The 67,919-nt window shown below is 56.2% G+C and overlaps 4 protein-coding genes across 12 annotated transcripts; 3 read left to right on the top strand and 1 right to left on the bottom strand.

Moving 5' to 3' along the window:
* The first annotated feature begins 24,240 nt into the window (after positions 1 to 24,240).
* On the top strand, positions 24,241 to 27,556 carry LOC128918936 (cAMP-dependent protein kinase inhibitor beta-like). Of its 2 annotated transcripts, XM_054223826.1 has the most exons (4): positions 24,241 to 24,328; positions 25,057 to 25,212; positions 26,285 to 26,436; positions 27,249 to 27,556. In XM_054223826.1, exons 3-4 carry the CDS (start codon positions 26,292 to 26,294, stop codon positions 27,329 to 27,331), a joined length of 228 nt encoding a protein of 75 aa, XP_054079801.1. In that variant the 5' UTR covers positions 24,241 to 24,328; positions 25,057 to 25,212; positions 26,285 to 26,291; the 3' UTR covers positions 27,332 to 27,556. The 2 variants fall into 2 exon arrangements, with proteins under 2 accessions (XP_054079801.1, XP_054079800.1); XM_054223825.1 differs by lacking the exon at positions 25,057 to 25,212 and having other exon boundaries at positions 24,256 to 24,328.
* A 3,013-nt stretch (positions 27,557 to 30,569) lies between these two features.
* Positions 30,570 to 34,231, top strand: FABP3 (fatty acid binding protein 3). Its single transcript, XM_054223785.1, has 4 exons — positions 30,570 to 30,772; positions 31,480 to 31,652; positions 33,692 to 33,793; positions 33,919 to 34,231. The coding sequence occupies exons 1-4, from the start codon at positions 30,700 to 30,702 to the stop codon at positions 33,970 to 33,972; spliced, it is 402 nt and encodes a 133-aa protein (XP_054079760.1). The 5' UTR covers positions 30,570 to 30,699; the 3' UTR covers positions 33,973 to 34,231.
* Positions 34,232 to 35,246: 1,015 nt separating this feature from the next.
* On the bottom strand, positions 35,247 to 53,779 carry ZCCHC17 (zinc finger CCHC-type containing 17). 8 transcript variants are annotated; one of them, XM_054223779.1, is made up of 8 exons: positions 53,697 to 53,779; positions 53,202 to 53,345; positions 52,586 to 52,643; positions 51,050 to 51,150; positions 49,277 to 49,368; positions 48,262 to 48,362; positions 46,530 to 46,678; positions 35,247 to 36,094 (listed from the first exon to the last, which is right to left on the bottom strand). In XM_054223779.1, exons 2-8 carry the CDS (start codon positions 53,241 to 53,243, stop codon positions 35,915 to 35,917), a joined length of 723 nt encoding a protein of 240 aa, XP_054079754.1. In that variant the 5' UTR covers positions 53,244 to 53,345; positions 53,697 to 53,779; the 3' UTR covers positions 35,247 to 35,914. The 8 variants fall into 8 exon arrangements, 7 of the variants coding, with proteins under 7 accessions (XP_054079754.1, XP_054079753.1, XP_054079755.1 ...); XM_054223778.1 differs by lacking the exon at positions 53,697 to 53,779 and adding an exon at positions 53,490 to 53,690; XM_054223780.1 differs by lacking the exons at positions 53,202 to 53,345; positions 53,697 to 53,779 and adding exons at positions 51,502 to 51,544; positions 52,001 to 52,116 and having other exon boundaries at positions 52,586 to 52,646.
* Positions 53,780 to 53,971: 192 nt separating this feature from the next.
* Positions 53,972 to 64,849, top strand: SNRNP40 (small nuclear ribonucleoprotein U5 subunit 40). The gene is made up of 10 exons (XM_054223905.1): positions 53,972 to 54,214; positions 54,783 to 54,912; positions 55,445 to 55,538; positions 56,155 to 56,320; positions 56,817 to 56,939; positions 57,935 to 58,055; positions 58,809 to 58,891; positions 59,321 to 59,382; positions 62,596 to 62,699; positions 64,472 to 64,849. The coding sequence occupies exons 1-10, from the start codon at positions 53,990 to 53,992 to the stop codon at positions 64,519 to 64,521; spliced, it is 1,158 nt and encodes a 385-aa protein (XP_054079880.1). The 5' UTR covers positions 53,972 to 53,989; the 3' UTR covers positions 64,522 to 64,849.
* Positions 64,850 to 67,919: the final 3,070 nt, after the last annotated feature.

Here is a 67,919-nt window from a genome sequence, read left to right as displayed (position 1 = left end):
AGTCGCCAAGGACCATGTCTGGATGGTTTTTTAATATAGAATCATAGAATCACAGAATGTGTTGGGTTGGAAGGGACCTCTAAAGGCCATCTAGTCCAACCCCCTGCAGTCAGCAGGGACATCTGTAACTAGAGCAGGTTGCTCAGAGCCTCATCCAGCCTGGCCTTGAATGTCTCCAGGGATGGGGCCTCCACCCCCTCTCTGGGCAACCTGGGCCAGTGTCTCACCACCCTCCTTTCTATGATTCTATGATTCCAGGAGGGCCCATGGGCTTATTATGTGCAGTATGCCGAAGTGTCCCCTGACCTGATCCTCTTCCACCAAGGGTATGTCTTCCTTGCTCCAGCCTTTCCCCATGGTCTCTGGGACCTTTGGGATTCCTGAAGATTGGTCTTTCAAGTGAAGAAGCAAAGGTGGCATTCGGTTCCTCAGCCTTTCCCATGTCCTGTGGCACCAGATCCCCCATCTCATGGAGCAATGGACCCGTATTTTCCACAGTCTTCCTATTTTCGCCCATAGCAGCCCTTCTTGCTGGTTTTGACAACGCACCTTCCAAATCCAGCAGACCCACCAGCTCCAGCACACCTACCTACCCCTGAACCCCTTGTGGGGCCAGACCCCGTGCGAGGGGCCCGAGGGGCATCTGCCCATGCTGAGCAGAGGGTGGAAGCCGGGGGTGCGCAGGCAGCAGATTTCCCTGCCCGACCGGAGTCTGGCACGTCCGCCCACAGTGGCGAGTGCTGCTCTGCTGCTGGCATGCATAATTCAGGGGCTGAGATAAGCTGGGACGCGCTAGCCCACTTCCAGACCCTAAATTTAGACAGCAGGGAATGTACGTGAGCATGCGGCAGCAGGCAGGCTTTGGGGGGCACAGGGCTGGGGCAGATGGGGAGCCAACACGCCCCCTGTGTCCTTGAGGAAGAGGAGGGTGTCACGCTTCTTGCTCCAGAGGTAAAGCTCCAGGGTTTGGCCTCTGATCAGCGGTTGGCACAAATTAAAAAGAGCTTTTTCTAAGCCTCCGTGGGCTCCTGAACGCTTTCGGCCGGTTGCAGCCCCGCCACAGGAGAGGTCAGCGCCCATAAATCGCTCGCTGATCTCAGCTGTCTCGGGTTGCTTCTCCTTGCAGGAGGTGGCTGGGGTGGGCTCTGGGGATGTGCCCAGCCTGGCTCTGTGCGGGCACGGGTCTGCCAGCGCCCACGGGGCAGGCAGCGGCCTTGGGGACATGATGGGCTGGCTCCGAGCACAGCCCCCCAGGTGGGAGGTGGAGGATCTGGCAGCTCCCATCGTTTCCCGGCTGGATATCACAAGCCTGTGACACCCACAGCAGGAGTGTCCTTCAGTGTCCTCCCAGGAAGGGCAAATCAGAGGGGTTTTTATCCCCTTGGTCCTGCTGTCCCCCTCTGCCTTGCAGGGATGTGAGCACGCTGGCATGCCCGGAGCAGAAATCCCACCAGCTCCATGGTCCCTGGAGGGACCAGTCCTCCCCGCACTGTCCCCTCGTCCCCTTTGATGATGCCGCCAGATGGCAGTGCCGGTATGAGACCGGTGCACACAGCTGCTGGACATGGGGACGGTGGCTGGGCTGGATCCCTGCCGGCTCCTGGGTGGCCAAGCAGGGCCCTGGCTGCCAGCGGGGAGAGGGCTCCCCCACAGCGTGTCACAGGGATGTCCCCATGCCTGGCGAGCAGAGGCCACGCCATTGCCACCACCCAGAACATCAGCTCCTCACCGTCCCCGTCTCCGGAGGTGGCTTGGTGGCAGCAAAGGCTGCCCTGGCCCGGAGCGGGACGCAGCGAGGCAGACAGCAACGTGACAGCGCTGTGACAGTCCCCGGTGCACCAAGGACACACTGGTTTTACACCGCCCTGCAGGTGGAGAAGAGGAGGAATGGGAGGCGAGGGATGCTGCCACAGCCCAGGGATGTGTGGCTGCCTCCAGCCCCCCCACAACAGACCCCCCCACCCCTGTCCCCCTGCTCAGCAGGGCTGGGAGCATCCTGGGTACCCCTCATAAAACACCTTTTTTCTGCTCTGCCTCCCCGCTCCGCTCCTTCTCCTGCATCCCTGGGGCACGAGGGAACATCTTCTTTCTCCTCCCCCCAGTGCCTGGTTCGTGGTCAGGGTATCATTTTCTGCCGGCCGTGGGGGGATTATAGGGCTGGGGGTGACACCAGACTGGTGGCAAGCGGGGCCAAGCGCAGCTTGCCAGGGATGCCCGGGGACCTGGGGGGGAAAACAAATGATCTCATGTGACTGTATCTGGGACAATACCGGCTTAGCCGTGGGCGCAGCCAGAAGGGTTCCTGCTGAGCCCGAGCGATGCTATTCATGGATAAACCTACATTACAGTAATTAATAATAATTAATAATCGAGTCTGTATTTGGAAAACCATCTAAGCCCATCAAGCGCCTTTCCTCCAGAGCATCGTTCTAGCGCAGGCGAGTGCAGGCGTGGCGTGAGGTGCGTTTTTGGGGTGATGATTTGGGGTTTGACAAAGCCCTGGTCCGTGGGCTTGTCCTACCTCCGGTGCCCTGGGGCTGTCCCTGCTCCTGGATGGGGCTTCTGGGGCACCCAGGACCCTTCCCCCGGGCCACCAGCTGCCAGCAAGCACGTCACAGCCGTGTGTTTTGGGTGCTTGGGGAAACTACCCCAAGATCTCGGGGTGCTGCTCATCCACGCTGGGAGGTGGAGGGGGGGCTGTCCACAAGGGGGGCCAGGAGTGAAGCTGCCCCCCTTTACTGCCAGCAGTATATTTTCTCAGCTGCGCTGCCTCCCTTGGCGTTCCCAGCCCCCCGACGAGAAGGGGGACAAGCACAAAGCCAGGCTGGGATGGGAAGGACAAATGCAAAAGTCCTGAGATCGAAGCATCTCCCCTCCTCCCTTGTCTAGGGATGCCTTCGAGTCAGGGAATTAGTTTTCCGCTAAGCTCTTCTGCAATAAGCAGAGACACGGGAGGACTGGCAATGGGTGATTGCACGGCCTTTAATTACGGGCAGAGGCAGGGTGTTCAGGGTCATGGGAGCCAGGATTCAAACCCAGCGCAGAGGAAGGGGATGATTTTCAGGGGGATCATTGCAGTGACTTTCTGCCTTTGAGCTCCTAATTTGTCTCTTTTGTTTGCCGGGACGTTCCCATCCTGCAACACCACGGGCTTGGCAGCCCAATGCACCTCAAAAGCATCAGCCCTTGAGACCAGCCCAACACGGGAGCCTGATGGAGACCAAGCAAACCCTCTGAATCTAGTGATGGGCATCCCACCTGCTGGCAGTGCTTCTGGGAAACCCACTGAGCACCGGGATTTGCATTTGTGACCCTCTTCGAGGACCTTTGGCCAGTTTGAGATGTCTTAAAGGCCGGTGGGGTGATGTGGAGCGGACACAGCTGGTGGTTTCCGTAATGGGCCATCACCAAACCTATCGCTTGTCATCCAGGAGATGGGGGTCTTCTCCCCAGAGCCGCTCCCAGCCAGAAGAACGAAGGGCTGTGAGACCAAGAAACATCGGCCACCCTCCGTCCTTGAAGCTCGATTTAGCCTGGGCTCGCCGGCACAGCGACTGGCTGGAAAAGCACCGGCATTTCCCTGCTGAGTTTGAACAGACGCTGTTTGTCTTGCTGGTGGCGGTGGCCAGATGCCTGGCCGGTGATGGATGGGAGTGTCACGCGGGAGTTTCTGCGCTGTCACAACTGCTGGGTCTCTCGTGGGGTGGAAAATTTGGGGAGGAGGTGACTCCACTGCGAGCTGAATGTCCTCCCCAAGGTACCGGGACCTGAGCCAACAGTGGCGGTGGGGTGGGGAGGTTGGGGGAGGAAGAAGCAGGGTGAGACCTTGATCTGAAGGTGTCCTTGGTCCACCTGGCAGGAGGATCTGCTTCTTCTTTCACCCCCAGCCTGCAGCCTCCACGTTGCTGGATGCTTCTGCTTTGCCGCTCACCCCAGCTCTGGGTTTGAGCCCCCCCCCAATTTGCTTTCCCGGCACCTGAAGGCTCCAGCCTTCCTCCAAACGCCAGCAGGAGCCTCCCCCAGCCCCTCACCTGCATTTCCCGACATCCCCTGGGTGACAGGGTGTCCCCAGTGCCACCGGGGCGTCCCTGCCAGGGCAATGCCGGGGGATTGAAAGTTCGGGATGCCCGTGGAAAGCTGCGTATGGCGCAGGCGGTTTTTGAGCCTGTTCATTTTCAGCCTTAACGATTCTTCCTTTCGGAGGAATGGCTAATGAGCCGTGGGGACTCAATTAGATTTCTCCAGTCAGCCTTTCGCCTCGTTCCTTGCCATTCAAAAGCAAAAAAAAAAAGAAAAAAAGAAAAATAAAAAAAACCCCACAAGCGCCGGAGTGGAGACAATTAGATCAGTGTCTCCTTAATGAGTTCATGGCTCCGGCGGAAATATCTGTCTTTGTCAGAAGAGGCAGAAACCAAGCTGCACCCATGGGCGAATATGCCATGGGGTGGGGGTGGGAGCCGTGTCCCCCCCCTTTGCAGACCCTTTGTGGGGTGCAGGAGAGCCCGCAGGGTGCCTCGCCGGGTGTCAGGTTTGTTCCTTGTACCGGGTGCTTCGCACAACACCCACATGGATCCCCGGAGCCGCCCGGTTTGTTTTATTAAGCACGGCGGCAGCAGCTGGGGTTTTACACCATGGTTCTGTGGGATGAAGGACGCTAATGAAGTCCAGATGCTCTCCAGCATAAAGTATCTGTAGCGATAAAACAAGGGGCACTGGTTTTAAACTAGAGCAGGGTGGGTTTAGAGCAGCCATGAGGCAGAAGTTCTTTCCACTGAGAGTGGTGAGACACTGGCCCGGGTTGCCCAGAGAGGGGGTGGAGGCCCCATCCCTGGAGACATTCAAGGCCAGGCTGGATGAGGCTCTGAGCAACCTGCTCTAGTTGAAGATGTCCCTGCTGACTGCAGGGGGTTGGACTGGGTGGCCTTTAGAGGCCCCTTCCAACCCAACACATCCTATGATTCTGTGATTCTATGATCTCGACTTGGGCGGAAGGACCCGAGGAGACCCCGCGGTGGGAGAGGCCCCGGGGCCACCACGGCGGGGAGAAGCCATGAGATGCTCTTGGGAGCATCAAAGCAGCGATGATGCTCACCTGGATGGGGATGAGACACCGCGGGGTGGAAGATGCCACCCGGGCGAGGACCTCATTGTCCCCCACGCCCTGCCGGTGGCTGCGGCAGCGGTGCCGAGCCCCACGTGGCCCCGTCGAGCAGATTTTGCTTAGCTGCCTGGGCTATATTTAGCTGCCTGTAAAAGGGGTTAGCAAGCAGCGCCGGAGCCAGTGGCACAGCTAAGAATGTCAACGTAAGAGCAGCCAGGGATAAAAAAAGCCCAACCCGGGCGCCGGGAGCTTTGCACAAATCCCTCTGGCTGCTGGAGGCAGAGGCAGGCAGGCAGGGCTGCAGGCAGGGCTGCAGGCAGCACCCGCATCCCCCCGCCCCCCCCCACCCCCCCAGGTAGCACCGGGTGATGGCCACTCACTGTCCACCCGGTTGGTGATTTTTGGCTGCTTTGGCTGGTTTGCAGCATCCTGGAGTTGAGCGGGACAGTGAAGGTCTGCCGGGGGAGAACGGGGCCTGAAATCCGGTGGTTTTGGTTAAATCCCGGGGCTTTTGGGGCAGGCAGCCCCCTCGGAGGGCAGGGGACAGTGGCAGGCAGGAGGGACAGCCTGCTGCCCAGGGCCAGGAGGTGGTTGCGAGACTCCCCGCATCCCCAGCCAAGCATCTGGAAGTTACCGGAGCATGAACAACAGCTTTGAGCTTTTTTTTTTTATTATTTTTTTGCCCACAAAGACATCTTTTGGGGATGCTTTATTTATGCTCGGTTAACTCCAACACGCCTTTCTTTCAAAGGCTCGCCTCGCCGCCCCGATCTCGTCTCTTAAAGCAAAAAAACGGGCAAATCCCACCACGTCCCAGCTCCTCCCAAACCCTCCTGTGCTGCTCCTGGCTCTTCTCCACCAGCCTGACCTTGCCTGGGCTCACCTCCTGCCCCTGTAAAACCGGCTGCTGCCCACGAACAGCCGGAATTAAGCCAATATAGGAGTCGATCCATAAGAAAGGTGGTTTCCCAAGTGGCAGGTATTTTGTCCCAGAAATAATGTGCACGTTCTGCTTGTCCATTGGGGCATATTTCCATGGCTGGGACCTTGTTTCCCCGCTGGGACCACAGCTCCCGTGACGAGCTGGCAGCAGGATGAGCCCCAAGCTGTGGCCGCATCTGCCTGCGTGATCCACCGTGTCTTTGGGGCAGGAAAGAGCTTCTGCTGGTGAAAAAAAAAAAAAAAAAAAAAAAAAAAGACACCACCCTTTTGGTGGAAATTTCCCATTCTGCTGGGAACGGCAAAGTTGCAGCTGAGTTGCAAAGACCTGTGCAACTCATTGCAGGTATTCAAGCCGCCTTGACCCACAGAAATACGAAAAGCAGCTCGCTGTCCCCCATTGTGGAAGGGATGCGCGGGGGCTGCTTGACCTCACGGCATGGGCTGAGGGGGGGAAGATCTCCACCACCTCCGTCACGTCGTGATTGGGGGGTGGAAGATCTCCACCATGTCCATCATGTTGTGCTCAGGGGGGAAGATCTCCGCCACCTCCCTCACGTCATGCTCAGGGGGGGAAGATCTCTACCGTGTCCATCATGTCGTGCTTGGGTGGGGGGAAGATCTCCACCACTTCCATCACATCGTGCTTGGGTGGGGGGGAAGATCTCCACCACCTCCATCACGTCATGCTCGGGGGGGGAAGATCTCCACCACCTCCATCACGTCGTGCTCAGGAGTGGGGTACGGTGCTCCATAATGGATGTGCCCCGCGCAGGACAGTGCAGCAAGCTCCGATCCAGATGGCTGAGTACCTGGAGCAAAGCGGACGCCCGGGAAGGGCATTTCTATCTGCCGTGACCTTAACGCCTCCTATCGAGGCAGAGACGGCCAGACTTGCATCTCGGCGTGACTCTCCACCCTGCCCGGTGACAAATTGCCTCCCTGGGAGGTGTTTTGCTGGCATTTTCCTTCTTATTTTAAATCCTCCAGGCAATGAGATGCTCTCGCTGCCTTTGGCCTCCGAGACCTCACAGGCAGGATGGATCCTGAGCATGTTTTCCGCTGATCCCTCCTGCAGGAGCCACCTCCATCCCTCCAGGGCTGGTACCCGCCATGCAGGGACGGCCCCCAGGCCATGTCCTGCCCAGGCTCATGGAAAGTCCCCTGTCCCCAGCCAGGGAACAACCTGCAGGTCCCCAAACCCTGTGACCCGTGTCCCGAAATAGCACCTTAACGGAGGGACTGACGCAGCCCAGGGGCGAGCTCAGCTCAGGAATAACCTTTCCTCCACGTCACCTACGTACCCGGCGAGATCTCAGGGTCTAAACTGGACTGGAAATTAGGAAGATGCATCTAAAAGAGGAACAGCAAAGCGCTGCTCTCCCTCGGAGGTGACTTTTAGCCCAGATCCGAGCCCGTAGCGCTGGGCAGGCGGGTGGAAAACAGCCCTGCTGCTGCCCTGGATGCTGCCTCCATCCCCGGGGGGCTGCCCCAGCCCCACGGCAGCTGAGGGTCGGTGGCTTGTAATGACCTTCCTGCGCAAGTGGAATAAAGCAGCTCGGCAGCAGGAGGAGAATAGACTCTCCTGAGCCCTTTTCCTCCCAGCTCTGTACCCATTTTTTTAGGAGAAAATAGGATTTAAAGCAGCGCAGGGAGCGGTCTCACCCCGTCCTCGCTGGCTTCACCTCCCTGATGGATCAAGCAGGGGCTCTCCCGGCGCTGGGGAGGGCACGGACAGTATATTTCAGGTCCCCCATCATGAGGGACGCTCACCCTGCCGGGAGCATCCTGGGAAGAGGATCCCAATGTCTGCCGAGCCCGAGAGCAGGCGCGGGAAGAGCAGAGGAAGAGCCGAGCAACCTTTGCTCCCGTCTCGGTGCAGCACCGAGCACCGTGGCACTGCCCTGTGCCAGCGCCAGGCGGGTGCTGCCTGAGAAGGGAATAGTTTTCCCCTTCCCCATGGCCGTGCTGCCGTGCTTTTATGTCGCTGGGGCTTGTACCCAGGAGTTTTACCAGCTTCAGCTGGGAGTTTTGGCTCCTGATGCTCACCGTGTCCTGGATGCAGGCAGGTTCGGAGAGGCGATTCGGTGCCAGCAGTGCTCTGGCTGAACGTGGAGGGACTCAGGCACCTCTCGCGTGCCTCAGTTTACCCAGCTCCCATAGCCCAGCCATCCCCGAAGGATCACACTGGCAGAGGGAAGCGCTCAGCCCTGGTGGAAATGGGGACCACGCTGTAGCTCTCCCCCAGCTCTCCCAGGGCAGAGCATCCCTCGGGAGAAGCAAGACTCACCGAAGGGTGCTCCAACAGGACCCTTCCCCACCACCCTGGGCTTCCCTCCTCTCCCTCCCCGTCCCCCCAGCATCTCCTCCCTTGCTCCCACATATCTTCCGGAGCAGAGGGATGGCAGCCGTCCCCCTTGCCAGCCAGTGTCACATCCCATCAGGTGCCAGGCAGGATAAACATCGCCGATGCTCGGCCCGAGACTGCTCCGGAGAGGGGAGACAGTCAAGGAGAAAACGGAGCGTGAGGAGCTAAAAATAGCGGCTGGCGAAGTCTCCCCTCCCCGCCGGCCACGCGGGAGCTGCCAGTCGCCCGTCACCACGCGTGAGCGAGCAGGCAGGATGGATGTCCCCCCCACTGGCTGGCGGGAATGGCTGGCTCCAGCCCCCTCCTGAGCTTTGGGGTACCGGAGACAAGCGTCACATTGAGACCAGCCCAAGGCCTGGCCCTTCAGTGGCTCTTCTTCCTCTACAGCCCCGGCTCGGGGAGGCACGGCTGAATTCGCCTTGCTGGTGGATGAAGGATTGGGAAAGGATCGTCCTTCCCGGAGCAGCAACCTTGGTTGGGCCCGGGGGAGCCACTGGCTTCTCCCCATGGCCCACGAGCCCCCGGCGGTGCTGAGCGCCCCCGGGAAGGGACGTGACGGGCACCTTGCTCCCAGCGCCGAGCATTACCCCTCACCAGCAGCGGGGAGAGGAGGTTTGGCCGGCGTCAGGAATTTGGGAATGTGCCCCCAGCCCCGCTCCTGTGGGAACAGCATCCCGGAGCAGGGACAGAGGAGCGGGGATGCCATCACCCGGGCGCACCCCTCGTCCCCAGCCCTGGGGACATCATCTGTGCACCGTGAGAGACAGGAGGGGACATTTCGGAGCCTCTCATCACAATTCTGCTGTTTCCCTGTCGCACACGCAGGCGAGAGGGCCAGCCCGGGGGGGTGGGATAGCATTCCTGCGTCCAAATTTGAGTTGCTTTTCATGCACGCTCGGGGCGGCTCTGTTCATCGCGGCCTCCCCCCTCCCTCCCTCTCTGCTCCAGCTCAGGGGTGAGGGTGGGGAGCCCCCATGGCACACACAGTCGCTGTTGGCCGTGTCCCCCCCTTCCCCGTCCCCGAGGGGATGCTGGTGTCCGGCCAAGCGCAGCCTGGGCTGCCGGGATGGCAGCATCTGCTCTGCCCAGCGTCCTTCTGCCACGGGGACAGTCCTTGTGTTGGGCAAAACATGGGGCTGTGACACCGTCAGGCGGATTTACCAGCCGGATCCAGGGTCTCACAGCCCCCCCACCCCTCCACCCCCCCGGTCACCATACGCCACAGGGCTGTAGCCACATATTTTTAATTTTTTTTTTTTTCCCAAAGATTTTGAGCCTGGCAATTGGGTTTGGCCGAAATCAATGCGCAGGGAGGTGTGTGGGCTGGAGCCGAGCTGTCCCTGCGGGTGAGCGGAGCCCTCCTCACCCCCCCTGCGGGGGCCATGGAGTTCCTTCCCCAGGGCTGCAGCCAGGGACCCTAATTCAGAAGCAATTTGGGGGTTTTGGCACCTTTTTCCCAGCAGGCTGGCCGGGCTCCCGGCCTCAGCGGAGCTGCTAGCCACGCCGGGCTCCGAGCCCCCTGCCCGGGCTGGTGGGTCCTCCCGGCGCCATATGGAGCCTTATGGGGGGAGACGTGCCCCCGGGGCGGGGATGTCACACCCCTCCCCCAAAATGTCTCAGCGCGGGGTGGGGGGGGGTGGGGGTGGGGGACACGACGACACAGGGGGACACAGCCCCCGGGCACACTGGCACCCCCGATGTGAGCAGCCCCCAAGCCCGGGGGGAGGGTTTCGTTGTGGGGGGGACCGGTCCCCGGCGGGCGGGCGGCGGGGATGGGGGGGGCCCGGTCGCGGCAGCCCCCGGCAGGGCCCGGCGGCGGCGGGGGGAGGCGGCGGGGGGAGGCGGCGGGCGGGGCGGCGCGGCGGCGGCGGCGGGGCGGGGGGGCCGGGCAGGGCCGGGCGGGGGGATCGGCGGCGGTGGGCGGGCGGCGGCGGGCGGCTCGGCCCCGGGTGCCCCAAGGGCTGCCTGCGAGGAGGAGGCGTCCCCGGGGCTCCTGCCCAGCGCGGAGCATCCTTCCTCCGGCCCCCCACCGACACCGGCACGGGCACCGGCACCGAAACCGGCAGCAACACCGACACCGGCAGCAACATCAGCATCAGCACCGACGCTGACACCGGCATCAGCACTGACACTGGCATCAGCACCGACACCGACATCAGCACCGACACCGACATCAGCATCCACACCGGCATCGACAGCAGCGTCGGTATCAACATCGACACCGGCACCGCCACCACCGCCAGCTCCGGTGTCGGCATCGGTATCAGCGTCGGCACCGGCTCCAGCAGAGCCCAGGTGAGCAGCTGATGGGTGGCGGGTGCAGGTGACGTGGTGGCACCGAGGCCCTCGGCCACGGTGGTGGCTGCCCGGTGCTCGCGGGTGCTGGGGACGGGGTGCCGGAGGTGCCACCCTGGGCACCTCCATGGCAGCACATCAGAGCAAAGGGAGGGTGGAGAGGCAGGAGGCTCGGGAGATGGCGGTGGCATCGGGGGGCAGGCAGGTTTTGGGGGGTGCAACTTTGCTGTGGTGCTGAGCAGGGTAGTGGGGTGTCTCCCGAGGACTTGGAGGGGTCCTTGCCCATCCCAGCAGGGGCAGGTGGCCCCGGGAAGGATTGTCGTGAGCAGCGGTCGCCATCTCGGGGTGGGCATTTGAGGTCAACCCCCATGGTGGCACCTCCATCCTACCCTGGCACCCACCCCTGGCCCCCACACCCCCTGCCCCCTCCTCCCTGGCAGGTCCTGGGGCCACCACTGCCCTCTCCACCCTCCACCCTGCCCCATTCTCACCTCAGCTACCCTGACCCCCTCCCTCCCCCCGACCCCCCCAGCTCAACCCTCAGCTTCCCGGATGAGAGCTTCCCAGAGGGCCCAGAGAGCTGGGGGGGTCCCAGGCAGCGAGAGCCGGCGCGGGGTTGATCCCTGCTCGCTCCGAGCAGGAACCACGCTCATCTTGTGCCTCCTCCCTGGGCGGTATCCTCTCCAGAGGAAAGGGCTTCCCCAGGGACAACCCCTCCTCGCTGCCTTCAGGGCTTTATTTTGGCAGGTTGCCCCTGCAGATGCTTGGATCGGGTCCCTTTGGTCCCCGGAGCTGGCTCCTGTCCCCTGGCTGGGTGGCAGTGCCACCGAAAAGGTGGCAGAGGCAGGATGTCCTGTGCTCACCCCGAATATGTGCAGCCCATGACCTTGGGGCTGTCCACCAAGGGACACCCCAACCCTTGCTGTCACGGGGGGCTGCCTGGACTCCTCTTGGGATGTCCCCCCTCGTCATGGCCAGGCAGGAGAGGTGGGAGATGTAATCAGCACGGGGGGACGAGGAATAGCCTTACCACTGTCTCCACCCTTTAGCTGCTCGGCAGCATCATCCCCAAAAAAAGCACGTTTCAAGGAGGAAAGGTGGTGGCACGGCCAGGGTCTCCTCACATTTTTAAACTGGGGAGCCACGGCGTTTCTTCCCAGGCTGGGCTGCTGAGAGGCTGTGCCCAAGCTGTCCCCCCGCCACCGCCCCGGGGGACTGGGCTGGAGCAAGAGACCTCAGAAGGCTCTAAACTGGATGTTGGGATTTTTTGCAGCTCTAAAAGCGCTGCCGCTCCCAGCCCTGCCCCTGCCAGCCACACCGGGGGCTTTGGTGGCTCATGGAGGGCTGTGCCAACCCCTGCCTGGGGACTGTGCCGGGTGTCCCCAGAGGGAGATGGCGAGCTGGAGGACAGGGGCAGAGGAGGTGGCTGGGAGCTGGGGAATGCTCGGGGGGATGCTGTCGGTGGCTGGGAGCCGGGGGATGCTCGGTGGGATGCTGTCGGTGGCTGGGAGCAGGGGGATGCTCAGTGGGACGCTGTTGGTGGCTGGGAGCCGAGGGATGCTCGGTGGGATGCTGTCAGTGGTTGGGAGCCGGGGAATGCGTGGTGGGATGCTGTTGGTGGCTGGGAGCTGGGGGATGCTCGGTGGGACGCTGTTGGTGGCTGGGAGCTGGGGGATGCTCCGTGGGATACTGTCGGGGGCTGTTGCAGCCACCCTTGGGGGAAGCCTTGAGGCTCCCCTCCCAGTTCAGCCAGTGAAGTTCTGGCACCCATTCATGCCCTGGCCCTGCACTCCCTCGCAGGACGGGGTGCTCCCATCCCCTGCAGGGACACAGCACCGTGAAGGATGGCGACAGGGGCCTCAGCCCTGCTCTGACCTTGGCTCCTTGGGCTCCTTGGGTGGGCGGTTCCAGCACCTGGCTCAGCCAAAGGGCGATGGATCCGGCTCTGCTCCATCAGGACTGGGGATTTCAAGCCATGCCTCTGATTCCAGGGTGCCTGCACAGATTTCTTCCCTCCTTGGCTTTTAGTCCCTTCCCCATCAGCTCCCCAGGGGCCAGGCAGGTGTCGCTGGGTGGCGGGGAAGGTGCTGTGACAGCCACTGTGTCGGGGAATCCCGATGGTGCTCCCAGCATCCGTTCAGGGATGGGGGAAAACATCTGGACCTCCTCCGTGCAAGTCCTCGCCACGAGGGTAGCCCATCTGTCCCTCCCGAGGGGACACTGCCTGGGGAGCAGGACACCCTGGAAGATTCCCACCTCCCTTCTCGGATGAGTTGCAGCGGGAAGGAGCAAATCTGCCGGCTGCCAGGAGCTGGGGGAAGGCACATGCCGGAGCTCCCCAGGGAGCCGGAGGTACCAGCTGCAGCACGTGGCCTGGGAAGCCATCAGCTGGCTCTGCTCCCCAAAAATTAATTATCCGGGTGCCTGCACACGTCCTGCTGCTTCGGCAGAGCCGGGGGGCCTCCTCCGAACTGAGCGCCGCTTCCCCAGGGCATCCCGCTGCCCTCTCCTCCGTACCCAGCTGGGCGCAGGGGCACCCGTGGGCTGAGCCGGGCTCTCCTCGGTGTGACCACTCCAACCTTTGTGGTGGGACCAATGTCCCCCAGCATCGGTCTGTGGTTTCACTGGGCAGGTGGGGACCTGGAGGAAGGGGATCTGGAGGAAAAGGAGTCTGGGGGTGGCAGATGGGGGGGTCCTGCGTGGGCCCTGGATGTGGTGTTAAGGCAGTGCCCTGGGATGGGCACCATGGAGCATCGCTCACCCCAACCTGATGTAGCAGGACAGGGCTGCGGGGGGCAGACAGACACCCCCCAACTCCGGGAGCTGGACCACGGTCACCTCCTGGTCCCAACCTGTGGCAGATGGAGAAAGGGGACCTTGAGCTGGGAGCAAAGGCATCCCACAGTGCACAGCCGAGCCTGGGGCATTTCAGAAATGCCTGGTGGCGCATGTCATCCAGCCCACGGTGCTCCTGGCATGGCACAGCCTGGCACAAGCTCGGTGGCACCCAGCTGGCACCCTGTGCCCCCCCAGATCTCCCAGCCCCTGCCTCTAGCAGCCCACGGCCTGTGTCGCAGCATCCTCACAGCTCCTTGGGTTTCCCCTGGTGCAAATCTCCGCGCCACCCACGTGCTCTGTCCCCGCAGCCGGGAGAACGGAGGATGTCCCTGTTCTCAGCATCTCAGATTGGGTCCATCGGCCCCCACCCAGGATGCTCAGGCTAGAGCAGCTGACGAAAAGCCCTTTGGGGAGGAGGGAGCCTGCAACCGCTAAAGAATGAAACCGATTTAGATGTGGGTGACACGTTTATTATGCAAAATTATAGTTTGTGCCGCCGTTGGAGCAGCTAACTAAAGGTTACGGTGGGAGCTGTATTACCCAGGGCTCAATCATCGTAATTACCTCCCATTAGATCACCCACTTTGCAACTGAGACGTGCGGCAGGGGAAGCTCCTGTTTACCTCCCTTGGCTACGGGAGCAAGCGCTGATTTACCCGCAGTGCCAGGTCCCGTTCCGTGGGGGCTGCGGGCGGGTTTCCATCATCCCCACGCGAAAGGGGCTGTCGCGTTTGGACTTGGACACAAAAAGGACCTGAATGCAGACGATGGGACTGAGCAGAGCCACAGGGCAAGAAGCATGGGGGAGACGGGGTCAGCCCTCCCATGCAGCACCCAGCACCCTTGCGGGATCCCCCATGGGCACCTCAACCCCCCAGGGGAAATTCCTCTTCTCCTCCCACCACACCAGCAATTAAAAGTAATTAACTGAGGGGGGGTGTAGGCAGGGGTGTTCACAAGCCCTGGAAGAGGTCACAGCCCACAGGCTGGCAAACAGTGGGCTGGCCTGGGAGTGGCTGGAGAAGCCTCCATCCCTCCTGGGATGCCGCCATCCCTCCCTGCATCCCTCCCTGGAATGCCTCCATCCCTCCCTGCATCCTTCCCTGGGATGCCTCCATCCCTCCCTGAGATGCCTCCATCCCTCCCTGGAATGCCTCCATCCCTCCCTGCATCCTTCTCTGGGATGCCTCCATCCTCCCCTGGGAGGCAGTGGGATCCTTCCTGGCATCTCTCCCTGTGATGCCTCCACCCTTCCCTCCATCCCTCCCTGGAATGCCTCCATCCCTCCCTGCATCCTTCCCTGGGATGCAGTGGGATCCCTCCTGGCATCGCTCCTTAGGATGCCTCCATCCCTCTCTGCATAGTTCCCTGGGATGCCTCCATTCCTCCCTGAGAGGCACTGGGATCCATCCCAGCATCTCTCCCTGGGATGCCTTCATCCTTTCCTGCATTCCTCCCTGGAATGCCTCCATCCCTTCCTGCATCTTTCCTTGGGATGCCTCCATCCCTCCCTGAGGTGCCTCCATCCCTCCCTGCATCCTTCCCTGGGATGCGTCCATCCCTCCCTGGGATGCGGGACAGCATTTTCCATCTGGGAGGTCTGGGCAGGGGAACACAGGCCCGTGGTCCAGGCTGCTGGTGCGTGGGCAGGGGGACGGGTGCGAGCCGGGGGAGCTGCTGTTTGATGGGTGATCCCAATCCGCACCCAAGCTGACACGCGGGTGAGGGTCCCGCTCACTGCTCTGCTCATGCTGGATGCATCCTCCTGCGTGGCGGAGCCGAGCTGGGTCACACAGCTGTCACCTCCCCGCTGTCACCAGGAAGCCAGGAGCTGCCAGCACCACTGGCCCTAAGGATTTGCCATGTTCCCACAGCAAGTAGCCACGACTGGAATATTGCCGGTGATTTTTTGAGTGATTTTTTCTTTCCTAATGCCGATGAGCAGACGGGCTGGCAGGAAGGCGGTGGCTGCGGCACAGGGATGGGATCGTTTTGGCATCCCAGAGCTGCTCCTGCCCCCGGTGCTTTGCCCAGCCCGTGTGTCAGCCCCCGGCGAGGGACCTGCCGGCTCCGTCCTCGGAGATGCTGTATTGCAAAGCAGCTCCATCCCTGGGAAGGGCGGCTTTCCCGGAGTCCTGCCTGCATCTCTGCACAGGGACATCCCAGGTGCCGGGGACAGGAGCCCTGCTCTGTGTGACGCTGAAAGCTGGAGGTGCTTGTTATTAGCACAAAGAGAAGGAAAAATTGTCCTCTCTAAATTTCCCAGGGGAGAAGGGGGAACCCAGGGGAGATTGGGCAGGATGGGGAGGAGTGATGTGTCCTGGGGCTTCAGGAGGACGGAGAAGAGGACCCAGGATATGGCTGTTCCCTCTCTGGGTGAGCAGGACCCGATGCACACCCCATGGCCAGCGCAGCCGAGGGTGTCCATCCCCCTCCCTCCTGCGCCGGGTTTTGGGAGCTCTCAGGTGCAGGGTAAGTCCCCGGCAGAGCCCGCAGCGATGCTGCGCTGTCAGCCCACGTCCTGGTGCCTCTGCCCACTGAGCTTTTAGCACTTTACTCTTTAATAAGAGCAACTCGGGCTTGTCCAAGAATGAAATGAAGACAATCCAGAAGTCAACACGCGTTCAGGTTTCCCCGATGCTTTCGTCATCTGCCCAGGGTGCCCCATGCATTACTCCCATGGGAAAAAAATGCCTCGGTTTTCTCCACGTATGGACTTATCAGAGACGCTCAGCAGGGCTGTGTTGGGATTAAACTGCCGAGTCCTCCGGAGCACCTTTTTTCCCAGCCCAATCCAGGTCTGTGGAATCAAAAAGGGGATTTTCTCTGCGGTCACTGCCCTCTGGGGAAGGCAAGCCATGACGTGGTGAGCACCCGGAGGTCTGGAGGCGCCCAGGTTGGGGCCGGCAGCGTTTGGGTTTGCCCTGCAGATGCTGAAGGAAACTTTGGGTTTGGATGTCAGCGAGCGCATGAGCTGGTTTCACTCTGCCCCTCCAGCAGGACTCGCTCTGATTTGTGTTTGCAGCGTTATAAGCCGAAGTGACAGTTTATACAAACAGCCTGAAATCCTGTCTGGAGAGACTCAGGTTGGATTTTATGTTTCTTTCCCCTGGTTTTCGTGAGGGTATTAAACAGAGCTGAACTCTGCCGTCATCCCCGAGCGTGATGAGACCGGGATTGATGGAGCAATAACGCAACCCTTCGTTTCTCCCACCCCATGGATGTCAGCAGCAAAACCCACCTCTGGTGCTCATCTCCCCAGCGGCGCCCAGGAGTTGGGGGGAATGAAGATTATCGGTGTCCCATTTTGGGGTCCTTCATTCTCACTCTTTGCCTTGAATGGGAATTTAGGTACCGATATCCAACAAGCCCGGAGGAGCCCCACCGGAGAGTGAAGGGAGGAGTTTTTGTTCCCTCTAGGCTGGCGTTAGCCAGGGCACGCCTCAGGGTTTAGCAGGAAAAAGAAATTTCTAAGTCCTACTGCTGGAGGAAAAAACCCTAAAAAAATAAATCTGCCTGAAAGCACGCAAAAAGGAAAGAGAGGGTGAATAAAGGATGATCTTTAAAAGCATCCTTGTAACCCGGGGAGAGATTTGGGTGGAATAATTCAGGATTGGGGTATGAGCAGGGGCAGGACTGAGCCCAGCCCTGGTCCTGCCCACCCCCAGGGCAGTGATGGGGACCAGGGAGGGAGCAGGGGAAAGGGAGAAGAGGGAGGTCAGGATGATGAGAGGGACGTAAGGATGAGGGAGGGGAGGAAGAGACACTTCGAAGTGCCCCAAACCGATGGATGAGGCGATCCAAGCACGAGCAGGAGCCCTGGAGAAGAGGGAAAGCAGGTCAGGCTGGGAGGATGGGTGAGCAAGAGCAGGGAGGAAGGTCAAAGCGCAAAGCAGGACACACCGGGAAGGGGCTTAGAGGGTAACGAGAACGACAGCTGTAAGTACGTTAATCTAACGAGGAAGATCCACTGCTCAGCGGCGAGGGGAAGCGGTGTGAGCCCACGTGTCGGACGCCTTTTGGGCAACGGTGTTTGCTGGAAAATGCCTCGCATGGAGGGGCCAACCCCACGACTACCGGGATGTGCTGGACGGGCCAAGGATTTGGGGAGCTGCCAGTGTACCCCCCCTGTCTGGAAACCTGCTGGGACGATTCCTCAAAGCTTTGGGAAGCAGCTGAGGCCAAGCAGTGAGGAGGAGCCAAGGAAAAGTGTGGGAAAAAACAGTGTGAGGCCTCAAGGACGATCCAAGTGTCTGGGTGCAGGTTCGCTTGGGTCCCCCTGCTGCTTCGCTCCGTGTGGTGTCACCCTCACTCGAACGGTGCCAGGCAGGATCCGAGCTGGCCCAGGCACCTTCCCAGCCTGCCTGGAAACCTGACAATTTAGGTACAAAAGTGCCGGTCCATGGTCAGAGAGGTTTTGCTGCCGAGGGCGGGCAGCGGGGTGCCCGCATCCCACCGCGGGCAGGCACTGGCAGCTGCTTCCCTCCCGGCACCGCTTCCCACGGGGATCATCATCTCCAGGCACTTGGGTTGGGACTTCTCCATGTGCTGGGGTTGAAGCAAAACCCGTTCTCCATCTCACTCTGCATCTCCACGTTCAATATTCCTGCACCGGCCAACATCCCTGGGGCCTTTTCCCTTCTCATTTTCTCCCCCTGCCCTGGAGACGATGAGTTTGGGACAATATTTATTCCCATCCTTCCCTCTCACTTGGATCCTGGGAGCTGTTTATGGGCTGCTGACAGCTGACAAAGCCCATCTCTACGTGGCAGCGGGCACTTGCTCAGCATCTCCTGGGCTCCCGCACCATCAGCGCTACACCAGGTCGGGCAGGAGCCCTGCTGCCCGCGGCCAGAGGAACCTGGACAGGCTGGAGAGGTGGCCGCGTGTGAACCTCATGAGGTTCAACCAGACCAAGTGCAAGGTCCTGCACCTGGGTCACGGCAACCCCAGGCACAAATACAGGTTGGGCGGAGAATGGCTTGAGAGCAGCCCTGAGGAGAAGGACTTGGGGGAGTTGGCGGATGAGAAGCTCAACATGAACCAGCAATGTGCACTTGCAGCCCAGAAACCCCCCGCAGCCTGGGCTGCATCAGAAGAAGCGTGGGCAGCAGGGCGAGGGGTCGATTCTGCCCCTCTGCTCCACTCTGGGGAGACCCCACCTGGAGTCCTGCGTCCAGCTCTGGAGCCCTCAGCACAAGAAGGACACGGAGCTGTTGGAGCGGGGCCGGAGGAGGCCCCGGAGATGCTGGGAGGGCTGGAGCCCCTCTGCTGTGAGGACAGGCTGAGAGGGTTGGGGGGGTTCAGCCTGGAGAAGAGAAGGTTCCGGGGAGACCTTCCAGCCCCTTCCAGTCCCTGAAGGGGCTCCGGGAAAGCTGGGGAGGGACTCTGGATCAGGGAGGGGAGCCATGGGATGAGGGGGAACAGTTTTAAACTGGAAGAGGGGAGACTTAGATGAGATCTGGGGAAGAAATTGTTTTCTGTGACGGTGGTGAGCCCCTGGCCCAGGTTGCCCAGAGAAGCTGTGGCTGCCCCATCCCTGGAGGGGTTCAAGGCCAGGTTGGACGGGGCTTGGAGCAACCTGGTCTGGTGGGAGGTGTCCCTGCCCAGGGCAGGGGCTGGCACTGGGGGGGTCTTCAAGGTCCCTTCCAACCCAAACCATTCTGTGATTTTATGATTCTATGAAACCGCCAGGACTAAACCTGCTGCCTCCGTGGGAGATCTCGTGGCTCTCCAGATTTTATCCTGTGTTTAATTATTGCCATCTGCTGTTCCAGGCTCCAGGGGCTGCTTGGTCTGTCTGGTGGCTGTCGGTCTCTGGTTAAATCAGCCGCGTTGGATTTTCCTCCCGTGTGGACTCATCGTTGATTTTCCTGGATGATGCTCTCATCCTTTTCTGATCTGGGGCAGCTCTTTCCTTCCCGGCTTGCAACGCTCATTTAATTCAACATTACGGTTACACTTTGGTAAATCCTTCCCATTTTTCATCACGTTCGTCATCTCTTAATAACATCCACATCGTGGATTTTCAGAGGGCTCGTGCTGGCCTGCAGCGTTTCCCAGCCTGTCATTGGCGGGGCACGGCACAGACCCCGTAATACGTTGAATTAAATAAGCATGAAGAACCCCCCTTTATAACGAAAGCCAAGAACATTAAGTGGTCCTGACCCACACTTCCAAATGAGCTGACGACCCATCAACCTCTCTGAAGTTGGAAAAGCACGTCCTTATGCCTATGGTTAAATGAATCCTTAAGAAAACTTTACAGCCATCACTGTAACATATCCCCGGCCCTAAACACCCCGGAGCATTTCTGGTTCCGGTGCCCTGGGAGGGGGAACGTGTTGGGCAAAGCTGGCCAGTGTTGTGGGACCATGGTGGGCACCAGGAGATGTCCCGTGGTCCCCATCGTGCTGGCTCTGGCAGCAGCCGCCAATGCTGTTTCGGGTGAGCCCGTCAGCGTGGTCTGCTCCATCCCTGGGGCGGTTCACACCTTTCTCAGCATCTTCCTTCCTCCGGGCCATTTATATCCAAGGAAATGGGAGATTAGGTCATACCTTCGAGCAGGAATGATGCCACGGCAGACGGATGACCTCCACCACCAAACCCTGCTCCCAGCCCACCCAAACCCTGGCAGGACGGGACCGAGTTCGTCCAAACACCCTTGGCTGGTTTCCTTCCTTTGACGGCAAAGCCGGAGTCTGGCTCAGGGTGGCCGTAGCGTGTCCCTGCCCGTTCCAGCCTGCGCCTGGTGTCCTCCCTGCCTGCGCCTGGTGTCCCTGCCTGCTGATGGTAAGGGAAGGGGTGGCTGTTTCCAACCCCGGTCAGTCCCTGGGCTGGGTCCATCCTGCAGCTTCCTTGGCCCACGGCTGGGAGAGGAGGAGGAAGAGGGGGAAGAGGAAGAAGGAGTTGGGTTCTTCTCACGCCAAACAAGTCTTCCTCCCAGGGCTGATGCTCCAGGTCTCGGTAGGGGTGTCCAGCTGTAGCACCTCCTTCACAAGCCATGGGTTTGGGTTTTTTTGGGCTGGGATGAGGAGGGTTGGAGCAAAGAGCAGGCACGCAGGGAGCAGGGGCTGGGGCAGGAGCCCTCCTTCCCACTGCCTGCAGGTACCGGCGCTCCCCAGGCTGCTCCGGGCTCCAAACACTAGAGACGAGCAGTGGGGAAGCACCCAAAACAGGGCTCAGATGTTTCCTGCAGATCATCCTGCAAGGAGCTTGGTGAAGGCAAGGTCTAATCCTGCACAAGCTGCCCAGGCAGCCTGGATGCTGGGCCGTGGGGTGGGGATCCGCAGCAGCATGTGATGGGGTGGGATGACAAAACCTCGTTTCCTCATCTCCTTCATCTCGTGATCACTTTGCATCTCGCCCAGCTGGCCTTCAGCCAGACCATCGCCTTCACCTCTTCCGCTTTAATTCATCATCGCCACGGCCAAATTGTGTTACTGAGCACCCCCGGCCCACAGCAGCAGCTCAGCGTGTGGCCATGGTTCTTGCCCGTGTGGCACGAGAGCGTCAGGGCTCAGCGGCACCCCGGGGATGGAGCTCTTGTGTTGGGAGGACGTTGCGTTGCGTGAAGATGCCCAAGGGCTGGGGCATCCCAGCCTGGACATGGCCTTGTAGGACATTTTCTGGTCTCTTGGTGGCCTCTGTGCAAGAGGAAGCTTTTGCCATGATGGGGCCTGGCTCAGTTCCCAAGGGACTTGACCAAAGGGACACGACATGTCCCCGTGCCATGTCCTCCTGCCACCTCTTCCTGGTATCTTCCACCCCAGCCCATCTCTGGGAGGGATTAAGGTTTATTTCTGTCCTACCTTCCGATATCCCATTAGGGGCACTAAAGCAGGAGCCAGCGGCCCCGAGGACCTTCCATGTGACTCCAGGAGCTTTTTTAAGTTGAGACCACACTAAGCCTCCCAGAACCGGTCCCTGCTTAGGAGGGAAATCTCCTCTCGCCCGGCAGAGACCCAGGGTTTATGCAACGTTATTTGCCCAGCGTTGGGCTGGATTTGTGCCTGTGGGGCCGGGGGGACGCGGCAGTGCTGGGCACGGGGTGGGCATTGGTACCTCGGACCTGGCTCCCAAGGGAGCCCAGGGACACAGAGGGAGAGGGGACAGTCCGCTGGGCTCCCTGGGCCAGCCATGCTTCATCCCAGGCGTGCTCAGTATTCCCCCCTCGCTGTGACAACCCCCCAGGGGTTTTGGTCCCTTCGGGGGTCCCAGCAGCTTTTCCATCTGTGCCAGCACGGAAGTCCTGATCCCTCTGCGTGGCTTTTCGGGGCGTGGGGTGAGCGTTTGGGGTGTAGCCCCTGCCCATGTCCCAGGCACCCCGTCCCCGGCGTCCCCGGAGATGTGTAGCTGCGGGAAGGAGATGGGCAGGATCCAGCCCGGTCCTGATGGCTGGTTCTTGCCCGGTTCTCCAGCGCATGAGCCAGCCGGAGCGGCCGGGGCTGCTGGGAAGGCAGCTTCGGTCCAGCCCCGCCGGAATCCTTCTTGCTGGGGTGTGCAGAGAGCCCATCTGTGCGTGTGCGTGTGTGTGTGTACATGTGTGTACACATGTGCATTCATGCGCACGTGCATCTCCGCATGCCTGCCTGCGCACGTGCACGGATGCTTCTATGCGTCTGTGTGCATGTGTGCGTGCATGACTTTATGTACACCTGTGTGAACACGTATGTACACGCGTGTGCGCTGGTGCACGCTCGCGTGCTCACGCCGACACGCACGCCAGGCGTGTGAGCCCCGGCTCCCCCCAGCCCCTGTCCCCCAACGGTTGCCAGGGTGACACGGCGGGGGCTCCGCTGCCGTCACGGATGTCACACGCCGCCCACCCATGTCCCGGTGCCCGAAGCAGGGAGTCCCCGCAGGCAAGCGGGCGTTGCTGTGGGACGCTCAGTGCCAGAGCAGGGACGTGAGCTTGGACGTGTGCTCTGTGTCGAGAAACTCTGTCACCAAGAGGTGACACGGCGCCGGCACTAACGGGAGCTGGCAGGAGCTCTCACGCTGACATAGGGGTGCACGCGTGTGCTGGCGTGCATACAGAGCACACGGCATGCACCATGTGTGCCAGGGGATGCCGTGCATGCACACACATATGCCACAATGCAGCATGCCTGCACACACGTGTGCCAGGGGGCGCCATGCATGGACACACGCGTGTCACGGGACACTATGCACGCACACGCATGTGCCATGCGACACCACGCATGAACACACGTGTGCCAGGGGATGCCAGGCATGCACACACGTGTGCCATGGGACACCACACTTGCACACACTTGTGCCAGGAGATGCCATGCATGCACACACATGTGCTACAATGCATCATGCATGCATATACATGTGCCATGGGACACCACACATGAATACACATGTGCCAGGAGATGCCAGGCATGCACACACGTGTGCTACAATGCACCACCTATGCACATACATGCGCCAGGAGATGCCATGTGTGCACACACATGTGCTACAATGCACCACGTATGCACATACATGCGCCAGGAGATGCCATGTGTGCACACACATGTGCCATGGGACGCTATGTGTGCACACATGTGTGCCATGGGACACCACGCATGAATACACATGTGCCAGGGGATGCCATGCATGCGCACACATGTGCCAGAGGGTATCATGCATGCACACACGTGTGTTACAATGCACCACGTATGCACATACATGTGCCAAGGGATGCCAAGCATGCACACGTGTGTGCCATAGGACACTTATGCATGCACACACGTGTGCCATGGAACACCACACATGCACATACGTGTGCCAGGGGAAGCCATGCATGCACACACACGTGCCATGGGACACCACACATGAATACACATGTGCCATGGGACACCATGCATGCACATACGTGTGCCATGGGACACCACGCATGAATACACATGTGCCAGGGGATGCCATGCATGCGCACACATGTGCCAGAGGGTATCATGCATGCACACGCGTGTGCTACAATGTACCATGTATGCACATACATGTGCCAAGGAATGCCAAGCATGCACACGTGTGCCACAGGACACTTATGCATGCACACACGTGTGCCATGGAACACCACACATGCACATACGTGTGCCATGGGAAGCCACGCATGCACACACACGTGCCATGGGACACCACACATGCACATACGTGTGCCATGGGACACCACGCATGAATACACATGTGCCATGGGACACCATGCATGCACAGACGTGTGCCAGAGGGTGTCATGCATGCACACACACATGCTACAATGCACCACCTCTGCGCATACCTGTGCCAAGGGACGCCAAGCATGCACATACATGTGCCATAGGTCACCATGCATGCACATGTGTGGCCACCACACATGCACACCCTGGGGCTCCGCTCCGGCTGCGTGTACACGTACGCTCACGCACAAGGGCCCAGCCAGAGGTGATGCAGGCGAACGTGCACACACGTGTGCCAGAGTGCCGCAGGCGCTGCACGTGCGTACACACCCCCGCGCCGGGAGCATCACGCCTCCGCTGTGTCTTTGCCAAGGCACAGCCACCGCTGGCAGTGCCACCAACCCTGCCCTCGTCACCCACCTGAGCCTCGCTCCCTGCCTCAGTTTCCCCACCTGCAAAGGGCCTGGGTCCTGCCCCGTGCGCAGCAGCTGCCCGGTGACTAATCACCTCCTGGTTAATCATTTATTTCTCCTCCTCGCATGCAGCCAGGGTCACTCGTCCCGCTCGGCACGGCACCTGCGCCCAAGGACTTGGGGACCTTGACTCGTCCTCTGCCGGAGAGCGATTCCCAGGGGGACGCTGGTGAGTTCATGCCCCCCCCCCCCCGCAGCAGGACAAGCTCCCACGGCCACCAGTTTGGGGACACCAGTCCCAGCATTGCCACCAGCATCCAGCCTGGTGGTGGTTTGGGGGGGGGGGTCCCTGTGCCCCATGAGGGGTTGGAGGGGGTTTGGGGAGGGTGGAGGCCACCCCTGTCCCTGCAAGGTCCTGTGCCACCCTGTGCCACCCCCTGCCTGTAGCTCCAAAACCCTTCTGCAAACCTCCAAAAGCTTTACTAGCGCTGAGCAAACAGCCCGGTGAGGTCCCATAGCGCCGCGCACCGGGGCCGGCGCCACGCCGTGGGATCTGCACGGTGACAGGGGCACCCCAGGAGAGCCCCCCACCCACCCAGGGGTCACCAGCATCACCACCGCCTGCCCTGGCTCGGAGAGAGGGACGTGGCGGGGTCTCCAGGTTGGGGGGCGACATGTCCTTGTCCCCTGGCACTGCAGCTGGTCCCGCTGTGCCCTGTCCCACCTCCCTGCGCCCATCCCTGTTCTCCATCCATCCATCCCTGGCTGCCATCCCCCCCTCCTGCCTGCCCACCATTGACTGGGGGGCCCCGTCCTTCACAGCCTGGCTTGGTGTAGCCCCCCCCGGGTGCTAAGGATGCCCTGCACGGGGACACAGCCTCCCCCTCTCACGGGCTCGCCACCCGCTCGCTCCAGCCCCCGGAGCCATCGCTGACCCCCTGCTCTGCCTTCCCCCAGGTCAGAGCCAGAGGGGACCCAGGCCGGAGCCCCCGTCCCCCGTGGGGTCCCTTGCTGGCCGGGAGACGTCGGGAGGGGGAACCGCCAGCCCGGGGAGCGGAGTGGGACCCTGGGCACAGGGGAGACACAGCGGCAGGCCAGGCTGGAGGGTGCCCGGTAAGGCTGCTGGGCGTGGGGGGGGTGCTGCTGGGACCCCTGAGGACACCCTCTGCCTCCATGGTGCTGTGACCAGCAGAGATCACAGCACCCAAAGGTGCTGTACTGAGAGCAGCCCTGGGGAGAAGGACTTGGGGGTGCTGGTGGGTGAGAAGCTCCACACGACCCAACAACATGCGCTGGCAGCCCAGAAACCCCCCGCAGCCTGGGCTGCGTCCCCAGCGGCGTGGGCAGCAGGGCGAGGGGGGGATTCTGCCCCTCTGCTCAGGGGAGACCAGAGTTGGAGGTCTGGGGGGTTGGACTAGACCTTTAAAGGGCCCTTCCATATGATTCTGACCCCCCTGCAGTGCTGCCTCCAGCGCTGGGGCACCAACAGCAGAAGGACACGGAGCTGTTGGAGCGGGGCCAGAGGAAGGCCCCGGAGATGCTGGGAGGGCTGGAGCCCCTCTGCTGTGGGGACAGGCTGAGAGAGCTGGGGGGGTTCAGCCTGGAGAAGAGAAGGCTCCGGGGAGACCTTCCAGCCCCTTCCAGTCCCTAAAGGGGCTCCAGGAAAGCTGGGGAGGGACTCTGGAGCAGGGAGGGAAGCCATGGGACGAGGGGGAACGGTTTTATACTGGAAGAGGGGAGATTTAGATGAGATCTGGGGAAGAAATTCTTTGCTGTGAGGGGACTGAGCCCCTGGCCCAGGTTGCCCAGAGAAGCTGTGGCTGCCCCATCCCTGGAGGGGTTCAAGGCCAGGTTGGACGGGGCTTGGAGCAACGTGGGCTGGTGGGAGGTGTCCCTGCCCAGGGCAGGGGGTGGCACTGGATGGGCTTTAGGATCCCTTCCAACCTGAACCATTCCATGATTCTATGAACCCTGGGCAGGGGAGAGTCCATAGGCAGGGTGGCCCTGCGTCCGCTCCTAGAGAGCCCAGTCAGGGTGGGCAGGGGACTCAGCCCCACTCCCAGGGCAGCTGCAGGCAGCGGGTCCTGCGTGCCCCCAGCCAGAGCATCCTGCCTGGACCGGCACCAGGTCTTCTTTGACCTCCATGCTCAGAGGGGCTGATGGGGAGGGGACCGTGTCTCTCCAGGGTTAGCATGACCGAGGTGGAACCCGTGCTGGACTTTGCATCCTCCGGGAGAACGGGCCGGCGCAATGCCCTACCCGATATCCTGGGCTCACCAGCCGGCGTCAGCCCCTCCGACCTGCCCCTCAAGCTGGCCGAGATGTCCCTGAGTGCAGGTGGGTGATGGGGAAGATGGACGACAATGTGGGGTGGGGCAGGAACCAGGACAGGAACCAGGACAGGCTGGGGTCTGACCTGCTGGAGAGCAGCTCTGTAGAGAGAGACCTTGAAGTCCTGGTGGACAACAGGGTGACCATGAGCCAGCAATGGGCCCTTGAGGCCAAGAAGGCCAATGGCATCCTGGGGTCCATCAAGAAGAGAGTGGCCAGCAGGTGGAGGGAGGTCATCCTCCCCCTCTGCTCTGCCCTGGGGAGGCCACAGCTGGAGCGCTGGGTCCAGTTCTGGGCTCCCCGGGTCAAGAAGGACAGGGAACTGCTGGAGAGGGGACAGCAAAGGGCTGTGGAGATGCTGAGGGGACTGGAACACCTCTCTGATGAGGAAAGGCTGAGGGATTTGGGTCTCTTCAGTCTGGAAAAGAGACGACTGAGGGGGGATCTTATCAACACTTCTAAATACTGAAAGGGTGGGTGTCAGGAGGATGGGACCAGGCTCTTCTCAGTGGGGCCCAGGGACAGGACAAGGGGCAACGGGCACAAACTAGAACATGGGAAGTTCCATCTCAACATGAGGAGGAACTTCTTTGCTCTGAAGGTGGCAGAGCCCTGGCACCGGCTGCCCAGAGAGGTGGTGGAGTCTCCGTCTCTGGAGACATTCCAAAGCCGCCTGGAGGCGTTCCTGTGCCACCTGCTGTGGGTGACCCTGCTCTGGCAGGGGGTTGGACGGGATGATCTCCAGAGGGCCCTTCCAACCCCTGCCAGTCTCAGATTCTGGGATTCTGTGTTTCTCATACCCTGGTCTCTCCTCGCAGGCAGCGCCCAGGAGATGCAGTCGCCCTCGGCGGAGGTGCCCCCTCCGCAGCCCCCCAGTCCCGAGCTGAAGGACACGTCCTAACCCCCTTCCCGGCGGTGGGGGGGGACATTGCTGACCAGCGGAGGAAAGAGGAGGCTGCGGAGCATCAGCCCAGCTTTCCTGGCACAGCCGGAGTCCGCTGGGTTTTCCTCGGTGCTACCGCGGCGAGACCACCGGGCGTCATCCCCCCCCACCATGGGGGGAGCATTGCATGGCGGGCACCCGCCGTGACGAAGGGGCGATTCCCACCCGCGCCCTGGGCGAGGACCCGCGAGGGGGGGGGGGATTTTTTTGCCTCCCCCCGGGTTGGGGGCCGGGGGGAGGAATATTTTTCTCCCGGAGCGTTTGGCAGAGCCGAGCGCAGGGGGTTCGCCGGGGACTGGGGGAGGGGGGGGTTGCGGGGGGCTTCCTCCTCGTGGCAGGAGCAGCCCGCGGGTGTTTCTGGCTGAGTGTGATGTTCACTGTGATGTTTTGGGTACCACCGCCGTCTCCCGGCCATCCTTCCTGCGCGACCGGGAGCCTTCTTCAAGAAGAACCCCCAACAGCCCCCCCCAACCCCTAAGGAAATCCCCCCCCCCAGCAGCCAGCACCGTGCTGAGGGCCCCCCCCTCCATGGATTGGAGCACCCCAGGGTGCTCCCTGCCCCGTGGGTGCGGGGGTCTTGGCTCCTTGTCCCCTGTCACCCTCTCTGCTGGCCCCGGGTCCCCCGCGGGAGGAGGCAGCTCTGCCATGGGGGGGTGCGGGGGATTCGGGGTCGGGGGGTGAGCAGGGGGATGCTGCCTTAGGCATCCCCAGCCCTACGCATCACCCCAGACCCCCGTGCTGGGGCCACCCATGGGTGTCCATCCCTGCTCCCCTCCCGCACTGGGGTCCCTCACTCCGTGTCCCCGCAGAAGACCCCGGTGGCGGGGGGAGGCAGCAGCGTACGGGACCCGCGGGGGCCTGCAGCACTGGGGGGACGTGCGCCAGGTGGGGTCGGGGTTTTCCAGGCTCTGACCACGCTCCCCAAAAGCCCCGCTCCTGATGGCGGTGGGATGGGGACCCTGGGATGGGGACCCTGGGTTGGGGACGCTGGGACGGAGACCCTGGCATGGAGACCCTCGTGCCTGGACACCGGGGGGTCTCAGGGAGGCGAGGGGCCAGGAAGGACTGCAGTTGCCCGCATCCTGCCCGAGCCGGGGGCTGGTTGCCCAGCCTGGGGTTTGCTGGCCTGAGGCCGGGACCGGGCAGGTGGTTGGACATTGTGCTGGACCCAGCTCCATCATGGATGGTCACCTATAGCTGTCGCTGTGGGACCAGCAAACAAATCACAAAGCCCAGGTCCATTGTGGCCACTGTTGGGGTGGTGACCGGGTCCAGGAGAGCTGTACGGGGCCACACGCAGGGCCACCACATCCAGCAGCACCCGTGCCCAACGCCCCAGGGTGGCCCTGGTTGCCCCTGGGCTTTTGGGCAAGGACAGCAGCTCCTCAGCCCTTGGTGTGGGGGCCAGCCCCAGCCGAGACGTAGCGTCTTGTGTGCGTGGGCATCCGTGTGCGTGTGGGTCCATGTCCATGGGCACCCATCCGTGTGGTGGGTCTCTGTGAGCGTGGGTGTCCATGTGCGTGGGTGCTCCTGTGGGTGGGTGTCCAAGTGGGTGGGTGTCCACGTGCTTGGGAAGCCACATCCATGGGCACCCATCCGTGTGGTGGGTCTCTGTGAGCGTGGGTGTCCATGTGCGTGGGTGCTCCTGCGGGTGGGTTTCTGGGGGGGGGGGGAGGGTGTCTGTGTGCGTGGGCGTCCGTGTGGGCATCCACACGCGCGCGTGCGTGTGTGTGCATGGACACCCGTGCACATGGGTGTGCGGGTGCTCCTGTGGGTGGATGTCCGTGTGCGTGGGCAGCTGTGTGCGTGGTGGGTGTCTGTCAGCACGGAGATGCCCATCCGTGGGTGCTCCGATCGGGGGGTGCCCATCCAATGGGTGCTCCGATCGGGGGGTGTCCATGTGCGAGGGCAGTCATACGTGTGAACGTCGCCATCTCATGGTCCTGCTGTCCCGGGGGGGGACCTGCAGAGCTGGGACACACACACCCAGGAGGGTGGGGGGACAGGGGACAGCCCCTTCCCTCTTCGTCCCCTCCAGGGCCACGCGGGTGGGTGCGAGTGAGGGCTCTGGCTGCCCAGGGAATAAATCCTCCATCTTTCCCTGGGGAGCCGTGCCTTGTGGGGTGTCAGTGCGGGGGGACACCCACCCCGCAGGGTCCGGTGCCTGTCCCCCCCGGGGACACGAGGTGAGGGGGTCCCGCTCGCAGCGGTGCCGGCAGGAGGCTGAACACGAGCTCCCGGCTATTTTTGGGTGTCTGCGATGACACCTTGGGGCCAGGGAGAGGGAGAAAGTGTCCCTGTGTCCCTCCCGGACCCGGTCGCTTTGATCCAGATGTCCCTAAGGTGGGGGGGATGCACGGGGTTCGGGGACACCCGAGTCCCCCAGCTGGGACTCTGCTCCGCCCGGGGACAGGGGAGGCAGTGGCACGTCCCCAGGGAGCTGGGGGACAGGGGACACTGAATCCCACGTGGGAAGGGACCAGGAGACACACCGGCCCTGACCCCGCTGCCACTGGAGCCCAAAGTGAGGGGAGGCACGGTGGGGGGACATGCTGTGGGTCGCATGGCCCCATGGCTGTCCTTGTTCCCAGTGTCCCCCGCACAGAGCATCACTGGGGGTGCACTTGTGTGTCCCCACACACCCCCAGGGCAGGCACAGGGTCACACGTGTGTCCCCACAATCCCCTGGATGCCTGACCCTCCGCCCCCCCCCCCCCCCGGCTGCTCCCTGTGCCTCAGTTTCCCCAGCTCAACTTCCCTGTCCCCAGGACAATGTTACCCTGAAGGACACTGCCATTGCTGGTGTCCCCACGTCCCAACCATGCCCCACCACCCACGCAACCCCCCCACCTTGGGGCTGCCATGGAGTGGGCACACACCTGCCATGCCCAGCCCTTGCCCTGCCTCAGTTTCCCCATATCCCACACCCTTCGCCCCCCCCGCACCACCAGCTCAGAGACCGTACACAACTCACGACACCGTTGACCCCACTCTGCTCTCCCCACCTTTGACTCGACCCGACCTGACCCTTGGCGGCCAGGGGGGCCGGGCAGAGGTGGGTGGCCGGTGAGGGGTGACGGGGTGGCCGGGGCCGAGGTGGCCGCTGGCAGCGCTGCCGAGGAGTATTTCTGGAGCGCGGTTGTGCGCTTTCTTTCCAATCATGTGATGAGGACATTATTTAAGGCGGTTGCGAGGCCGGCAGGCAGCTGCGAGCTGGGCGGCGCAGTGCCACGCTCACAGCCAGCCGGACCCCCGGGCCCCCCCCGTTACACGCGTGTCACTGTGTGTGTGTGTCCGTCCCCCCCCCGCAACGACACCCCCTCACCATGGTCGACGCCTTCGTGGGCACCTGGAAGCTGGTGGATTCGGCCAATTTCGATGAGTACATGAAGGCGTTGGGTGAGTGGGGGGGGGTCTGCGGGTGGGGGGGGCGGATGGAGTCAGGGCATCACCCCCCCTTCTTTTCTACCCCCCGTTTGCCTGGCCGAGCCCCCCCCCCCACTCCCCACACACGGGGCTCTGGCTGCAGGGGGGTGCAGGCGGTGGAGGGGTCGCTGCTGCCTGGGGGGGTGGTTTATGGGGGGCTCTGGGGCTTTCTGTCTGGGGGCTTGGGCTGGGTAAGGGGGTGTCGTCCTTCCCCTGCCCCCCCCCACGGTCACCCCGCGGCAGAGGGAGGGGACGCCCCCGCCGGGGTGCAGGGAGCCCCAGGGACCCCTCCGGCCTCCATCCCTCCCCCCCGAGCCCCCCGGCACCCACCCCTGTGCAGCTACTGGGCAGGGTGGGACCCCCAGCCAAGACCAGTTTGGTGGGGGGGGGGGTTGTGACACCGGTGTCCCCCCCGGAGCTGGTGGGTGCTGGTGCAGGATCAATCCCCGAGCAACAGCAGCGTTCTCAGCCCCCCCCACTTTGCTCTTGCCCTGGAGCCCCCCCAAGCGTGGTGGGCACACACAGGACCCTGGAACTGCAGGTGGGGAGCGGTTTTGGGGTTTGCCCCCCCAACATCAGGGGGAGGACGGGCTCCGGGGTGACACAGGGCTGATGGCCGCATCCTGGCCCGCTGCGCACCCTCAGCCCCCCCCCTCCCCCCCAAACCTCGCACCCCGCAGGCGTGGGCTTCGCCACCCGGCAGATGGCCGGCCTCACCAAACCCACCACCATCATCGAGGTGGAGGGTGACAAGATCACGGTGAAGACCCAAAGCACCTTCAAGAACATGGAGATCAGCTTCAAGCTGGGCGAGGAGTTTGACGAGACCACGGCGGACGACAGGCATGTCAAGGTGAGCCCCCAGCGCCTGCCCCCCCCCCCCCCATGGGACCCCCCCAAAAAGGGTTTGTAGGCTCTACCGGATCCGGCCATCAGCTCTTGGCTCTGAGGCTCCGTCCTTTTTACATTCGGAAGGCTAAATCCGCTTTGCCCGCTGGGGCTGGTGCTCAAGCCCGGTCTCACCGAGCCACCCCCCCCTCCCCGTGCCCCATTTTGCAGTGGGGTTTCCCCCCAGGGAGCACCCTGGGGCCCGGAGCTGCCGGGAAGGTTGTGCAAGAACCCGGCTCGCAAACCAACTACCCGCCTGGGGGCTTGCTCAAGAGGAGGTGAGGGGACGCGGTGGGGTGGCGGCACGTGCTGTCCCCACTCCGGCTGGGGAGCGGGACACAAGACCCACTTTTGAGCCCCCTCTTTGCTCACCCTATGCATCAGGCAGCTCCGCAGGCAGGGACACGGACCGGCTGGGCAACCCTGCCTGGCCAACGCCACCCCAGGGGCCGATGCCTCCCTGGGGGTCCCTTGCGGAGGGGGGCAACACCTCCCCAGTTGGGCTGTTCCTCCCTGCTAAAGAGCAAGGAAAAAGGGCTTGGAGAAGAGTCAGGGCTTCTTTCATGGCTTCTCCCAACCTGCATGCAGTCCCTCGCAGGACTGATGCAAGGTTTTTTCCTAGTTTCTAGCTGGTTTTTCCTAGTTTCCAGCTGTTATGCACCATGAAATACACCATGCACGGAGAAGCCGGCAGCCCCCTGCCTCCACGGGGGAACCTCGTGCGGGACCTCAGGGCTTGTTAGACACAAAATGCCTTCCCAGCCCCAAAGGAGCAAACGCAAGGGCTGGGCACAAAGCGAGGATGGGCTGAAGCGGGACGAGCGCGAGCAAGGCGGTAGTGCCGGGCAGACGCAGGGCAGGACGTCCCTGCCACCGCCCCGACCCCCCGGGCTGCTGGAAACTATGTCCAGAGGAGACGCGTGAGCTGCCGCCAGCTGCTGCGGCAGCCTGGGGACGTGCCCTTCAGCCGCCCCTCGGATGGTGGCCAGAGGGCACACGGCAGGGCAGCAGGGCCGGGATGGCTGCCCAGGATGGGGCAGGAGGGGTCTGCCACCCTATGGGGCACGTGGGGCACCCAGGATGTGTGGGGATCAGGACCGTGAGGCACCCGAGCTGTGCAGGGAGACCCAAGGTGTGCAAAGATCCTGGCTGCGGGGCACCCGAGCGGTGGGCACATCCCAGCTATGGGAAGACCTGAGCTCTGAGCGGGGCGGGGGGGACACCCTGAACCATGGGGGGCACCCAAACCTTGTAGGGTCCTGGACTTTGAGGGCACCAAACCGACGGGGTCACCCAAGCCACAGGAGGCCTCAACCCATGGGACCCCTGAGCCATGGGGGGATCCGAGGGGCAGCAGCCGGCTCTGGAGGAGCTGGGTGGGGGGCACAGGGTAGGATGGGGGGGGGCAGCCAGCGCCGCTGCCTGCCCCCCGCCCCCGGCTGCGCCCTGCCTGCTGTCACACCAACCTTGGCACCGGCTGGGCTTTTGGGGCTGAGTCAACAGCGACGGCTGTGCAAACAGCGGCCCCAGCGAGCAGAGGAGTGTTCGCCGGATCAGCCCCTCCGAAAACCCTCGCCGGGCCCCCTGGTTTCAAGCACCGATACCTGCCCCGCTTCTTTGATCCCCGCCGGCTCCGGAGCCAAGTTTGGGAGCGGCCAGGATCAGGTGCCGGTAGCCCCAGAGCAGGATGCGGCCCTGGGCAGGGCTCCCTGCACTGGCCCTGGGTCAGGGGGGGCAAGGTCACCGTGACGGTGGCCACGGTGGGGTTACTGGGGGACAGCCAGAGCAGGATCCGGCCTGGGCTGAACCGGGCTGACAAAGTGAAATGGGATGCTGCCAGGTGGGCATCCCAACGGTGGCAACCCACAGCCTGACCCTGAGCCCTGTGGGGCTCTGGGGAGAGCACAAGGACAGCCAGCATTGTCCCCTCCAAGGGACAAAGCCCCCCAGAGCCATGAAATCCCAGGGAGGAGGGTCACGGCAGGTCCTGCTCTCTCCCCGCAGTCCGTGGTCACGCTGGACGGAGGCAAACTTGTCCATGTGCAGAAGTGGGAGGGGAAAGAGACATCGCTGGTCCGGGAGCTGAAGGACGGGAAGTTAATTCTGGTAAGGAAATAAAAATGGTTTTAAATGGTTTTAAAAATGGTTTTGAATCAGCCCATAAACAGGGCAAGCCGGGAGCCGCACCGGCTCGGCACGACTAACCTCCCCACCGCCATTTCTGCCACCAGACTCTCACCATGGGCAACGTCGTCTCCACCCGCACCTACGAGAAGGCGACATAGACGCCGTCCCCGGCTCCCCCGCCCGTCACCCGGTGCCGCGTGCGCCCCCCGCATCGCCTCCATCCTCACCCCGTGCCGGGCACAGTTTGCCATGGGCTCAGAGCCCCCTGCGCCCGCCGGGGCTGCCCGCTGCCCCCATCGCCTCGTGGGGCTGCCTGGGGCTTGGGTGGTGGTTTGGGGTTGTTTTGGTTTTTTTTTTTTTTTTATTAAATAATGGGAAAACCCACAAGGAAAAAGAATAAAGGCCCTGTTGTTACAACTCTGGGATCAGTTTACTTGGAAAAAGGCTTTTTCGGCACGTGCTCACCCATAGCGTCGAGCCACACAGGTCTCAGCCAGGCTGCGGGGAGCAGCGTGGGGGTTAAATCCAGCCCGGACACCCCGGCAGAGATGGGGTTAAATGACCAGTGATCCCAGTAGCCCATCTCAGCTGGTTCTCTGAGCTGTGGAAATAAAAGAGTTCGTTACAGTTCGAAATGTGCTTTTCCGGGGGGGAATGTGAGTTTGCTCCCGCCGCAGCTCTGCCATGGGTCACGCAGGCACGCTCCATCCCGGGGAGAGCGACCGTTCCGCCACCAGTACGGGCGGGCGCTCTCTGCCAAAGCATCAGCTGATGGAGCACGCCCGGCAGCGAGCGAGCCAGGAATCAAGGTCACAACCACTTCACGTCTGGGTTTGGGAAGGGAACCGTCCCAAAAGAGGGGACTCGGCCATGGGGAACTAGGGGGAGGAGCACTGGGAAGGGCCCAGGGGAGGGAGAAGGGGCAGGCTGCCTCCAGCAACACCGAGTCCTCCCCCGCCACGCCAACGGGCAGTCGCCAGCCCCACTCTCGCTTCCCTGTAGAGCCAGAGGCACCAGGAGTGACTCGGCTCCCCCCGTTCGGCACATCTGCCCTGGCCGTGATGAGCTGCTCCCCGCAGACTTCCTCTGCGGTCACTGCGGACCCGAGCAACCCCGGAGCCGGTGCAGCACAGCCCCGCCGTCTGCCATCCCTTCCCCCTGACCTTCAGCTCCAGTTACAAGATTTATGCTCCACTTGCTCCTTACCAGAAGGCACCAGGCTTCTCGTAGGGGTCACCTCATCACACACCCCCTTTCTGCCCTGGGGAACCTCTGAAAACAACCAGGACTTCAAAAAAAAAAAAAAACCAAAACCACCCTACAAAACCCTCTCATGCAGGTCACCCCCTTCCATGCAGCTAGCCCTATCTTTCCACGGCCCAAGACGAAGCGTGGAGCATACAAAAAGAAAAGACCCAGTCCAAAGTACAACTGGAGATCGGAAAGATTTATTTTCCACCACTTACCAAGGCGGCAAACACACCACAGCTAATGTTTACTTAAAATATCTCCACTCCCCCATTTGCTTCTTACTCTTCCACTCCCAAGGTTTGCAGACAAAACGAGTGAGGCTGGGGGAAGAGTCTGCGGACCAAAGGCAAGGCTCTGCGCCGTTACCGGCTGGGAGGACGCAGCCCTGTCGCAGGGCTCATCAACAGCCACCCCTGTCCCCGAGCGCGGTGCAGGGACGGGCAGGGAGAGCGCGGCTGTGCAGCTCCAACTTTACAGGCAACGGGCCGGGGGCTGATGTCATGCAGGCTAGGGGCAGCTGGCCGCGCCGGCCAGGGCGGCCACCGAGGGCTGGCAGCTTCCCCAGCGAAACATGAGGCTACAGGATGGGAGAGGTGCCGACGAAGGGGTGTAATTAGCCAGTTTTGGCAGGAGAGCCTACTGGTGAGAGAAAACGTCACCCCGCGCCTGAGGTAACAGAGGACAACTTGTCTCAAAGTCAACACCTGTAACACCACACGCCGAGCGTTAGTCTCGGGAGAAGGAAACTCCTTGTCCCTGGAGCAAGGGGCACGCGCTGATTCAGTGCTGTGCGCTCCTCGTGGTGCGCGGCAGGGACTCACGACGCCGGTACCCCCGCCTGCCCGCCCCTCAGTCCCGGGGCTTCTTCTTATGCTTCTTTTTCTTCTTCTTCTTCTGAGACTTGCTGGGCTTCCCTGAATGCTTGGTCCTCTTGCTGGCCGGCTGAGCCCCATCGCTGTCTGAGTCTGAGCTGTCCGAGTCCGACTCGGAGGACTGCTTATTCTTGTGCTTCTTTTTCTTCTTCTTCTCCTAGCAAATGAAGGAAAATAAATGAAAAGCCCTGCACGTGGGAAAACTGTCACTTGAGCTCAACCAGGGCAGTGAGACACTTTCTGTAAGGAGCGCCTGACGAGCTGTGACAGGAGCGAGCCTGCTCCGACACGGAAGGTGCACACAGCTTCTGCCCCGGCATGTCAGGATTTACCCACCCCTGTTGGTCCGCAGCTGCGCCGCGCAGGGTACGGCAGCTATCAGAGCACAGGGAATGGAAAAGACAAAATGGAAATCCAGGCCTGAAAGTTTTAGTCAAATCACAAGAAGAGAGCCCTTGCCGTCCCCTCCACGGGCAGGGCTTACTCCATTATTTAAGGCTATTCTTTATTAATAGAGATTGGCAGGATGAAGCCTTTTTGCCAACAAAATGGGTTTCTAGAATAGGCAGCTGGATGCGAGCACCATCCCTGCCTCCCCACCCCATCATCAGCCCCCGGAGTGCCAGGAAACGAACGCTGATGCGCTGGAGCACTAAGGACAACACACCTTCTCCTTGCAGGAAAGCCCAAGCGATGCCAGTCAGGGTTTCTCACAGCCGTCCCCAGGGAGGAGCCGGGCCGGGGATGAGGAAAGCGCCCTTTTGCAAGCAGCAGCTCCTTGCACAATCTCCGAAGAGATTGCGCACCCTCCTGCCCTCGCAGCGTCCCACCCTCCGCCCCGCACAGGCAGAGTGCGGGGGCAGCGCTGAACCCCCCGGGCTGGGGTTTCTGCAAAGCCCTGAAGCAACAGCTCCGCAGAGCTCAAGACCTGACGTTTAGATGCAGGGTAAGAACAGCTGGTGCTGGAATGAAGCTCCTAAGGAACTCCGAAAGGGAGCGAAACCCTCCATTTTGAGGCATCTGACAGTAACTCCCGAGCAGAGATTACCCTGAGATCAGTACCGCAGTACACCTTCCACCGGAATCACATCGGGCACAGCATCCCACAACAGATAAAGACTTTAATGCTGCAGTACAGAAACTGATGTATATTTAATTAGGAAGCAGTACTGGGGGAGGGGATCTGACCTGCCCGTGCCGGCGGCACACACAGCCCAGCCCCTAGCCCCGCTCTGCCCGTCGCTTCACCCCTCTTCCAGCAAGGAGCAGGAGGAGAAAAATGCTGACAGCGGCTCTGGGGAGCCGGCCGTGCCCTCCGAGCCCACGGCTGGGTAAAACACCACCCTCCGGCCAGTGCTGGAGGCAGACTGGGCAGCCAGCGCCAGGGTGAGCGGTCCTGGAAGCGGCTCGGAAGGGATGAGCCAGCGTCGTCAGCTTCTGTGCATGAATAAACCAACACCCAAATCCGCTCCCAGCTCAACTCACCTTTACAACTGCCTGAATACCCACAAAATTATCGCTTAGACCAACTTTCAGAACAAGACGGGAGATTTTTTTTTCTTTTTTCAGGTATATTTTATAGGAAGATGCTTTGGAAAAAGAAAAAAAAACCAAACCCACAACAAAAACAAAAAACAATTGTCCTGCAAAAACATGTGGTATTTTCCCTAACACCGCTTGGACCTGGGAAGTAAAGGAAAGCAGCGTGCAGGCGAGTGAGGCCCTAAAAATAATTTTAATATTTTGCATATGCTTCAACGTAAAGCCCCAGTTTTCCATCTAAGTCCAGCAACCCTGGCCTCCAATGAGGATCCACCAGTTTCTCCCAGGGCCACATCAACACCAGAGAGACTTTCGAGTGCAAACGGTTATCGTGAACCTTTATCCCATTCAAGGCCAGAAAGAGAACAAGAGGAAAGACGCAAAAGAGGGTTGCAAGAAGCAGAGATGCCCCAGCAAGGCAATGCGAGCCCGCGCGACTGCCTGCGATACACCACCAGTGAGGGACGCAACCCAGCGAGCAGAGCTTGCTGCTTTGACTAAGCCATTTTTTCCAACATTTGTGCTTAAAACAAGCTGCACCTTCTCGCTGCTCTGGAACCGGTGCACCCATAAGACTGGAGTGACAATCTTTCCCAATCCTGCTGCAAACTAGCATCCTATTCTCTTCCATAATTTAACCACGCAGTCAGGAGCCAGGGACACACATACTGCTGCCAGCTGCACTGGATGAGGCTTTGTCATCCCCCAGTCGCAGCCCAGCTCCCTTCCCCCTACACGTACTTTAGACTGGTGTCATCCTGGGTTTGTAAAAACGTGCCCTTCGGTTGAGACAGCACAGCAGCGTTGCAGCTGGGGTCAAAGCGAGCTCTTGAAGCAGGGCAGGAACCATGGCCGTGGCAGCCGGGCTCAGGTGCTCGCTGGGCTCCCCCGGCTGGACCCTCACCCCGGGTACTGTGTTCATCAGCTGGAGAGGTGGGCCCATGTCAACCTCATGAAGTTCAACAAGACCAAGTGCAAGGTCCTCCATCTGCATCAGGGCAATCCCAAGCACCGATACAGGCTGGGCAGTGACTGGCTGGAGAGCAGCCCTGAAGAAAAGGACTCGGGGGTGCCGGTGGACAAGAGGCTCAACATGAGCCGTCAGCGCGCACTTGCAGCCCAGAAAGCCAATCGTATCCTGGGCTGCATCGGGAGAAGCGTGGCCAGCAGGGCGAGGGAGGTGATTCTCCCCCTCTACTCCACTCTCGTGAGACCCCACCTGGAGCACAGCGTCCAGTTCTGGAGCCCCTACTACAAGAAAGGTATGGACATGCTGGAGCGTGTCCAGAGAAGGGCCATGAGGATGATCTGAGGGTTGGAGCACCTCTCCTGTGAGGACAGACTGAGAGAGTTGGGGTTGTTCAGTCTGGAGAAAAGAAGGCTCCAAGGAGACCTCATAGTGGCCTACCAGGATCTTAAGGGGGGCTACAGGAAAGCTGGGGAGGGACTTTTTAGGATGTCAGGTAATGGCAGGACTAGAGGGAATGGATTAAAACGAGAGATGGGTCGATTCAGACTGGACGTTAGGAAGAAGTTCTTCACTGTGAGGGTGGTGAGACACTGGAACAGGTTGCCCAGAGAGGGGGTGGAAGCCCCATCCCTGGAAGGCCAAGCTGGATGGGGGTCTGAGCAACCTGATCTAGTGGGAGGTGTCCCTGCCCATGGCAGGGGAGTTGGAACTAGATGATCTTTAAGGTCCCTTCCAACCCTAACAATTCTATGATTCTATGATTCACTGGCACCACCTCAACTGCCATAGTAGAAAGGCATAGAGGAGCTGTTTACTAAACAGCAAAATGAGGAAAGAAAACTCATTTATTTTAGGTATTGTGTGTCCAGCAGTTGCCTGTGCAGCAGGCAGCGAGATGGGCCTTTCCAATTCCTCCTGGAAAACGCTTCTCATGGAGCATTCCTAACTCCTCCTGCTGAGGGAAGTGGGGACGTTTAGCCTAGAGAAAAGGAGGCTCAGGGGAGACTTTATCGTTCCCTACAACTGCCTGAAAGGAGGTTGTAGAGAAGTGGGGATCCGTCCCTTCTCCCAAGTAACAGGCGACAGGACAAGAGGAAACGGCCTCAAGTTGCGTTGGGGAGGTTTAGATTGGACAGTAGGAAAAATTATCAAGCACTGTAACAGGCTGCCCAGGGCAGTGGTAGAATCACCATCCCTGGAGGTATTTAAAAGCCGGGCAGACGTAGTGCTGAGGGACGTGGTTTAGTGATGGGTTTTGTCAGTGTTATGCTGATGGCTGGACTCAATGATCTGAAAGGTCCCTTCCAACCCAGGCAATTCTATGCTGACCGCCACCTCTGGAGGGCTGAGCTCTCCGTTAGCAGCGGTAATGAGTCTGCTGAGCCTGCGCCAATGGGTGTGAGAAGCCCAGGGCATTCAGTTCCTGGCATCACTAGCCCAGGAGAAGGGCTCTTGGTCAGCCAGACAAAAAGCCATGTGTCCCAGGCTCCCCCTCCCCCAATTTAAAGAGGCTGAATGACGCCTTGTTCAGAGCGTGGCTGTGCACAGGCTTTGGGGAGCAGCACAATGGGAGACAGACAGTGGTCAAATGACAGCCCCAAACATAACACATAAACGTGTTTTACATTCCGCTACGGAAGGGAGTGTAATGGGAGAAGGGTGGAGCCCCCAAGCCAACAACTCCACTTATTTTCTTTGCCAAGAGTGTTCTAAATGACCTCAAGGCCACTCTTGGGCTTGCAGAGAGTTTTACTGGGAAAGGTTTGCTGTAAGTCACCCCCGCCTTGGCAGGGCTGTTGGTGCCATGCACTCATTTCAGGAGGAAGCAGAAAGCAGCAGCAAGCCCAAGGGCACGGTTATGTCAGTCACAGGACAGGCAGGACAAGTCCCGAGGGAGGACACCCTCCTTGGCCAGTTGCTGCAGACATCTAGAGGCTAAGCCAAGGGATAGAAAATGCATGATTAGATGAAGGGAACAGCGGCAATCAGCCACAGATACCTGTACAAAACCAGAATGATTGGTGTGGGCAAGTATTTCCACCTGCTCCAACGCAACCAAGTGCGGCACTGGGCTGACACCGGTTTCATGGGTCCGACATGAGATCCTCACTCCTCCCTTGGGCACCCACAGGTGCTGCCTTAGGCCTGTTACGCACCCACCCCTCCCCAGGGGAAAAGAACAAGCCTGGCTGGAAAGGGATGGGAAAGCATCCACGGAAAGAAAACTCGCTTCACAAAAGGAAGCCTGAGACACTGCAGCATGTGCATATTCACCCAGACGACTCCAAGCTTTGAAACCAGCACTCATCTGTTTGAAACAGAAGCCAGAAGGAGCTGCTAAGCACAGCATGAAAAATGAGGCAAAGAGGGGTTAGAAAAAAAAAAATCCCTTGCAGTAACTGACTTTTACATCCCAATTCTGCATCATCTGCTGCAGGCTTGGAGGTGCTCAGGTAGCTCACCAAGGCAGGCCAGCATGTTAGAGCCCAGCCCTGTATCTAGGTATGCATTAACAGCGAGGGCACGGGGTTACTGGTAGCCCTCCAGTGCCACCCACAATCTTCCCCTGAAGGATAAATTGTCTTAAAATTGCCTGGGGAAGAAGTAGTGCCCCAAGGCGGAAAGCACTGAGAAGGCTCCTCCCCACGAGACATTTCTTCCATTAGCTTCAGCCACTTCCAGACAAGTGCAGTTTCCCCGTGAAGATTAATACACTGGCTTACGGGAAGACAGGCCGAGCCTGTCTACATTTCATTTTAAACCAACATATTCTCCCGTAAGAGTGGGGACACAAAAGGCCCAGCTAAAGACATCAATTTAGCATTGATTGTGTGTTGTAGCACCAGATACAGGCTATCAATTAGGGACCAACAAAGGAAGGGAGCTAGCAGCTTATTTAATGTGAAACAGAACAACTCTTCTAGGGAGGTGGAAGAGCAAAGAAAACACGTGGCTTGGAGCGGAACATCAAGCAGAGTCCTCCGGGACTCCAGGGAAGAGAGCAGACGATTGAGTTCACTCCACACCTAGCAGACCCTGGACAGGTATCAGTTTTCTGTAGCTTCACAACAGCCCTATGATCATTGATGTCACCCAAAATTTGAGTGTTCACAATTTGCTGCAAGATAATACCAGGCTCAAGGTCCCCCTACCCACAGACCAAGGGCAGAAACAAATCATAACTGTCTTTAGAAGAGGATGGTGAAGAGTTAAATCTTCTAGAGAAAGGGATGCAAGCAAGGAGAACTTTCTCAAGCTTTTCCAGCCTGTGCACATGGTGAGAAAGTTTGACAAGACCTTAACAACTAACAGAGTTTCATTCCGGAGCTTGGGAAACTTTCTCAGCACATGAAGGCTGAAGACAGGACAGGATGTCACACCAGTCCCTTCAGGATTACAGGGGAAATAAAAATACACACGTGGACATTGTGATGGCTGGAAAAAAAAAACCAAAACAAAAAAACAACACACAAACCAAAACAAAAAAAAAACCCACACACAACCAAACCTCACGCTCTCCTTTTTGGGAACGTCTAACAGCCAAACTGCTCACACCAACAGACAAAAAGTACTTTCAGTGCAATACTGCAAGCACCGCCACAGCATAAGCACACACCAGACTGCAAATACTGCAGGGCGCAAGCCAGCGACAAAAGAGTTTAACATTTTCTGTAGCAGGAGGGAGTGCTGCTGTGAAATCATTCTGCACAAGCAGCATCCTTCTATTGGATGGCAGATTTCCTTAAATTCCAGCATCTTAGTACTGGGAGACAAGCACTCTGCTGCTCACCAGTAGCCTCACCATTGCGCAAGCAGGAGCGTTTCTCTAGCTCAGGTATGGGCGAGGGCAGCGCCAAGGCAAAGGCCAGATTTCTGCCTCCAGCAACATCAGCAAAGCCCTGCCGCACCCAGAGCTTCAAACTGGTCTCCGGAACCAATGGCTGCTGATGGATGAAGCTCAGCTCAGCTCTCAGGCACACCCAGGCACTCCCCCAAAACTGCAAACACCGCATTTGAGTAAACATTTTGAGCGGATTTTGCCCAAGCAGACTCTCAGCATAAAGATACAGAGGGCCAACAAGGATGAAGACCTGCACATTACGGTTCCTTGCACACCCTGGCCAATTTACGTAACGAAAACAAAACAAACTTGCTTCAAAATCTCTCATCTACGAAACCCGTGTTGGGAGCTGGCATGCAGAAGAGCAACAGGCTGGGCTAGATCCTGATAGTGCTGGTTTCTCCTACTTTATTTTTAAAAAGCCAACACTAAGAGGGGACCACATTAGCACACCAGGCTCCCTCCTGTCCTTTGTAAGCAAAGTTGCTCGGGGCTACGCTTTAAGAATGTTACAACAGTTCATTCCTTCTAAAGGTATTCGATTTTTTAGATAAGAGGGGAGTGCCCAGAACTCTCCAAGAAGTTTAAATATTTTTCACCAGACCCTTTTCTGATGTTATGGTCTCATTTGGAGACTTTATGTCTGTCCTTGTGAAAAATTAGAACGGATTTCCAGACATGTGTCTTTCTGCATCTCCAGAGAGGTGCTAGTATTCCTTCTAGGGGTTTTTAATTCTTAAAAAGAAAAAAAAAGTTAAAATTCCACCATCTAATTTAAATCCAAACAAGATTCATTACGTAAATCTGAAAGTATTATTGCATCCCTTGTTTCAGGACCAGTCGGAATTAATCTGATGAGAGGAATCCGGTCTATGGTCATTAAATAGATATAGCGAAGTTCAGAAAAGCACAGACAAGAACAGTAAGAGAACAGCACAGTGCGTGAAGAGCTGTGCCCTAAGCTAATGCCATTTAAGAACTTGTAAAACAAGTACCAGGTACAAGTGAGGATGGATTAAGGCTTGACGAACTACAGGTCACTGAACAAACAACAATTAAGAAGGTGTGGTTTTGACATGAAGAGACAACATCTGCAAGCATGAAAATCTTCTACACAGTAGGAGAAAGAGCAGCAAAGTCTGCCAAAAGAGCCATCACATTTACTATGCGATTCCAATGACCGTCACAAAACTACCCCAGGGATAAGGAAGTGTCTGAGCAGAACATGGGATGCTTTTGTGGAATTCAAATTACAGGGGTTACTCCTAGTGTCAAAACAGCAGATCTCTTCCTGAAAGACAGACAGGAGAGAAAATTCCAAAGGTCCGTTTCTTCTCAGCACGCCTCCCTCCCACACAGGCTCAGAACAGGCACACCGCCGCGTTCCCATAGGAGCTGCTTCACCCTGCGACCCAGGAGTAAAAGCAAAAGGGACACAGCCCCGTGCCTGCGCAGCTGCCAGCGACTCCTCGGATGATCCCCGGTACTCCCGCACAGTGCCGCGACAGCAGCATCCCCGCTTCTCCCTCAAGTCACTGATTTTCTCAGGGATGACGGGAGGCAGGACAGTGCTCTCATGTGCAGAGCACTAACAGGGGGATCTCTCACTAGAAAGACTTGTGCCCTCGGTCACACCAGAAGCCTGGGCTAGTGCAGAGACTCGAAGCCTCCAGCTTCCTCTTAATCCTGTAAATGCTGTGGGGCTCAGGCAGGAAGAAAGCGAGGAAACCACTGGGAGGGAAAGCTGAGGAAAAAAAGGGAGTGAGGACCCTGGCATATTTCTGTAAGGAGAGGAGTCTCTGGGGGGAGCGAAGAGCACGTGGAGACTGCAAGGAAGCATCGGATCAAAGAAACAGAAGATGTTGATCAAGAACAACGAAAAATGTTAATACCATTGCTATGACACTAAACGGATGCTTGGTAGATAGCAGTTCCCTACGTACTTAAAAATATAAGCTCTACATTTCTGTTACAAACATCAGATGGGATGGGGTCAGCACAGCAATCGTTACTAGGTGGATTGAGCTATTTCTACTTTGTGTAAATCCCCCTGGGGCTCCAGGCAAGCGGGGAAGCACATGGTGGCTCCCAGACAAGATCACAGCAGGCACTTGGAGACAACAAGGGAGCTATTCATTTCGAGGATCCCACATCCTGCCTCCAAAAAGCTCTAAGTTTCATTTTCCAGCACTGGAAAACATCTGAAAACTTTTGATCTCCTCCTTGAGGAGGGAGGAAGATCAAAGGAACAAGCAAGATTTAAAGGAAGGCTGTTAATCCACAGACCCAAAAAAATTAGTGACAAATTCGGGACAGTGACCCACATATCCTGTAGTCTCAGCAGGGCAAGACTCCATAGGGATTCCCCGCCCCGTGGATGGGCACCGATATGATAACGAGCTAATTGCACACCTCTTAGTGTTAATTTTTCCCCACAGCATTTAAATAACAGTTACACAAGCCTTTACCAGACAAACCATCCTCACTGCTAGAGGGAACAGAACCCAAGGCAGGAGAAGCCAGCCCTGCTGGGGTGTTACCAACGGCCCCTCACACTGCTCTGCGGCAAGAGAGAAGCCCAACGCCTGAAGCCCAGAAAGGTCAGAGTCGCAGTTAGCCCGGGATCTGAGAGACGGCTTGGTTCAATCGCGTGCTTCCGAGATCAGAATAGAAAGAAGAGTATGTGTATCTTCTATTGCAGCGTAACAACACTTGGCAGACAAGTCCAAGATATTCTTGAGTGAGAGCCTACTTAGCGGGGAAGCAAAGCACAGCACATCTCAGGACTGGACCAGGCAACAGGATCTACAGCCAAGAGAGATCCTGTTCCCGCTACTGGATCAGCTATCCAGAGCACCACTGGGCAAGCGAGAACTGCAGATTAGACACCAAATTAACACCAACTTCATTTTGTACTGACTGTAGGGCAGAAGCAGTTATGCCGCAGGGCAGAGACGGACACAAGGAAGGTCACAACACACCTGGCTCTTCCACTGTAGTGCAGTCGCCACCTACAATCCCCCAAACAGCCCCAGCTACTCCTCTCTTACTCAAATAAGAGTGTATCGAAGTGCCATAAACCAGACAAACAGTGAAAAAATGTGACTGGAAGCCAGACTTCAGCTACCAGTGTCGCTCTGGACTGCTCCGAGTACTGCAATGAAACCAGACTCCTCCATTCCCTGTCACCACCACCCGCAGTCTCTCCTATAGCGCTAATACTGCTGCAACTCCCCACTGAGCCTGGGAGAACTAAGCCCTCAGAAGCTGGTTCTCACTATGCAATTGCTAACACCGTCCTTGTCCCTCTCCTGTAAAAAGGAAACGCACCACCTCTCCTGCCTGTTGCCCCTCTCCACGGATACAGACAGGCCACAGAGCTGGAAAGGGAAAGAGAAAGAAAAAGAAAGAAAAAAAAAAAAAAGAAAAAAGGGGCTTTGAAAGTGTAATCAAAGTTGGACTCCAGTTGTAAAGGGGGTGACGAAACAGTTTGTTTACTGAAGTCTAGAATTGGAATACTCATTGCTGTATAAACAGACTGACCACCAAACGCACCCATTTTGGATTCGTGTCTCCCCCACATTTTATAGCAGCGTGGACTGAAGCCAGAGTTCAACCACTGGACAGAAGAGGTCTCTTATCTCTTGGCATTTTCACATAGACAAAAATTGTTTTAGGGCCTGGAAACAGAGTATGGTCCCTGTGCAAATACAACCAGCGATTTTCCCCTGCCATGTGCAGATAAGCCTAGTTCACGTTGCACTGGCTGGGTCAGGATACCCCCTGTAGCAAGGCAGCAGGGCATTTAGTTTAGATGAAAGAAAGTTGTTAGGGCAAGAACAGCGGGAAGGGCAGGGAAACAGGGTTATTGGCAAGAACCACAGAAATTCAGGAAACTGCAGCAATTTCTGTAGAGCCTCACAAAGCCCAGGGGAAAAAAAAAAAAAAACAAACCAAAAAACAACAAACCAACCACAATTTCTCACTGTAAGGAATATCTTTTGAGACCGTGCATCTTAAAGACACTTTAAGAAGAATACAGGGAGAAAGTGTAAGAATTACTAAAAAGTCTGCAGAGGAGATTCCTGGTTTTTCTACAGAGCCTGCACAAACTTGAGCCACTTTCTCAGCCCAAAACCGGCTACTCATAACCACATTGCTGTAGTAAATTACAGGTGTAACGACACAGAACAAATTATCTGGCTCACTTTTCCAGGCTAGCAGTAGGGCACCTCGTACCTTTTTCCTTTTTTTTGAAGACTCGTCAGCCAGGCTGGTCTTTTTATCTCTTTCACGTCCTGCTGCTGCCACCTCCTCTTCCTCCTCTTCTGGAATGAGGCTATATTTGGTACCTCCAGGCTGCACGAAACACTCCTTGGCAAAATGACCTGTAACATAGTGTTTCAAGGAGCAATCTTTTTAAACAACTGCATTTCAGACACATGAAGTGCCTCAATGATCTTTTTATTATTAGTTACAATAAGAGAATCTACACTGTACATTTTTGTCCTAGCATTTCAGCTAGTTTAACACGGCCTGATTAAACAGGCCAGGTGAGCAAATGCAACCCAGGGCATTCTGGAAAGATTAGTCAGGCAAAAACTAAGACACTCTTGTCTGAACAGGGCAATTGGTAGAAACGTGTCTGCACAAGGGCTTAAAAAGCACGGAAAAGTGTATGGGAAAAGGCGTAAATTGGTGTGATAGGCACCTGGTAAATGAGATCAAAACCACAAATATAGAGGAAATCAGCTCACTCCGGTTCTACCCTTTCTGCTCTGGAGACATCAAAGCTGACCTACTAACAGTGGTAGTGGAAACTGCAGAGAGATAGCATCTGCCTGCCCACGAGGAGTAGACATCATCATTAAAAATCAGACTGGAAATACACAGAATCCAGCTTAAACCTTTGGGGGTTGTATTTTAAAGATAGTTATCTACCACTACAGAGAACCATATTCATGATTAACCCTCTCCAGAACAGCATTAACTCCAGCTTAACTGCTTACTGTACAGCTAAATAACATAAGACAAGTAGGATGCAGCAAAAAGTCCATGTACAAAACACCGTCTCAGCAACTTGCGTAGAGCTACCGAAAAGGCACCACCTAAGCCAGCTTCCTACTGCTGAACTAGGCAAAACACAAACATTTCACCACACCCCACCCAAAAAAAAAACCCACATGCTTGTTTTCAGCTCTAAGACACTGCTCACAAGCTAACACTGTGCTCCCAACAGCTGATCAGTAATGTAATTTCCACTGATGGTTCTTCAGAATGAAAGGATCCGGTGGAGGCATATATTTATTTCTACCGTGTTTACTATTATAAGCACACTTTCTGCAAGGTCAAGCTGAACACGCACCTTCCCACAGGAGCTGAACGTTTTGTTGTTTATGATGGATATTCATTATTTTTGCAGGTTGTGCTACGTGGTGTGCCCAAGGAGAGGAAACAAGCCTTGAAATAGCACAGAAAGAGCTGCTTCCTTGACGCCACTTTCCTGATGCTGAGCGTACGGGTCACAGATATTCTCTTTGCTCTCATTCATCACTAGTGAGAACACCAAGCCACAACTGTGGATTTATTTGATATGTTCTGGGCATCTCAAGTCTTTTTGTGTCCTAAAATGCAAAACTGGAACAGGACCTCTGCTATAAGACACATTAACACAAATATTGCAAGAAGGGAAGCTGTACTGGACCCGTACTCAGGAGGAAGGATCTTTACAGGAAGCTCAAAGGGATGCGATTTTAAGAAACAAACCTTTATAAAAGGAGATCAGTTAAGTGCTTCCATTTCATAACAAGCGATAGAAAATGTAGCTCTCCTCTAAAACAGACACGTGGAAGCAAAATTCAGTCCTTATATGCAGCCACAAGACAGATGTCCATACAATCCTACCTTCAGGTCACTACCTGGTTAGAACAAGGTTACATCAACAGAACAAGACAACGCTGCATGAACGTACCTTTGCAACCACATTTCTTGCACACAGTGTTCAAGACAGCTTCAAGCGTGATCTTCTGACTCGTGTAGTCTCTGAACATGCGTTTTTTCCTCTCATCCTGACTAGAAAGAGAAGGACAGTCCCATTCTTAATCCACTTGCATCTTTAACCCTGTATATTTATACGGACAGAACCTAAACACAAGTTTTCACAAATGTTGCTCTAAAAATACCACTTATCACTCAGAGTGAACAGTTTCTGAACAATATGCTGTTAATTTCAGCCTTTGGTCAGTTAGAAGAGGCCCAGCTAAAAAGTAAAATTACAAATCAGAAAATTGGTTCTGTTTTACCTCAAACCAGGACATTAGCTAAACCAAAGAACGGAGCTGACGAACTGCTCCTTAGAATAAACCACATCATTAACAGCGTATTACCTGCCATTTCTACTTTTGAGATTAACGTGAGCATTCTCTACACAGGGCAGATGAATGCAGGGAGCTGCACTTCACAGAATCACTTACACCCTTTATACTAATATCTGTATTTTGCACGTGATTACACACACATATATACACTTGCCCAGTATGAAAATAAAGCAATTTTATTTGACCTGCAAGCGATAACCAAAAAAAAAAAAAAAAAAAGATAGGCAAAGAAGAAGCTTTGCAACATCCAAGCAGTTAAGATTTGATTTTGTAGTACGTGTAGGTAAGACAAATCCCAGCTGGAATGAACAGTCCTTCCAGCACAAGCACACGGCCAGAGTGCAGGAATGAAAATCCTGCTGCGGTGTGAAGGGCTGCAACTCCCTGCAGCCCTCCACCAGCTCCTGCCTGCCTCTCGGCAGCGTAACCAAGGGAGAGCCTTTAATCGACCCTCAAGCGAGCCAGTGCATCAGCAGGGGGCTCTGAGCCCCCCTCACCCTCCAAAGGAGGGGGGACCTAGGGAATACGTATGGCAGGAAAGCCAGGAACGCAAGGCAGGCAGTAGCGACCTGTCTGATCTGTTCTATTCTGCTCAGTAGATGTACCTACTCAAGAGAAACATTGTTGGGATCAAGGTCTTTTCCTGTGCCTTGGTTCACAACCTTCATGGAGAGGGAAAGCTTCAGTTTGTCATCTTTCATCTGAAAGAGAAAGGTATGGAATGAGAAGAATAAATGACAATGATGTTCATCAATACACTGTGCCTGGAGGCCCATAGAGAAGGAAGGAAATTGTCAGATAGCGAAGAGCAGCACCACAAGACACTACATGCTTTTCTTCTACTATTTCATAGCTGAATTTACATTTGAGAGTGTTCTAGCTAATAAAATAGCCTCTGTTAAGCAGCTATGTCAGTAATAAGACACGATCAAACTATAGGTCCGTTCAGGTCAACATTCTGCTTTCAACATGACCAAACCCAAGTACACGTTTGGAAGCCTGGCTGTAACTCCGAAGTCATCCACCAATGCAGTTCCCTGGACCAGTACTTTGGCCAACTTGCATCCTAAAAAAAATAAAACTTTATATCCTTTTTCCCATTTAGATTCTCTTAGGAGACTAAAAATGTTTTAAATATCTCTATTATTAGGATTCACAAAAGAGTAAGCCCCTAAGTCCTTGATTGCCACATTATCACTTTAGAAGCAAAAGTTGAATGTTTGGGGGGTTTTTTAAGCCTTTTTTTCCAACTTTCTGCATTTTCACCAGTGTTGCTATTGAAGGGGTTTGCTATTGAAGGCGTTTTGTCTGTTTATGACATCTATGCAGTTATTTGCAGGCAATCTAACAATGAACTGTTCTGCTGTCCACCTTTCCAACACTCTTCTGCCCCTTGCCTCTAAAGCAAGGAAGCCAGGAAGCCAACAACTGCGTTCCAAATAAAGAAAACAGTGGCTTAATAAAAATTCATTAGAAAAAAAAAACACCGCACCACAAAATCTTAAAAAGCACGCCACAGATGTCTAAAAAGAAGCTGTAAAGTCTTTCATAGTTTTTCTACACTGCGTAAATAAGACAAAGTTTCTCAATCCATTTCCCTATCTCACACAGAATGAATCCTTGTTTTGTACACCAACCCGATTATCTTCTTCCAAAAAAAATGCAAAGCATTTATGGCCAAGTCCTATGCAACTTTGAACTGAATGCTTCCACCTTGATCCCAACAAAATACAGTCAGCTTGCTTTGCTTCCACGGCTCACCAAAGCAAGCATTCAGTTTTTGTTCCAAGTAGTCTTTAAATACAGATGATATACCCTACCGTCACGTTTTCTGCAGGAGAAAAAGCAATGTATCTTGTAGAGGGGGGGAAAAATAATGTATAGTCCTCTCACTTCAAAACAAACAAAGCGCCTCTGTATTTTCTCTTGGGCATAATTCACTGCCACTCATACTTTTTAGAAAGCAAAACAAAGAACATAAATCTCGGCTTCTTCTGAGAATGCACCTGTCTCTCAAAACAGTGAGCTGTTTTTATCAGTTCTTATCTTTGAAGCATCTCAAATTGCTTATTTAGCCACCAAATCACACAGTTACAGTGATACAGCTGCGAAGGGCAGCACAGGGGAAGAAAGGGAGGCGTTTTGATGCTTTCAAGCCAAAAGTTTTTACGAATTCCCTTTTTCTCAACTGCATTGTTGCAAGTCAGATGAGCCGTGTGCCCGAAGTCACGTCTGGAGGTACGGAGAATTCACCCATCTGTAAAACAGAGCCCGTCAAACCCTGACAATGCGACAGGAACGCACAGCCTCTGTCTGCAGAAGCTCTCAGAGGTTTTGCAATGTATTTTATCTACACAGCACTAAAACAAGAATTAACGTTACCTCTTTTCCAATAAGCTTCACCCATACTTTGTCTCCAACGTCTACTATCTCTGAGGGTTTATCCACGCGGCAGGCGGACATGTGAGTCTTATGGACAAGGCCTGGTCAGGGGGTTAGAAGAGAAGAAAGGGAAAAAAAATAAAGACAAATCTTCCCTGAATTTCAGTTTTGCCCTATAGGACAGCAGTCTCCGAAGTGGGATGGATGCGAGACTATCCTTTGGGGTGCGGGAGGAAATTATTTTCATACCATTAATAAATAAAGAAAATGTAATAGTGCTTATTTCATCTTTAGCTCACCTCTTTTTAATTTCTGTTTAGGAACATGTTTTATAATGTACATAACATTAGGACAGTAGTACATGTCTATAATTTATAAATAAATATACACACATTGAGGGATGCGTGTTCAAAAATTTTTGTAACTGATAGGGTTAACTGATTTTAACTGACCGTGCACTGGGGGTGGAGAATCGAAAGCGTTTGAAGACCACTGCTGTGGGAGACAGGGAACACATTCAGCAGTTGCCCTAAGCAAAACTAACCGCTTCTTTCCTCCAGTACATTATGCAGCTGAGAATCAACTAGTTGCATCAATCAAACATATAAAAGTTCATCAAGATCTGCTCCAAATTAACTCAGAGAAGCAGGCCCCCAAAGCATTCTCTTTTTACCCAAAATATCAGACGCCCACAAGGAAAACCGTAGCAGGCACTAACACCTCTCCCTTCCTGCCTGTCCTCTGAGGCCACCCCAAGCACTGGAGAACAGAGTCCATTTCACGCATCAGCAACACAATACTTTGCTGGCAAAGTCGAAAGCATGAAACACCAAGGCTGCCCTGATCTCCTGTAATTGCAAGGTGACACAGCCCCAAGACTGTATTTTTAATTTGCACAAATGACACGTGGGCTACAGGGTTACACAAGGGAGGATAAATATGGAAACACACCTTGCTGTTCAAGCTCATATTTCAGGGCTCGTTTTGTGTCTCAAAGCGACTTCCCTCCAGCAGCCACGCGTCTGCCCACAAACTTTTATTAGAACTGGCACTCCAGTGACTGGGCACTTTAAGGGGAGAGCAGAGAAGGGGTTATTTGTGGCGTACCAGCATCTGGCAGAACAGCCACCCTGCGCTGCTTCTTTTGTAAAATAAATTAGTTTGACTGGAGGTTTCCCAGAAACGTAGACAGAGCTTTAAGCCAGCGTTTCTGATTTATTTTTTTTATTTGAGCTTTATTTGTATCGGTCATAAAAGAATTAAGTTGGACAAATCATCTAACGGTAGAAAGTTTCTATGGCCTTAAAATGATTCTCTAAAATATCCTAAAGCCCTCTGAGTCTTTTTGGCATTCATGTAAACTTACCATCATATTCTAAATACTTTCCGAGAACCTCAATTCCTTCCTAATTTAGAAAAAAACCCACCATTCTCCGAGCTTTTTCTAAAAGCTAGCAGGCCTTTAATTCAGAGGATGACTGCTTGGCTTGAACACGCCAACATGAAACAACGTCTGAACAAAGTAGAGAAACAAACCTTGCTTCCTGCAGCCTGGAATTTTTATAAATGCCCCATATTCCGTCACTGTAGCAACCTGCGAAGAAAATCAACGCACCACCTAAGGAAAAGCCCTTCATAAAACATGGATTAGAATCATGCAATGTTTTGGGCTGGAAGGGACTTCAAAGATTATCTAGTTCCACCCCGCCGCCCTGGACAGGGACACCTCCCACCAGCCCAGGTTGCTCCAAGCCCCGTCCAACCTGGCCTTGAACCCCTCCAGGGATGGGGCAAGAACATGCACAAAAAGACTACACGGTCTGCTTTCCTTCAGTTTTAGATTTCAAGGCAGGTCAGACACTGCCATGCTTGATAACTCTGGAGCAGGTGCGATACGTGCGCTCAGCCAACCGCTCCTACACTACTCAGATAAGCATCTTTCTTACATGTGTGTGTATATATATATATATACTTATGTACATAAACACACAAATACACAAGTATACGTGTGCACATACGTGGAACAGAACCATCAGTTACCCAAACTGCCACTGAACTAAGCCGTGCCTAAAACAACAAAATAAAGAGCTAAAGCAGCAGACCGCAGACAGCACGCCTGCAGGGGCCGGCTGCAGGCAGCGGCCCCACACACCTCTCCCTGGAAGATGGCGTAGAGCTCGGGCAGCGCCTCCATCCCCGCAGCCCTCGCCGGCTCCAGGCGAGACACGGTCCAGCCAACACCACCTGAATTCACCCCGGGCTCCTGCACGTTGGCCACCCGAGTGCAGAGCGATACCTTAAAAAGAAATATTTCATTAACGCAGGAAGCCACCTGCGGCCAGGCTTATTAGCAGCCAACAGCGAGGAGTTAATTTGGACTTAGGCTACAGCCCGCCCCGACGCCCCTTGCCCATACGCCGCGGGGTCCAGCGGCTCTCACCGGCTCGGGGGGCGGCTGGGCCGGCCTAGGGCCGGAGGTTGCGGTGCCGGGCACAGGCCCAACCCTGGTAGGCGAGGCCGGAGGGCACCGGACGGTGGCCGCGGGGAAGCCGGGGCCCGTCAGCGCCCACCACGGCACCCCCCAACCGCCGCCATCACTCGCCCCCTCCGGCCGCCGCCATTTTGCTCCCTCCACACACCCCCTCACCTTGCGGCACCTCTTCACTCCGCCAATCGCCGAGGGCAATAATAGCGAGTGGCAGCTTCCAGCCAATCAGCGTTACTTGTGCTAGGTGGAGCCCGCCCTCCAAGCGCCATCAGCCAATCCGCGCGGGGAGAGACCGGCGCCTCGCACTCGTCACCCGCGCGCCAGAAGTAGGTCAGAGGAGGGCGGGCCATCCGGTCACGCTCCGCCACTCGGCGCGGCGGGAAGCGGGACCGCTGGCCAATGGGGGAGCGGGAGGGCGGGGCGGAGCGGCGGGGCGCGCGCGGCCGGCGGCGATGATCGAGCAGCACAAGCGGAAGGTCCCGGGCGGCGGCCCCGGCCCCGCGCCCGCGCCCACCCCCACCCCTACCCCTACCCCTGTCGCCGCCCCGGGGGCCGCTCCCGCCCCCGACCTCCCGCTCGTCCCCACAGCGGCCAAACGGCCCCGCCATGACCTGCCCGGGGCGCCGGGCGCCGGCGGCGGCGCGGGGCAACCCCCCCCCGGGGCCCTGCTGCAGGCGGTACGGCGGGCCGGGGGGGAAGGCCTGTGAGGGGATAGCGGGGGGAAAAAGGCCGGGGAAGAGAAGGGGAAAAGGCCCGTGAAGGGATGGCGGGCGGACAAGGCCAGGGAGGGTGAAGGGATGAGGGGAAAAGGCCTGTGAGGGGATGGTGAGGCTCGGGGCAGACGTGGAATGCCCGTGAGGGGATGGTGGGGGAAAGAAGGCCTGGGGGGGGTGATGGGGGTGCTGAAGGGGTGAGAGAAAGAAGGCCTGTAAGGGGATGGTGGGTTTTGGGGATGCAGAAAGGCCTGTGAGGGGAGGGCGGGGGAAAGAAGGCCTGGGCGGGGGTGAAGAGACGAGAGGAAAAAAGCCTCTGAGGGGATGGTGGGGCTTGGAGTGTTGGGGCAAAAGGCCCTTGTGGGGATTAGTAGGGGGAAGAAGCCCCGGGGGACAGGGGGTGTGAAAAAGTGGGGGGAGATGGCCCATGAGAACGGGCAAGGTGTCTTGGCACACTGGATATGCCCCCAGGGCTGCCCCTTGTTCCTCTCCGTGGCATCACCTCACCCAGCTCCTCCGTTGCCTCCCGCAGGGCCCACCGCGCTGCTCCTCCCTGCAGGCCCCCATCATGCTGCTGTCAGGGCATGAAGGGGAGGTGTATTGCTGCAAGTTCCACCCCAACGGCAACACCCTCGCCTCCGCCGGCTTCGACAGGCTCATCTGTGAGTACCAGGCTGCCCTGGCCCAGCCAGCACTGCGCGGGGCTGGGGCTCATACAATTTCTGTATGTAGAAATGTAGGTAGTCCTGAGCATGAAGTGCTTCACAAGGAGGGGAGGAAGAAGCTTCTTCCAGCTCCTCTGGCAGGTCATTGTTCTGCTGATCCTCAGACGGGACTGGTAACACACTTTGCTGGTCACAGCCCTGTGTTCCCAGGTCCCTCATGCAGGTTACCGTCCGCCTGTGTTGGACTGCAGCAGTCTGCAGAAATGCAACTTTTAATGCTTTGGCTTGCTGAGGTGAAGAGTATTACTTTCCTTTAAAAATTCAGTTTGATTTGAAAGCATAAAACAGCTCAAAACAGCTGTCTGTCCTTCTGGGGCTCGTACGATGCTTCTTCATGGCTACACATCAGCCGAGATTGGAGATGACAGTGGTGACAGTACACAGTTCATTCTGCTGAATTCCCGGAGAATCGCTCCATCCGCAGCCCGGAGGTGTGTCCTGGACTTACCTCTCCCTTTCTTTCTCCCAGTGCTGTGGAATGTCTACGGGGACTGCGATAACTACGCCACCCTGAAGGGACACAGCGGGGCGGTTATGGAGCTGCACTATAACACGGATGGCAGGTAAGTGGCGTGCCGATGGCTTTTGGCCTCAGGCCTGGCTCTTCCTGAAGGAAGGTGCTTTCTCTTGGCCTGAGTCCCTCAGAGCACCTTGGTGCCCCTGCTTGGTCCACGTACGGCGAATGCTTGTGGTGTGGCTTTCCCAGATGAGAGTGGTGCCTGCTTGAGATTAAGAAAAAGGATCTGGAGTCACCCGTGACCCACCAGAGCCCTTGATTTCAATCTTGAGGAACAGCAGAAAGTTAGTCTCGGTCATCTGGGGGACACTGGGGAGGGAAAGAAACCAAGTGAGATATTTGTTAATATAAAAGGCCATTCCACTATTGTATCTGAGCTGTTGCCACTGAGCTTTCCTTCCTGTGTTCATCCCAGATAGTGTTTGAGGAGGCAGAAAACGAATTTATATGTATCTAGAAATGGGGTTTAATGGGAGTGCCTCCAGTGTAGCTGCCCCACTGTCAGTCAGCCTGTTCCGAAACGCCAGCTTTGTCTCGGTATATGGGGAGATTCTTCTCCCACTGATTATTTCCAGTTTTGATCACATAACTTAAGAGTAAAAAAGGTGGGAGGGGAGAAATATTGCCGAAATGCTGAACCTCATGGAGATTCTTTTCCGCAGCATGCTCTTCTCAGCATCCACAGACAAAACCGTGGCCGTGTGGGATAGTGAGACTGGAGAGAGAGTGAAGAGACTGAAGGGCCATACATCATTCGTTAACTCCTGTTACCCAGCAAGGAGAGGACCCCAGCTTGTCTGTACAGGCAGCGATGATGGGACAGTGAAGGTCAGTATATTGCATAAAGAGATAGTCTGGAATGAAAGTAAGAGAGGATCTTTGAAAGAATTTTTGGGGTCTTCCGATTTAAGTGGGTTAAATTCAGCCTTTCGTTACCCTTAGAATTTCATTATCTAATAACTTTGATTTCAGAAATAAAAAATTTGGAATAAAATTTGACTGCTGCTATTTTTCTGTAATTCTTTTGGGAGATGAAGAAGATTCATCCGCTCAGTTGTACTTTTTCCACTGAGCTGCATTAACAAAGCACAAGAAAGGCAAGCCGTTAATGGAATCTCACACATTAGCCCCTTCTTCCCTCCCCTGCGCTCCTGTGCTCCAACCACACCAGAATTTTGTTATGTTTTTTATAGAGATCTCCTGAGACCTAAAAGAGGGAATTTCAGGAGAGGGTTCTGAGTCTTTGCCAAGCATCTGTGCAACTTCTTGTAATTTTATCATTAAATGTCTCTATGCAACTTCTACAACTGCCGTGTCTTTTCAGCTGTGGGATATCAGGAAAAAAGCTGCCGTCCAGACGTTTCAGAACACGTACCAGGTCTTGGCTGTGACTTTCAATGACACCAGTGATCAGATCATATCTGGAGGCATCGACAACGACATTAAGGTAGGATGCCTGTTTCCCCATGTGCCTTTCTGACTGCACACGCCTTTTCCATCCCGTCACGTCTCGCATTGGTCAAGGACAAATGTGGAAGCCTGTTGGTTAATTTTACAGTCACGAGAGCCACGCGGATGTGCTGTGCCTGACCTCGCTGTTGATATAGGGCCAATAAACTCTGAGGGAGTTGCTCCAGGGCTGTTTGCCACGTGACAGCCTGGGCAGCCCTGGCATTCCTGGCCAGGCGTCCCAGCACTGCTGTCACCCGCTGGAGCCGATACGGTATGCTGGCTCTCCTGGCAGCCTGTGCCTGTCGCGGAGGCTCTAGAGCCATATATGAGGTAAACTAAAGAAAATGTGGTGACACATCCGCGCTCTCTGCCCTCTGCTCTAGTTTGCAACTTACTTTATCACCTGCTAGTGTGGAAAGATTTTATTTAAGAGCGAGCTCAGTGTTTCATTCAGCTGGTAACTGAGATTCTCCTGATAGGCGTATGATTCAGTCTGTCTTACTGTCCTTTTAGCCTTGGGCTCCAGCATTACCTAGGCATGGGGAGCATGTGCTTGTCAAGAGAGCCATCGCTAGGTGTAGCACTGACATGAGATCTGTTCCGACTGCCCCTTGAAAGACTGCCCCTCTTCGGGGAAAGAACAGCATGAAATTTGGGGATTTTGGCTCTGTGCCATCAATCAGTGGAATCTGGGAGCTGTGGGAGCTATAGACAGGTAGAGAGAGATTCCTGCATGTATGAGGCTGCTGACATTTCGCTCCTTGGTGGTTGGACACGGTCGGTAAGGAGTCTTAGAAGGGGCAAATTCCATTTTTCCTTCAGCACAAATAAAATTCTAGCCTCATATTTTAGCCATTCAGACTCCACTAACTGAAATGGAAAGCTGATGTCATCAGATGACGGATCACTACCAGCGTGAAATGCTTCAGAAGCAGCAGTTCCAACAGTCTTGGCTGTCTTTTTGTTAAACCGCAATGTTGTGTCTGAAAGGTGTGGGACCTTCGCCAGAACAAGCTCACTTACACGATGAGAGGACACGCGGATTCGGTGACAGGCCTCAGTCTCAGTTCGGAAGGCTCCTACCTGCTCTCCAACGCAATGGACAACACAGGTACGTCCTACCTGATGCGAGAGCACAGCTGTGGGGCGCTGCTCTCTCATGCTAGCTTGGCATGGCGTTTAGGAAGGAACAGCTCAAATTGTTTGACGTAGGAAAACAAGAGCCAGACATGGGGATAGGCTGAAGGGACTTTGGCTCCAGAGATAAAGCTTGAATTCTTGTTATGCCGGTGACAGTCACGTCCTTTGCAGGGAGGGAGCAGCTGCATCAGAAGGGTTTGTCACATCTCCCGAAGGGCAGTGAGGACACATGCTATGGCACACGTTATTTGCGCAGACAGTTGAACGCACACTCGGTCTGGCTCTTGTCAGGGCGGTTTGGCTGTTTCCCGGCAGCAGGGAATGACAGCACAGTTTCCAAACTGCCTGTCTCCTGCGTGGAGGTGCTCAGCGAAGCTGATCTGATTAGAAGCGCGATCAGAGAGTGTGTTAGAATAAAGCAAATGCTCATATAAGGAGATGGTGGCTCGTTTGTGTAATAGTTGTTTTGGATTTTTCCCCTCGCGTTGGCAGTGGTCTTGGTGTAATTATAAATTTCTGCATTTGACCCTTCATATCAAAGCTTTCTGTGGGGGAAAGCTGCTGGTTTCCTTTTGCTTCTGAGGAAAGCTAAGTATAAAGAGAAGGAGCATGACCAGGTCTGCTCGTTAGCAGCGTGTCTTAGGAAAAGAAAGGTTTCCAGAAGCTGACCTTGCCCCCATGCCTCTGCCATCTTCAGCTAATTACTGTGAGCTCTCTGTTGCAGTTCGCATCTGGGATGTGCGACCGTTTGCCCCTAAAGAGAGATGTGTAAAGATTTTCCAGGGGAACGTACATAATTTTGAAAAGGTGAGTGGACTGCAGGCTAAAACATGATTGTTTGTAAAATGCTGCTGCTGTTAACTTTTCTGTAAATTGTTTTTTAAGTTCAAGTTTAAACCAGAAAGGCTTTAATAAGAATTCAAAGAAAGATTAATGCACGAAGTGGGATTCCAATTAAAGCCACAGTAACAAGATTTCTTTGCTCGGTTCAGCTATAATTAGCTGTAAATTAAGTATTTTCTACATTTACTATCTACTTTGTGTAAAATAACAAGGCACTGGATGTTTCCAGCAATGAAATAAAAACTGTAATTACCATCTTCACTTCTGAAGGAAGATCATTAAAGTGGTGCTCACGATATTTAAAGTCTCATGGCGATTTTAATTCAAGTAGAAGGGGAAAACTAAATCTTTCTTTGGAAATAGATCTGTGGACTTTTCTTTTTTTCATTTTAGAATCTCCTGAGGTGCTCTTGGTCCCCGGATGGGAGTAAAATCGCAGGGGGATCCGCCGACAGGTGAGCTGCCACTGCGTTTCTCTGTTACCATCAATCCCAAACCATTTTGCAAGCGCTCCTGAAATGAGTTGGATCATGTCTAAAATGAAGCCTCAGAGTTGTGCGTAGAGGTGTGAAGACCCGAACAACCCCCTTCATTCTCTGCCCTGATTACAATAGCGGTGTCTTTATACTGTGACAGTGGAGGAGCACCATATAGTTGTAAAATCTTATTATTATTGTCAAAAGCTGAGTAGAGATCTACATTATTGCTTATGTTCAACCGCAGGATCCAACACTAGGACCAGCAGGTGACAGGAGCGTGGTTGTTGGTGGACTAGGACCCTGCAGTCGTATCAGCAGATGCTTGTGAGAGTCTCTGAGAAGCAGGGAGTCTGGGGAAGTGCGTGTAGTGAGGGGTTATACTGATAAGGACCACAAATACCGGTTAAATTGCTGCGTGGCAGCTTGCAGGAGGCACCAGTGGTGTTCCAAGGGTCGTTCTTGTGCCTTACTTTAATTAATGAGTAAGAAGAAATAAAGATCTGACTAAATTAGCGCATATTGGACTTTTAAATGAGATATTCTATAAACTAAGGCAACTGAGGAGTAAAACGGGTAGAGGGAGGAAGCCAGCAGAGGGTCCATGCCAGACCCTGAAGGTCACCGTGAAGGATACCAGCCTCCGCTGGAGCAGATCCAGACACACTCTCAGTGACATCGAGACAGGAATTCCTGCAGGCTGGAGTCCAGGGCATGGAGCAGTAGTAATCAGCAAATTAATGAGTTTCTGATAGAGGATAGGGAGAACTTTAGCTCTCACCGTCCAGATATAGTGAGGCCAGCTGTCACAGCAAGTGGCTGAGACGTGACCCTCCGGTCCTGCTGGGCAGCACTGGCGGTGGAGGAACGCCTGCGTGTTGGTCTGCCGAGGCTGTGGCTGATCTAGTCAGTGGCAAAGAGTGGCTGGAAGTCGTAGGCCATTAGGTTAGTTCTGCAGATGCTGACATAGCTCTGTGGTCTGACAGCAACTTTGTTGTGACATTCGTGGGGAAGAGCCAGACCCCGGGGCAGGTTAGACAAGGCCACTCAAATCTTTCTGCTGTCTCTGAGCTTTTAATTTTTTTCTTTTGAGGAGTATGTGCTGGGAAAGCAAAGCAAGATCAAACAAATGTTTCATTTGTCTGAGTACAAAAGCGTTCCCCAATGATTACTCTCTCCTTCTGCATTATGTGGAGTGTTTGTGTATGTTGGAGGGACAATTGCCTGAATATTTTTTTTGCCGCTGAGCTCTTCAGGTTATAGTAAAATCAACTACTTAAAGTGCTTGCCTGCTTTGCAATACCAAATTAAAAACAGAACAGTAGAGTGCTTTGAGAAAGCATTCAGTACAGCTATTGCCTGCTAGATAAAACAGTTGTCCTTAAAGAAATGCTGCTTTAAGTAACATTCACGACTTAAGTTGCGGGTTTGCATTTTTCCCTTTCATGTGTTTAAAGAAAATAAGTCGAAGAATAGCACCAGCCTAAAAAATGAACGCTCCTGACAAAGCAGGTCTGCCCTGTGTTGGTATCCAGTGTCCTCTCTATCTAGCCAGCAAGTGTTATAAATAATTCAGTGCTTTTTTGGGGGGAAAAGAAACTCAGTTCTATTTCTACTAAAAGACGGGCTAATTGTACAAGCAAATGTTGTTGTTCATACGGTCTGCAAAGCCCTGACAAACAGAAAGGAACAGGTGAAGCTGAGGAACCCGCTGTTGGTAGCGTTGCATAAACCTGAAACAGTCTGGCCTTGGTGTTCAGAGCTTGGGCTGCGTGTGGGGCTGATGAAAGGGCTGTTGACCCCCAGCATGTTTGAATTTGTGCAGGTGAGACATGGGGATGCACAGTGGCATTCGCGTGACCTTCCTTTGGAGGACTGTAATGCAGTAGGTTGATTTTTACATGTGTTTTGTGGGCCCTCACCCTCTGCAGTCCCCTGTAAATAGCCATAGTGATGCCTCTGGGGCATGTAGGCAGCAGAGCTGCCCTCACGCTTCCCTTTTCTGACCCATCAGATTTTGTTTTAGCTGCCAGTCACCTCCCTGCAGAGTAAAACGAGAAGGCAGAGTGAGTGTAGTCCAGAACTGGCAGCTAGCCTGAGTGTTTTTGCGGAGCTGTGAACCTCGTAACAAATGCCATTTCGTGTGGCAAGGCCATTGTGTTCGAAAGGGAAGGATGCAGCGTCCCTGCGCAGGTGGGGTGCAGCATTGCCTTGACTGCCTTGTAGGGTGTCGCTCAGGGCTCTTCTCGTTTTGATATGTTAAAAAATCCCAGTCGCTCCTGCGGGTGCTCACGGTAACTGGGGTCAAAGCATCGCTCTGCTTCCCAGCGGAGCTTGTGTGCAGCCACCCCACCGTGCAGGCAGCAGTTGACACCCGTGGGGGACAACCAGTGAACTCGGCTACAGTGTGGTTTATAGCAAGGCACCGTTTCCCCCACTTTCTGAGATCTTTTATGAGAGTAATGTGAAAGCTCGTCTGTGCCTGGTGCCAGCAGCGTCTCTCTGACCTCCTGCTTGAAGGATCCCAGTGGCTTCTGGCCCTTCAGCCAAGGTGCGGTGCTCAGGCAGGACCCGGCAGCGGTGGGGGCCCGCGGCAAGGCCTGCAGGAGGCTAATCAAAGGGCTCGGCGCAATCTGATAATAAAAGCTGGGAGGTGGATTATGACTTTAATGGCACAGCAGGAAGAAATCCGTATATAAGGCTGTTGGCTGTGAGGGATTACACTGTCGCAGGGGCTGGGCGAGGACCTGGGCTACTCCTCGCTGCTTGCCAGCCAGCCCAAACCAAGGGTGACCACCGGGCGTGCAGGCAGGTATTTGCAAGGGCGAGAACCCCACTCCCAACACTAATTTTCTCCCTTAGCCCACTGTGTTGGGGCTGTATTGAAGGTCTCTACGGCCTCACGGTTTCAAATCCGTCTCCAAATCCCGTTTCACGAGAGGTGAAACGGGGCTACTGTGCTATGAGGCTTTTGACACCGAATTGACATGTGAGCTCCTACCTGCTCAGACTGCTGCTCTTCTGGATTGGGCAGTGCAGCATTTTGCTCCTTGAGAGGCTCCTTGTTTATCCTCACTGGGAGCTGCATCTGTTTCAGCCCGGGCGGTGAACCGCTGCAGGAATAAGCCGTTGGTGTGGGGGGCAGCTGCTTTCCCTTCTCAAATGCCTGCGCTCATAATGACTCTCTTGTAGGTTTGTCTACGTGTGGGACACCACATCCAGAAGGATTTTGTACAAGCTGCCAGGTCACGCCGGGTCGGTGAACGAATTGGCTTTCCATCCGGAGGAACCCATCAGTAAGTCCTCCCCACCTCAAGTCAGCCGGGGAAATAGTTTCAGGGCTGTCTGAACTGCCAATCCTGTGGAAAACAGCCCCTAAACTGCCTGTGACCTGGAGCCCCGAGTATCAGAGACAAATGTAGGGGTAGCGGACTCCTGCCTGCTGCTCTCCCACAGACGGGAGTTGGGCTGGGTGTACCCTGGGGTCCTGGGCTGAGCGCAGGGGCTCTGCTGTGTCCTGCCCAGGCGGAGACCTGGGTGGGGGCACCTGTATAGCAGCAGGGTGGCTGGTGGTCCGGGCTGCTGGTCACCTGTGGGTGGCCATGAGCCGTGGCTTGGCTGCCGCTGCTTAGGGCTCGTCCAGACTTCCCAAGGGCTGTGCAAAAAAGATTTGGGGGTACCTTGGTTTGGACACCAGGGATATAACCATACGTTTAGTGGTCAGATGAGGACAGTGACCACCTGGGAACATGTCTCCAGCCTGGGATCTCTTATGCAAAGTAGGAAGCAAAGGCAGCTCTTTGTGCAGCAGGTTTTGTCCCCATTCTAGAGGTGTCCAGCACGTGGCACCACGTATCAGCGCTGGGTGAGACAATGCTTGTGGTGGTGTTTTTCAGAATGTTTTTAACCACCGTGCATCAGCTGAGACCAGATTTCATATCAGTTCCTTGGCGCGGTGTGCGGCCCAGGCAGGACCGCAGGGTGCTGTTTGTTTCTATGGAAACACTTGCACCATCGGCCAGGTCACCGCATTGCTCCAGCCAAAAATTGACAAGAGTCAACCCCGAAGTGAAGCCAAGAGCTCAGTTGCGCCGAGGGTGACAGTCTCTGCAGCAGGGCAGTGAGTTATGGGTTTGTTCCTTGGTTATTCATTGCCCTGTCTTCAGATTGGAGCCTGTGCTGGAAGAGCAGCGCGATCTCTCCTCTCTGGTTTGGAGCGGATCGTTTGCAATTGTATCTGCTGAGCTCCTCTTTGTGAATCAATCACTCAGCTTAAAATAAAAATTAAAAACCTATCCGGGCGTTGCATGCGAGTTATGCAATTGATTTCTATTAACATCTGGGAATGTTAATCTTGTAAATTGCTGCACCCGCTCCGCAATACTCATCTGCACGGGAGGGTGCATGGGGAGGCAAAATGCAGCAAGATAACAGACACCAGTCTGCACCTTCATTTAGAAATTCCCCAAATCTCTCCTGGGCTTCATTGAAACCATTGGCAGTGTCAAGAGCAGCGTTTCTGGGTCGTCATTTTGACGCTTGTGTCTGCCTGAAGAGCCTTTTCTGAGTTACGGTGGTTCGTTGGATTGTTGTAGTTGGGTGCCAGCTGCATTTTGCCTGTTCTGATAAAATAATGTGGTCCCGGCGAGGCTTTCCTGGCCAGCCTGTGCCCTCTAGCGGCACGCGGTCCCGACGGCAGTGCCCGGTTTGCAATCTGAACGCCGTTTGCGATGGAGATAACACTTCAGGATGCTTGAGAGCGTTAACAGCGTGTTTATACGCCTCTCTTTACCATTTTAATGCTTAGACATTACAGGCAGTACGCCGTTATGCCTGTCTTGGGACAGGGGAATGGCAGCCACGACATGCAGCGTGTGATGAGGTGTCGGAGTAGTAATTCCGTGAAGTGTTTTTGGGCAGCACATGAAATTTGGCTTTCTACATCACTTACAGCAAGCGAAATGAGTAGTTCAATTCAAATGATGTGTCGTTAGTGGAGGTCTCAAACTGTCGCGGTTAATTTTCGTATTCCTCCCTTTTCCCCCCCCCCTCTCTCTCTCTCCCACAGTACTCTCCGCATCCAGCGACAAAAGACTGTATATGGGGGAGATCCAGTGAAGCCGACGAGGCGATGGTGGGATTCGTGCCCTCGCAATCTTTGGTTTACAGAAGTCGGATTGACTTTCTTCTCACTGGTGCCAGCCCGCCCCCCCCTCGCCCTTGTAGCAGTGGGAAAATGTTGAAGCAGCTTGACGAGACAAGCCGCCCTCTCGCAGGCTGCGATGTCTGCGTGGTCTCGCTGTACAGCTTTTTTCCACCACGCCCCCCCTCTTCTTCGGGGAGGAAGGAAAACTTAGAATTGAAAAGATTTTAATTTTGGCTGTACCACCGACTAGTATACCCTTACCCAGATCACTTGAAATTGGTAAAATCTGTTTAAATTCCACATGTGGCTTGTATATTCCCTGTCGAGTTTTCTCTTGTTGTTTTTTTTTATACGGTCAAAACTGAAATAGATAGCTTTTTACAAGAACTGTGTGGATGGGATTTATTGTTCTGTTTTACTTCTCTATCATACAATCCTAAATCAAGGCCCTCCCTCGTATATAACCCGGGGAAACCATAGACCTTAACTTCAGAAGAGCAGCTTTATTTTTTATTCATGGCAATAAAAATGACCACACTTGAAATAATTATTGGGCTATTGCTGAATCCTATTTTCATGGTTTTGAGTAAAATCCAGCCTTCTGCTGTAAATAAATGTAAAGGGAGTGAGTCTTCTGTGACGGGCACAGTGTATTCGGTGCTCGGCAGTGGGGGAACCGGCTGGGCTGCGTGTCCCCTCTCCCGAAGCAGGCTGGCAGGAGGGTGGTACGAGCTGGTGGCAGATCCTCGGGCGGGTTAGATCTGTCCCTCATAGACCCGTGTCCGACTGCTGGGACAGCACAAGGGTGCCTGCGCCCTGCCTCAGCTTCAGGGGGGCGGTTTATGGGGCTGCTTCTGCCAAATCTTGCCCTGTACCTGCTGCGTGGCTGACTCTGCTTGCTGTGCTCCTGCAGAAGGGAATGCTCTGCCCTGACTTTTTTAGCCAAGGCTGAAACTGCCCTCGAGCCCTTGACTCGGTGCTGAGCTTCAGCTGGTCTTTGTGGGAACACACAAGGGGGCTTCCCCACGCCACAGCTCGTTGTCTGATGTCAATTATCTTGCTATGAAGAGTACATGCTGCATGTCTCTTTTGTGTCCATCTCAGCTGTTAGACTTTTCATCCTTTTTTTCCCCCCACCCCGTTTGCTGCCTTGGCTCAGGTTGTATCGGGCGTTTCTCACCTCTCGCTGCCTTTCTGCCCCAAACCAGAGGGCTGCAGTCGAGCTGGGAGGATGGAGCGTGGACACGCGATGCTCCCACCCCAGCGGTGCCGTGCCGTAGGACTGTCCTGCGCAGTCGTGGACAGCGTTTGACCAGGAGGACTCTGCTGCGGCCGCCAGGTATTTAAGAGGTGGGAAATGGGTACGGCTTGTGCAGTGACAGGGAAGAAGCACAGGGTCCCCTTGAGAGTGTGTCTTGCCCTGCTGTGGGCAGAAGAAAAAAGCTGGAGGATGGCACTCTTGGGGCCAAAACAGCTTTTAAGGAGGCAGGGAGACGTGGCTGTGTTCCCTGGGAGGCAGGGTGATGTCTCCTGGGGTGTGTGGCACTGTCCCCAGTCCTCTTCACCTGAGCCATGTCCTGTCAGCAGATGGCTGCAGGCTGTCTGTATCCCGTGGGGATACGGGACCTCACTCAGCGCAGTGTTCCTCTTGAAGCCCTTGGGGCTGGAGCAGAGCTGGTCTCTGCTCGTTCCTGCATCATCGCAGCCAAAGTGACTTTGGGAGCAGGCAGCTGGGGATGGAGAGCACGGGAAACCATTGATCCCAACTGTGTCTCCTTCACTGATCCTCGTCATCCGTGGGTGGTGGATTCCAGCCTGAGGTGTGAATGCTCGGACACAGCAGAACTCCGGGTTCAAATCTAGGGAAGATCAGCTTCACCAGAGCGGGTCTAGTCCCAGTCTGCTGCCGACATCCACCTCCCGTCATTCCGCGACTCCCAGCGGGAATGGCAGGCAGGAGCCCGCAGGAATGGCTGCTGCAGCCCTGGGACTCCGCGGTCATCCCTGTCCCACTGCCCTCGACATCCGTCTGTCCCCACGGGGGGACCCGGGCACGGCTGGAGCCAGGCGTCAGGGAGGTGATGGTGCAGACACAGGAAGACCTGTCGCCGGATCACGGTGAATGGATGTATCTGAACGCAAACAAATCACCCTTCAGCTGAACAGGCGGGCGGAGAGAGCTGGAAGCAGGGGGAAGATTTATTTTTAACTCTGCAGAGTATTAAATAACGTGCCCTGAAACGCATGTAAATGAGAGCTGGGGCTCCAGCCGGGAATGCCGTGGGTTGGGATGGACCTCCCCGGAGCCACCAACATGGGAGCCCTGCGCCTGAGGACCGACACCGTGCCTCTGTCCCCTCGCCGAGAGCTGGCGGGCAAGGAGGGTGCTGGCACACCTTTTTTTTAGTGCTTAATTAGACATTGTTGTAATCCCTGAGGGTTTATGTTTTCATTTGAATATATGCCCAAGCATCAGAGGGAAGACTCTTGGGGCTGAGCCAGCGGTGCCAGGATGATAACCCTGCGGTTTCCCAATCTTGCTCGTTTAAAAGAAGAAAAGAGGGTTCTGTTTCCCAACCCAGGAATCTGTAGGGAAGCAGGGAGGGCTCCGCCTTGGGTCCTGGAGGGTTTTGTTGGGCAGCGGTTGCTGCGCCTGGGGGTCCCACAGAGCCTGTGAGTCCCATGCAGGATGCTCAGCATCACGTAGTGGGGGCTGGATGGATCCGCAGCCCACCCAGGGGCGAGTAGGTGCCACCCCCTCTGCCCTCAGACACCCCTCCAGCGCGTCAGCGTGGGTGTCTGTGGAGCCGTGACCCAGATCAGGGAAATGATCCGGATTAACACTAAATCCCCTGTTCCCGAGGGAGTGACTGGGGCAGGCGGCTGGTTTGCTTCGAGGGCATCTCCCCACTGCATGCACCATGGCCAGCTGAGCACCAGCAAACTCACCGCAGCATTGGCTTCCTGGGCAGGTCCTTGTGCCCATCCCAGCACTGCGAGAGAAATCTCCGTTCCCCAGCACATCCCCAACTTGTGGATCAAATCAGCATCCGATGCCAACAGGGGGTGAGGAGGGAGACTTGGGCAGTCACAGCTCGGAGTTGCCACTGCCAATTACTGTTGGCAATTAGGGCTGGATCGATGCCCACCTGTGTTGGTGACAGATCGGACCACGTGCTGATGTCCCAGCCCCTGGGAAGAGCCCGAAAGTTGATTTAGGAGAAGCACCTACCTGCTGCTAAGGGGACACAGGTTCAGTGGATCCTAACTATGGCCCCAGTGTGACAAAATGTGGATTTAATGTAATTTGCTGGTGGGGGGTTACTCAGCTGAGCAGGTCTAATGCTCCACAGGGCCCAGCACAGGCTTA

This window comes from Rissa tridactyla, chromosome 18 (genome assembly GCF_028500815.1).
Source record: "Rissa tridactyla isolate bRisTri1 chromosome 18, bRisTri1.patW.cur.20221130, whole genome shotgun sequence".
In the NCBI taxonomy this organism is placed as follows: domain Eukaryota; kingdom Metazoa; phylum Chordata; class Aves; order Charadriiformes; family Laridae; genus Rissa; species Rissa tridactyla.
Note: the sequence above shows the minus strand (reverse complement) of the source record. Positions and strands in the feature narration are given on the sequence as shown.

What these genes read in the sequence shown, in the direction of transcription:
- SNRNP40 (XM_054223905.1), top strand. Translation starts at nt 53,990, where the DNA reads ATGATCGAGCAGCACAAGCGGAAGGTCCCGGGCGGCGGCCCCGGCCCC. An exon ending in CGGCTTCGACAGGCTCATCT is followed by an intron (nt 54,913 to 55,444) that starts GTGAGTACCAGG and finishes TCTTTCTCCCAG; the next exon opens with TGCTGTGGAATGTCTACGGG. An exon ending in CACTATAACACGGATGGCAG is followed by an intron (nt 55,539 to 56,154) that starts GTAAGTGGCGTG and finishes TCTTTTCCGCAG; the next exon opens with CATGCTCTTCTCAGCATCCA.
- FABP3 (XM_054223785.1), top strand. Translation starts at nt 30,700, where the DNA reads ATGGTCGACGCCTTCGTGGGCACCTGGAAGCTGGTGGATTCGGCCAAT. An exon ending in TGAGTACATGAAGGCGTTGG is followed by an intron (nt 30,773 to 31,479) that starts GTGAGTGGGGGG and finishes CGCACCCCGCAG; the next exon opens with GCGTGGGCTTCGCCACCCGG. An exon ending in CGGACGACAGGCATGTCAAG is followed by an intron (nt 31,653 to 33,691) that starts GTGAGCCCCCAG and finishes CTCTCCCCGCAG; the next exon opens with TCCGTGGTCACGCTGGACGG.
- ZCCHC17 (XM_054223779.1), bottom strand. Translation starts at nt 53,243, where the DNA reads ATGGAGGCGCTGCCCGAGCTCTACGCCATCTTCCAGGGAGAG. An exon ending in TCCAGGCTGCAGGAAGCAAG is followed by an intron (nt 51,151 to 52,585) that starts GTTTGTTTCTCT and finishes CCCCCTGACCAG; the next exon opens with GCCTTGTCCATAAGACTCAC. An exon ending in TGAAGCTTATTGGAAAAGAG is followed by an intron (nt 49,369 to 51,049) that starts GTAACGTTAATT and finishes TTTCTCTTTCAG; the next exon opens with ATGAAAGATGACAAACTGAA.
- LOC128918936 (XM_054223826.1), top strand. Translation starts at nt 26,292, where the DNA reads ATGACCGAGGTGGAACCCGTGCTGGACTTTGCATCCTCCGGGAGAACG. An exon ending in CGAGATGTCCCTGAGTGCAG is followed by an intron (nt 26,437 to 27,248) that starts GTGGGTGATGGG and finishes CTCTCCTCGCAG; the next exon opens with GCAGCGCCCAGGAGATGCAG.